This window comes from Mauremys mutica, chromosome 23, assembly GCF_020497125.1.
Source record: "Mauremys mutica isolate MM-2020 ecotype Southern chromosome 23, ASM2049712v1, whole genome shotgun sequence".
Taxonomy (NCBI): Eukaryota; Metazoa; Chordata; order Testudines; family Geoemydidae; genus Mauremys; species Mauremys mutica.
Window position 1 is genome coordinate 6,356,423 of NC_059094.1, and position 72,089 is coordinate 6,428,511.

General features: G+C 46.6%; 1 pseudogene; it reads left to right on the forward strand.

Annotated features, from left to right (window-relative positions):
• Positions 1–24,848: 24,848 nt before the first annotated feature.
• On the forward strand, positions 24,849–25,414 carry LOC123355586 (annotated as a pseudogene).
• The last annotated feature ends 46,675 nt before the right edge of the window (positions 25,415–72,089 follow it).

Sequence of the window (72,089 nt, forward strand, 5' to 3'; positions counted from 1 at the left end):
AGGTTCTGGCTACTCTGGGTTGTGCCTCCGTTGCACCTGCCATAGGTGCACCTGTGAATGCCAAACACGTCACTGCTTTCTACTTGGACTGTGTCTTGTACCTGAGAATCTCAAACACTTCAAAAACATTAATTCTCACCATGCTGCAAAGCTGATAGTATTAATGTTATCCCCACTTCACAGCTTAAAGGGGAAAACTAAAGCAGGGAGAGGCGTATTGCATTGGCCAAAGTTACCTGTGACAGACCCAGAATTCCTAGCTCTGAGTTCCTTGCCTTAACTGCTAGCCCACCCGCCTCTGCAGCGATGGGACTAGACCCAAGGATTCCGACTCCCAGACCCCTACTTTGACCACTATAGCCCAAGTCTTCAGCACTGCTAGAGAGTTACCCTGCTCACGACAAAGAATACTTCACTATTTATGTATCAGAGGGGTAGCCGTGTTAGTCTGGTATTCACCCACGAAAGCTCATGCTCCAATACGTCTGTTAGTCTATAAGGTGCCACAGGACTCTTTGCTGCTTTCGCTATTTATGTAAGTTAAGTTAATAATAATTAATACAGTCCACGGGCTGCTACAATTAAAGAGACCATTACAAAGCATTATTTCCAGTGTTATCATTCATAGTGTTTTTTAAGTTTGGTTAAACATGAGTAAAAATACTTAGCACTAGGATAGCACTTCCCATCTCATGGCATTAGCTATATAATACCTTGGGTGTATGTCTTAAAGCTTTAATTTCAGCAGGCATGAAAGTCACTGACCACCTGATAGGTACTTATATAACCTCACAGCAAGCCAGGGGTTCCCCTCTGCCCTGACTTGCAAAGTACAGTAACAGAACTGGCCTTAGACACCAGCCATTTGGGGTTCTGGTCTTGGGCCATCTTTTCAAATGCATTGCAGGTTAGGTGTAGGTAGTTCATAATTTACCAATCACTCTACACTAGCAGTGTTAATGGCTAAGCTTCCCTCATGGAATAAAAACATTGGAACAGCTGTGTATCAAAAGCCTCCTTAAGTAGAACAGTAGCTAATGAACACATTTGTGTTATTAATATTTACATTTCCAAATAAAAAACATACTCCGAACAAACATTCTTAACAGCTGCACATTGACAGGAAATTCTCCTAAGGTATTCTATGTGTGTGTGTGTGTGTGTGTGTGTGTGTGTGTGTGTGTGTGTGTGTGTGTGTATCTATACATAGGCCTTAGGAGAATTTCCTGTCAATGCTCTGCTGCTAAGTAAGTGTGTATGTATACACACACACACACACACACACACACACACAAATTTGGATGCACACAGTTTAATATCTCATAAGCTATTAAAATATGCCTGCCTCTGAAGGAAGGACATTTATTTAGGTCTCACTCACGTAAGAGCTACCATATGGCATATTTTTCATATCTCACTGGAACTCTTTATACATGTATTCAGTCAAGGAAAAATATTTCCCAGAAACTTCTTGTGGTCATTTATGAGCAATAAGTAGAAGATGTTTAATTTAAATAAGCAACCCTCATAAAGGAAGCTCTGTAGAGTTCTTGGAATGTTGTCAAAGAATTTCAGCTTATAGGACTTCACATAAAATTCACACAAAATGCCTTGAAAGCTGTATATTTCTTCACCTTTTTCTTGGCAGTACAAGGAGCCCTGTTGGCAGAAGGCATGTGGGGGTGACCCTTATTTTCCATGTTAGGGGACCCTCTATTCATTCAGGTTTGTCCTAAATGAGGCAGTGTCAAGAAAAATGTGATTCTACAGTAACTCACTCCTGGTGAACAGCGCAGCTCCCAGAGATTCCATGTCAAATCGCTGCCTGAAAAGTTTGTTTTTCCCCCATCAAATGTGAAAATTATGGCCTGATTTAATGCAAAAATGATGTCCTTGTTCATTGATTCTGAGTGCTGTTCCAATATGATGGAAGGCTCACCACAAGCACTGGTAAAGCCAAATCACTGGCCCACATCAGACGCTGATGATGTGTCTTTTGCCAAATGCTGGATTCTCCTTCTAACATGGCTGTCTTTTGGCCTCAGATGGATTAAACTGTTATTCAGGCCTGGAATTACTGCCATTAGGAATTGTGTAGAGACTTGCACGCTGCTGTCTTTGGAAGTGCACTTGCTGCGGTGTTAACCGTCTCCAGATGATTTAAAGAGGTTGGTTTGGGTTGGCAATTCATTTTGCAGTGAACTTTGTGGGGTAATCACATCTAGAACTACCAAATAAAGCTTTGCTTTGCTAAGGACGTTCTATTGGATAATCAAAAAACGTCAAATCCTCTTTGCTTCTCCAGGTGCACACAGTGCAATGTAGCTTTATTTAATCTCTACCCAGGGCTGAGCGAAGGTCACGTGAAATCTGCAACTTGCAGCAGCCTTCTGGAAATAAAGACAAGCAAGAGCATGTCTCAGCGCCCCATTGGCTGCCTGAGAGTCTCCAAGCCACATCAAGGTCCTTCTCTTAATCTTTAAAGCCCTCAAAGGTGCTGGAGTCTGGCTGTCTGAGCCTCCCTCTGCTACCACTGTGACCAGCAAGGACACTGCCATTTGCTGGCTGTCAGGGACATTGCTCAGGCTTCTGCTTCAGCTCTGGGTAGTCGGGCTTTGGGCCCTGGGCTTCAGACCCATGTGGTGGGGCTTCTGCTTTCTGCTTTGAGCCCCAGAGAGTCTAACGCCAGCCCTGCTTGGTGGCCCCCCTGAAACATGCCCCCCCCCAGACGGCTCCGGACCCCTGGTTGAGAACCACTGCTCTAGAGCTCCTTATCAGGGATGAAAATAAACCAGAACATGCCCCTTCTCAGAAAACAATACAGGCCCACCTTTGTATCCAGGGACGAGACCTGCCCAACTTCAGCATTTTCCTAAGCACTCATCCCAGCAGTATCCAAGTGTTGGCACCTTTACCTGGGGCTGTTTTACAAAAGTCTCTGAGGAACAGCAGCCAAACTAAGGAGGTGGACAGCAGGCTTCTTTGTGATTAAAGGCAGTTCTCCCCTGGGGGGGAATTCCCGCCGTGGAGAGGACCAGCACAAAGGCTTATGCACCAGTATCTTGAAGGCTTATGTGGGTGCTGAGGAGCGCATAGACCTTGTGGTGACATCTTTACCAGAATGAATTCACCCACGTTTGTATTCAGCACCCACGCACCATGGTGTCGGCTCATAGTACCAAGTCTTTCTTAGGAACTGCAGCTCCAGTTCTGGCTGTTAAATACCAGATAATAGCAGTGGAGCAGAGAAAATAAGAGGCGTAGCCAAAAAGACAGATGTTTGCAGAGGTGATTAGCAAGCACAAAAGGGTCCCTGAGATGGAGACACATACAGAGGCTGTTCCAGATAGCAAATTGATCAGCTGGGACATCAGAACTTCCAAAAATCCTGCTGTCCCATTGAAGAGTGGCTGCAGCAGACCGAGCAGGGAATGGCAGCCCAGGGGTTGACAGAACTGGAAAAGCACCAGGAGAAGTTATTGCTCTGACTTCACTCTCCCCAGCCCAGCAGTGGCAGAACAGATCTGGTTTTACAGTTGTTAAGCAAGGCTGGATAAAAAATGTTGGTGCCCAAGACCAAAAAAAAAAAAAAGGCAATTTAACAATTGACCACTCTCATTCTAAAAAGACGTTTGCTTAATTAGTGCTTTGTTCAGTTTCACTCTGGGGACTCATTTAGCAGCTTTACAAAATTCAGTAGAAGCAGGCTTCCAACAAATACAGCTCAGGAATAGATCTGAAACAGACACCAGCTTGGCTCTTTGTTTGGGTAGCGAAGGTAAACAGCAGGAAATTTAATTACTCTCCCTTCAAAAATCCAGTGTCCTACTGGATTGAGACTCTTGCTTCTAATCCAAGGTTATCAAAGACTGTGGCCAGCTTCAAAATGGACTCATGTTTCCATTAGTACCGTCTAAGTGCAGATTCTCGGTGGAAGTATTTTGGTTTACATCATGGGAGGATCTGGCCCTAAGTAACTAAAACTCCAGTTTCCCTGCTGGGGCGTTGATTTAGGTCCAGAGCTCATGGACCATGTCCGGTGCTTCTGGCTTTGTGAAAAATATTGTAGTGCTCAGATCATAGAGTGGCCACATGTCATTGGCATGCTACATCCATGGGGCTGGTCCCTCTTCTGGGCACACAGGTAGCTGCCTGCACCACAGGCTACCCTTATGCCACAGTGCTGCAATGAATACAGCTTGCCTCAGCCACATTCGACAGGGAGAGTCAGAGCAGTCACTGTAGAGTCATGGCTACCCTCCCACAGGTCTGGATGCAGAGCGAGAGGGAGGCACGAGCCCCACTGTGCTCCTTGCACTCAGGCAGCTCCACAGGTTAACGCAGGCACTCAGCAGTGCAGGGCTTGCTGGTGGTGGCACTTCCCTCCCATCTCTCTACTAGCTGTAGGTGGTGATGGGAACTTGGAGCCTGTCTACACAGGGAAGGTTTTCTCTGCATAACTTGGGGGAGGAGGGGTGGAATGGGGCATAAACTGTCTTGCATCCGCACAAAAAGTTCTTTTTTTACAGTTTATCTGTCATCTTATCCCACTTTCATTAATCCACTTTGGCTGCGACGTAACTCGATTCTGGAATGAGTTATACCGGTGTGAGCTGTGTGTGGATGCATCCCTACTTCAGATTAACCACGTCGCTTCTGGCAGTTGTCCCACTACTATCGCATGGGGCATAGCTTCATACTAGGCTTGGTTGTCCGTCTACCTCTGTGCCCTCAACTGCTCTGGGGTCATCTTGACCGGCTGTCACCTCCCTGTCTAAATATTGGTACCTACATAGGGCTGAGTTGCTTCTCTTTCTGCTCCCTCTGCTGGTGGGGACTTGAGTTGCAATTTGTATCTCATGAACTGCTGTGGTTAGCAGAGACTCTTATGGTTGTGGGGCTCCAATCACGCTCTTGCATGGCCCATGCTATATGCTGCCTCTTTGTATCTCAGAGTGCTCCCAGTCCTGGGCTTCATGCAGAACAATGCAGAGAGCACCTGCTGCAGTAACAACCCTGCACTTACAAGCTACTTCTCCCACTTTAGGAGCAGTTTTCTTCCAGCAAGAGGTACTGCCACCCTTACTTCTGCACTGCTGTCTGCAGAGCTGGGTCCTCGGTCAGCAGCCGCTTCTCTCCAGCCACCCAGATCTGAAGGCAGCAGCATAGAAGTCGGGGTGACAAGGTATGGTATTGTCACCCTGACTTCTGTGCTGCTGCTGGCGGGGTGCTGCCTTCAGAGCTGTCTGGCCGCCGAGCTCTGAAAGCAGCGCAGAAGTAAGGATGGCAATACCGTGACCCCCCTAAAATAACCTTGCAACTCCCTTTTGGGTCGGGACCCCCAATTTGAGAAATGCTGGTTTCCCCCATGAAATCTGTGTAGTATAGGGTAAAAGCACAAAAAACCAGATTTCACAAAGGGAGACCAGATTTCACAGGCCGTGACATGTTTTTCATGGCCGTGAATTTGGTAGGGACCTAGTTATATTCCTCTAAAGAGGCATAAAGTTCATTCTCACACTCGTATTATTGCTTTTTAAAATAGTTACTGCAAACTTTGTTTACAATTTAGGTTGAATATTTGGAATTAACTGTTCTAGGAAAAAAAAAGACCAATGACTGACTAGGGCCTTCCTAGGGCCTCCGACTGGTTCATTAGTTTCTGCCTGACATCTGTTGGCTCAAGTTTTATTGTGGAATTTGAATTTAAGAAGCTTCCAAACCATACAATGCGAGTCACTGTCCAAAAAAGTGCAGCTGCAACTATGGACACGAATCCAGTAAATAATATCAAGGAGACAGCAAGTTGCATTGTCGTGGCCAAATTCAACTGCAGTGTAAACAAGGACATTTGTATCCACTTATACGGAGGATGACTTTGCCCCTGTATGTAACAGGTTATTCTGAACTGTGGTGTTACATGGACACAGCAGATGCACATTACAGGGGGTCATGCAAATATCACCTGCAGTTTGGATCTGTGTGGATTCTCTGCCTGGTACTAACTTTGAATGTCAAATTCAAACACACCCTCTCAGCCTACGTATAGGATCCTAGTGCTGGACTCATATCTGAGCTCCTCCCAGTCATTGATGGATTTAGTCTTACAGCCAGAACACGGTGACATTTTTTGGCAAATAGTAAATTTGCACACACCCTCAAAAATGCAGTTTCAGGATGACCCAAACTAACTGAGGATTTGGTTCGGATTCAATTAAGGGTTTTGGTTGAATAAAAAATGAGAAAAAAATGTGGCAAGCTTGAAGAGGCTTGACTTGCTGTTTTCAGAATGAGCTGTCTGGCGTTTTAGTTCCAAATGTCGCTTTGTTCCCCCTGAATTCCATTTTTTCATTTTTTTGTTTCAGCGAGAAAAACAAAATATTGATTTTGAGTTCAGAAGTCACTGATCTGTTATTGGTTGGTTTGCCCGCCAAACTGACCAATCTGTTCTTCGCTCAGCAGTGCTCCCCCCTCCCTCCCTCCTGCATCATGGAAGATTTGCCCAAAGACACACAGGAAACTGGTGATGTGCTGAACTGGGGAAATGCAGATTGTACATTAATGCAGGGCTGGCCTTACCATGAGGTGAACTGAGGCGGCCACCTCAGGTGCCAGACTGTGGGGGTGGGATGGCGCCACTAGGACCCAGAGTGTAGAAAATTGTGTCTGGTGCATATGTATTCTCTCCGCTCTAGATGCACAGAGATGGTCGAGTGCTGTGCTGGAGGAAGGAGGGCACAAGAGACACAACAGGCAGGCCAGAGAAGAGATGAGAGGGAATAACAGAAAGCAGCAGGAGCTGCAGGGAGAGAGAAGAGGAGGAGCCTCTTATGTACCTCTCGAGCACCCCCAAGAGCCTGGACTGATTCACACCAGCTTCTCAGGGAGCTTCCTGTTTCCTGCTGCTTCCCTGAACCCACTTGAGGAGAACAGGCAGTCAGCTGAAGTAGTAGGAGCCAGTTAGACCCTTAAGATGCTGATATCTTCCCTCACTCAGGCCCGGCTACCAGCCTGCTTATTTGTCCCCTTCAGCTGAGTGTTGAGAGCCACTATAGCTGGCACAGAACAGCAGTCTGTGGGGCAGCATTCAGAAAACGAAAGAAAGCAAAGGAAGCTTTTCTAACTAAGCAGGAAGGAGCTCTCCTGAGATACAGAGACACAAATGTTCACGGTGATCCTTCCAGCCCCAGTGAGGGTGTGAGTGGTGAGCAGATGCCTGATCTTCCAGTTAGTCAGAGTGCAGGTGACCTGGCAGCTACTGCAGCATCCATATCTCCATCTCAAATGGATGCAACCATGCACATTCCTGAAGAAAAGTGGAGATCAGATAAGAGTGTGGTGAAGGTGTGAGAAACAGCTGCTGCTGAGTTTAGTTCCTTAAGATGATCCAGGACTGTGGACCCACTTGAGCAATAGCCTGAGGGACTTCCTTGTACTGCATGGGCCACAGCAAGTGAAAAACTTCCTGTTCCCCAAAGACAATGAAAATAGAAGTTTCCATCCAACACATTCCTGGTGTGAAATCCCCAATGGTGACAAAGTGGAGAGGCCATGGCTTATGTACTCAAAACCCCGGAATGCTGCACACTGTTTTTGTTGCAAACTCTTCCAGTCTAATGTTCCAGCCACATTGGGTTCTACAGGAACAAAGGACTGGAAAAATCTGGCTAGAAATCTGGCATGCCATGACAAGGCAGCCAATCACCTGAGAGCATTCCGTACGTGGAAAGAGCTTTAGATGAGGCCACCATAGATGATCAGCATCAAGATAAAATTGCTTCAGAGTCTCTTTACTGGCAAAATGTTCTGAAAAGGCTCATTACCATTGTGAGAATTCTTGCTACCCGAAACCTAGCACTGCGTGGCACTTCAGATCAGCTGTATGTGCCAAACAATGGAAACTTCCTTAAAATTGTGGAGCCGATGGCTCAGTTTGATGCTGTACTCCAGGAGCATCTAAGAAGAGTCACTACCCAAGAAATGTACATACAACACTACCTTGGAAAAACAATTCAAAATGAAATCATACAGTCAAAAGTCAAACAGAAGATTGTGGCAGATCTGAAGTCAGCAAGATATTACTCTGTTATTCTGGACTGCACACCTGACATCAGCCATATGGAACAAATGACTTGAATGGTGCGTTTTGTAACAACAACAGAACCTAGTGAAAATGTCCCTGCAATGGTGACTGTCAGAGAGCATTTTCTAGAATTTACTGACATTGATGATACTACAGGAGCTGGTATGACAAATATCAGGGGGTAGCCGTGTTAATCTGTATCCACAAAAACAACAAGGAGTCCGGTGGCACCTTAAAGACTATTTTCCCACCCATTCAAGAATACAAGCGTCACCGAAGAAGACATTTTGATTATGAGGCACGGGATAATCCCATAAGAGACCCCAAACAACAATTCAAAGCTGAATTCTTTAACCAGGTGCTAGATTGTGCAATACAGTCAGTTGAAGAACGTTTCAGGCAGCTCAAGGAACACAGCAGTATATTTGGGATGTTGTACAATATTCCAAAACTCCTCACTATACCTGAAGAAGACCTACACCAGCAATGCAGGGCGCTAGAGTCAGTGTTGACACATGATGACATGTGCGCTATTGATGCGAGTGATTTAGGTGATGAACTGAAAGCTCTTTCAAGATACATTTCAGCAGGATCAACTCCAAAGGCTGTTCTGGAATATATGTGCACAAATAAGATGACCACCCTCTTTCCAAATGCTTTTGTTGCTCTGCGCATACTTCTAGCACTTCCTGTAACAGTTGCCAGTGGAGAACGCAGCGTCTCCAAGCTGACGTTAATAAAAACATATCTACGCTCCACACTGACACAGGAGAGGCTGGTCGGCCTTGCGACCATCTCAATAGAGCTTGTGCTGGCCCAGACTGTGGACCTTCAGGAAGCAGTTCAAATCTCTGCAACCAAGAAGGCCCGGAAAGCACCACTTTGATTATTCAAACAGATAAAAATGCCAGTGTTTACTATGCAGACAAGAAAAGTTACATTTGCCGTTCAGACGTTTGAAAGTTAAGTGTTACTTAAAATTTTTGAACAAGGCACTTTAAGTTGTTAGTTCTCCTTTCCTGGGGTAGGTAGCAGAGCAGCACCATGAGAGGAGTAGAAGAGGAAGAAGGCAGAGTTGAGACCTTTCAAAGTTTTGAAAGCAAGATAGGGTGACCAGACAGCAAATGTGAAAAATTGGGACGGGGGTGGGGGGGTCACAGGAGCCTATATAAGAAAAATACCCAAAAATCGGGACTGTCCCTATAAAATCAGGCCATCTGGTCACCCTAAAGCGAGAGGGCATGGGGGGCGTCATTTGAGCTCCCCGCCTCAGGTGCCACAATGTTGTGGGCTGGCCCTGTATTAATGTTATGTGACTCAGTTTCCCTGTTCAGTTTTGTACTGCTCCCTGAATGCATAGCGTTAAATCAAAGGAGGCAGTAAAGAGATTATTAAAGAACAGGGCAGGAAAGGTAAAGTAATGACACAACCAAGACAGCCTCCCGTACACAACTTCAAAGAAGTTAAGATAAGAATGTTTGGGCCATCAGCTGGGGAAAGAAACTGCCTCGCTGGCTCCATCCAGGTTAGAAGGGGTACTCTTCCCAAGGCAAAGCCTAAGATCAAAGGGCACCCAAAAGCTCAAAGATCCAGGGAAAGAGGAGGGGGTTGGGTGAGCGGAGAGGCTGGCCAGGAAGTGTGAGTGGAAAAGCTGATAGTCTGACTGAGACACACCGGGTTATGTCTACACAGGGATGAAAAAACGGTGGCTGGCCCAGGTCAGCTGATTCAGGCTGCGGGGCTGAAAATTGCAGTGTAGACATTTGGGCTCAGGCTGGAGCCCGAGCTCTGGGACCCTGAGAGGATGGAGGGTCCCAGAGCTCAGGCTCTAGGCTGAGTCTGGACATCTACATAGAGATTTTTAGTCCCAGAGTCCAAGGGAGCCTGAGTCAGCTGCCTGGGCCAGCTCCGGCCATGCTGTGGGGGCTTGTATCTCTGCATAGACATACCCACAACGGCAGGGCGCCTGCTGCTGCAGTACAGGCTGTTTCTCAATCTCACAGGTGCAGTCAGTTGGACTGAGGGGGATTTACCGAGGGGCAAGGAAGACCCATCTGGCCTTCTAGGGTTTTACCCTTTGTTCTGTAGGCTTGGGACTTTTGAGTAATGAATAGGTGGTGCGTTGTTCTCAAGCAGTTGCTTGTCTCATGGCAGATGTCTGCTGTGGCAGGCTCCCGGAGGAGACGGACTTGCAGGTGCCACATGCCGTTGGACCTACTGAAGTAGGCATGGTTGGTACCCAGGAGTTGGTCTAAGGGCGAGTACTGGGAGAGGTAAAGGCCCAAGGCCTAAAATCCAGGGGATGGGGGGGTGGGGCACTTGATGCGACCCTGAGAAAGGGCAGTGGTGCAGCTAGGCCGGGAGCCATTACAGGCAGTATCGCCTGACATTGAACCCAGAGTTGCAGAGTCTCCAGCTAGTGCCGTCACCACCAGACCATTCTTCCACCCGCTGAGAAACTCAGTCAAAGTTCTGAGGTTTGGCTGGTTCAGCTCAAAGCCCAGTGAGGTGAGCGCCTTGCTCCCATTCTAGCAGCATATTACGCCTGGACCCCAGCCGGCTTTAGGGGTTTGGGGACAGGAGGGAGCAGCCTGATGGGCTGGCTCAGTGTTTAGGATTTGGCCTGGATCCCCAGACCTGAGCATCCCTGGTTCTGGGCTCTGCTGTGAATGATCGGCAGAGCTCTGCTTGTGGTGTGACACACCCAGTACCATGCACCACACACCAGAGAGCCCAAAGGCAGAGGGTTAACAGGCCCTTCACTGAGGCGCATACAGTTGGTCTCAAAACACTGCCCTCCCCTAAGGGAGGTTTCATCCTACTGGGTCTCTCACTCACCCATGAGGGAGGCAGTGTTGCCTAGTGAATAGGGTGTTCAAGAGACCTGTGTTCTATTCTTGGCCCTGCCACACAGTCACTGTGTGACCTGGGACAAATCACTTCCCCTTCTGTGCCTTAATTCCCCCATCTGTTCAGTGGTGATGTGCTGCTCACCCAGCTTAGTGACACATGTAGAGATCCCATGTCAAGCTGGGGGTGCTAAGCGCCAGCAGTTTGTCCAAGTGCATTGACACAAGCCCACTCACCAGTGCCAGATCTATGATCCCATCTGCCCCAGCTCACTTTAACCCTTGCTCTCCCCCTCACATTTTTGGATGTAAAATTTCCTTTTCAGTTGTGTTCTTGCTTCTGCCTCTGCTGACAGGAGTTATCCTTCAGGGCCTCACTGAGGTGTTCAACCCTCCCTTTAATGCCCCGCGAGCCTCATAGACAGTGAATCCATTGTCCGGCCACAGATGCCCTGTGGCTCCTCACTAGCCCTGGGGACCCTGTCAGTCTCTGGAGTCTCTGTCAGTGCAGTTTCACAGGACACCTGCCAAAGTGTCCCCCTCCACACTGCCAGCCACAGTTCATGCCACCTCTGCTCCCCATGCAGGCATCCCCAGACCTAGGGCTCCTGGGATGGGGGTTGGAGGAAGAACTGCAGAGGCAGCTCACACAGGTGGGGAGTTGGGGGGTGATCCATGTGCAAGGTATCCTCTGCAAATGGATCATGAGGAAACAATCCCATACATACCAAGGCATCCTCGGTGTTGCCTCCTAGGAGAGCGCGTCAGATCATGTGAAATCTTGTTTGCCAACAGCTAACCAAACAAGAAACCATGTTTTACTGCAGCCTGCTTGTGACCATTTATTTTCCATTGCCAGAAGCATGATATGGACAAAACTCTGTCTATGCAACGTTCACAGAAAGCAATGCCAGCCAGTCACCCAAAGTCCTTTCATCAAGAAACAGAATTTGCTTCAGGCAGAAGCCATTGATACAGATTCAGTCCTCCAATCAGAGAACTGATACAATAACATGATGTAGGTGACCGGCCACAAAGCTTGGATAGCAAATTCTGAATATCAAACTCTTGACAGCAATCCACCAGCCAAAAGAGATTCCCAAAAACTACTTGGCCAGCTTCAAACAACAAACAAACTTGAAAAGCGGTGATCTGTTCATGGACAATTTACAAAGAGGATAAAAAGGGATTAAATTTGCCCAATAGCTTCTTCTCAAGGGACAGTTGGACCAACTCTCCTGGTAGGGCTTGTTACAAGTACAGCCATTCCACTGGAGTGAACACCCCTGTTCTGGTGGGAAGTGCTATGGGATCTTCAGTGACTGAAAATGGCCAGGACTCCAGTTTCATATCTTGGCTGATAGCCTGAAGGGGGGTTCCAAAGGGGATGGAACTCGTCTGTTCTCAGTGGTGGCAGATAACAGACCAAGGAGTAATAGTCTCAAGTTGCAGTGGGGGAGGTCTAGGTTGGATATTAGCAAACACTATTTCACTAGGAGGGTGGTGAAGCACTGGAATGGGTTCCCTAGGGAGATGGTGGAATCTCCATCCTTAAGTATCAGAGGGGTAGCCGTGTTAGTCTGGATCTGTAAAAGCAGCAAAGAGTCCTGTGGCACCTTATAGACTAACAGACGTATTGGAGCATGAGCTTTAGTGGGTGAATACCCACTTCATCGGATCACACACGAAAGCTCATGCTCCAATATGTCTGTTAGTCTTTAAGGTGCCACAGGACTCTTTGCTACTTTCCATCCTTAGAGGTTTTTAAGGTCAGGCTTGACAAAGCCCTGGCTGAGATGATTTAGTTGGGGATTGGTCCTGCTTTGAGCAGGGGGTTGGACTAGATGACCTCCTGAGGTCCCTTCCAACCCTGATATTCTATGATTCTATCACAGTACCTCCACTACCTTTAGTCCTGTGGTGGTTATTAACTCAAAGAGAAAGGCGCTGCCTGATGAACCACTCATACAACTTCCACTGGACAGAGATCATCCATCTTGTACCTGCTTAACTCATAACATCTGGTGGCGATGTGAGGAGTACAGACTGCAAAAGGCCTGCAGAAAGGGAGGCAGTGTCACAGCCAGGGGCCAGGAAACCATTAGCTTCTCTAATGCACCTTGATCCACATGTAATCCACTCTTCTCCCTGCACAATGGATGCAACATTCCCATCCATCTCAGAGGAGAAAAGCTCTTCATCACATTTAAATGCAGGGTTTTCTCATTAGAATTTAATTTGCAGCGATATAGAGAAAATTATCATGTCAGCGCAAAGAAAAGAAACAGAGATTGGGTAATTCAGGCAGAGAGAGGCCTTTTGATAAATTGTACTGAGCACTTTTTATCTCCATTGGCTTAACGGAGGATTTGGCTTAGCGGGGTTTATATATGGCTTTGTAATTGCCCATTGTGGAAGGGATAGATTGCCTCCAGCCCCACTGAAACTGCAGGCAAGGAGTCTGCCCCTTCCCGTTTCTTTCTAAACAGCTGTGATGGTTGCCATGACAACCCTCATTAAAACCCAAACCAAAAATATATCTTTAATTAATCCCTGAAAATCTCAGATGTGAGAGACATTTTTAAATAAGAAAAGTTGGTATCTGCTCAAGTCCCTGCGTGAATGATTCTTTTTGGGATACTCTTCTTTTGCCATTGTACCACAGCAGTTACCCCAGCCTAGAGCCTTATTGAAGCTCTGGAAATTAGCCAGTCCCTAGTCACATCCCCCTGGGAACTGGCATGTGATAAAAACTGCCCCAGAACGGCCACCCGTAGATACAGACGTGATATCAGCCCCTCTCCAGTCTCTTGCTGCGTTCAAAGAAGCTCTCTCTCTCAGGCAGTGGTGGGCAATCAGGGTAATCTGCCAGTGAGCCACCAGACAGTTTGGTTACCTTTGCACAGGCCGGCCGCCGCTCGCAGTGCGCCATTCCTGGCCAATGGGAGCTGCGGGAAGCAGTGGTCAGCACGTCCCTGCAGCTTCCCGCAGCTCCCATGGGCCGGGAACGGCAACCGCGGCCACTGGGAGCTGCGGGCGGCCGTGCAAATGGAAACAAACTGGTGGCCCGCGGGCTGCCCACCACTGCTCTGAGGTAATTATCTGCCCCCCAATTACCATAGTAGGTGAGCAGCTCATGATCTTTAATGTATTTATCCTGTGAGCTGTAGCAGTCCCATTAATACCATTGAATGGATGGGAGACTGAGGCACAGAGAGAGTAAGCACATGGCCAGAGGTAGTGGGAGTGACAAGAACTGAACCTAGGATTACTGAAGCTTAATGAAGCAGCCAACCCACTGGCCCAGCCTTCCTCCCTGTAAACTAGCCTGTCTTTCCATCCTCCCTTCCCTCCTCCTTTGTTTATGGCTGCACTGTGGGAGGTCGAGACCTGATGCTTTGTTCACTGGAGCTGCTTCCCCTGCAATTCTAATAATTTTTAAAAAATCATCTGCTGCCTTTGAACATCTGATTCCTCATTTGTAAAAAACAGATGTTTAATAATTGCTCCAGGTCTGTCTTGGCTGCTTCTTTCTTCTCATTGCTCACAGCCTTGCATCATATTGAAGAGGGGATTTTTTTTTAAGAGATTGTCTTGCACGGAGACCACGGATTACAAAACTCTCACTTTGATGTCTCCAAAGCATTAGACTTCCCCCCACCCCAATCTCCTCCTTGTCTGTCACACTACTGAGGGGACAATCTTGTTCCAGGGATGGGGACACTCAGTGTACACCGGCTCAGACTAAGAAAAGAGAGTTCTATGCGTTCTTGGAAAATTAATAACATTGTAGCAAACTTACCAAACATGTGGATGCTTTTGTAGGTCACCAGCTAAGAGTGTGTCATATCCCCCTCTAGTGGAGTGAACCTAGAGGATAAAAACCTGTGCTGATGCTGCCAAAAAGAGTTGCTCCTTTATCTCTAATGGCAGAGATTTATGGTGCAGTTGTAAAGTCCCTGGGTTCAAACCCTGCTGCCGAACCATGCCAGGCGTTATCTTGGGCATGTGTATCATTAACTTCCTCTGGTCAAGGTAAAATCCAAGACTGTATTGGTAATCTAGGGGAAACTACATTGCGAATGACAGTGTGAGAGATGTTCACATCTTAATAGTCAAAGAGGTGCATTCAGAATAGGCAGATTATGGGGACCTTCCTTTTTTTTTTTTAATTAATAAACTTGGATGGCTGTTTCCAAGTCTACCCAACCTTCTCATTCTCCATTTCATCTGTACTTGTTCTAGCTTTTGCTTCCAAGTGGGGAACAAGAAGTTCGGATAGTTGTAATCCTAAACGCTGTGTGGGTCGTTCAGAATGAAAAGCCCCTGACAAGTGGGCAATGCCTGAAGATGGACACAAATGGCTGGAGAAGTTTGATTGCTCCTCTCTGTAACTTCTTCCCGTCTACCTCTGAGCAGCTGGGCAAGTTCACGATTAACTGCGCAGAAGCACTGTGTAGAATGTCCTGGGACTCAGCAGTGTAGACGGGACACCTCTGGAGTCCAGGAGGCAGGTGGAAATTGGCCTAACTCCACTGACCTCAGTGGTGATTTACACCAGCTAAAGAGCTGGCCCAGCGCGCCAGTGCTGAGATGTCAGCTAGTGAAACAGTCTCAAACCACAGTGCAGTATGGAGGGATTGGCCACCTTGGCTCAGGGGAACACCCGTGGGTAGAAGAGCAGCCTTCAGAGGCTGAAGCTCTGTGCTGCACAGCTACAGTAACAGATACACAGAGTTTAAGGCCAGAAGAGACCATTAGATCATCTAGTCTGACCTCTTGCATATCACAGGCCACTACATTTCACCGCTACCCGAGGCCCTTCCTTCTTCACTCCATGGTTGGACTGAGTACTCTGCTTCTGCAGCACTCTCAGCCCTCACTAGCCTGAGGATTCCAGGAGCAATGTGCCCTCCTAGGACACCTGTGAGCTCGTTGTTCTGTTAAGATGTTACTTCAGATCCTACTTAAGCCTCCTTTAATGCTGCTGAGTCATGAGCTCTGGAGACAGGAATTGCTAAGGAGGCCATGAGCTGCTTCCAATGGGGAGGGATTGTTGTTTATTTCTATGGGGATGTCTAGATTAGAATCAGTGGTGTGATTGCAGCTTGTGTGGACATACCAGAGCTAGCTTTGATCTAGTCAGCTCAAGTAACAATAGCCGTGAAGCGGCAGTAGTGTGGGTGGTGGCAGATGGTAAGAACCTTCTCTGGCACTGCTGAGATGGTAAGAACCTTCTCCGGTACTGCTGCAGTGATGGGACATTATTGATAATGGGGTGGGGGGGAGGGGCAAATACAATCTTTTACCAGTGTATTATTTGCTTTCAGAATTAGTTTAGATTCACTAGGCAGAAGCCCAATTAGCTGCAGCTTCTGTGCCTCTGCTTTTAAAATACTCCCTTGTTTGTATTATTAGGTTTTCTACTACATAGAAGCATAGATTATTAGGGTTGGAAGGGACCTCAAGAGATCATCTAGTCCAACCCTCTGCTCAAAGCAGAATAGCAATTATTAATACTAATCATTAAACTAAAACCTCGGGGAGAAATTGCCATCTCCAATGAGGGCCCTTTGTGCCCCCATGCTGTGTCCCAGAGTAAACACAGACCTAAGTTGAAGCCATTTGTGTAGCGATTAGTTCCAAAAAGTGCTTCCTGGCTTTGACAGCTACAAAACAGGAGAGCTTTGATTTTGAACCAGTCGTTACGCTGAGAGTGGCGTGGAGAGAGAGAATAATGGCAGGGCAGAGCTCATACTTGGACAGTGTTAATCAGGAAATACAACGTTTATTTTCCTTCAGGTGAACAAAATGCTCCAAAGGTCATTGTTGTCGCAGAGATGATGGGTGAGTGTTTTCCTCCTCTCAGGGTTGATCTCATGCACATTGCACATGCAATAGGATTTCATACGATCTGTTGTGGTCACGTTGAGGAGGTGGGTTACTGCCCCTCTGATCTATTAAATAGTGCAATGCAGGAGCAGCAGAACTATTAAGGAGATATGTGGCAGTTGTACTTGGATGGATCCATAGTCCAACAAGGAACCCTACACAGATGTGTCAGAATCAACCCAGCTTATCCATGGAAGTTATACATGGGATCACTGGGTTACTGCCAATGGGCTAGATACTAGCTAGGGTAAATCAGTGTAGCTCCACTGGCTTCAGCTGGGAATCTGGCTCAATGGCAACACACAGCCCTTTATTCCATTCTACTCAGAGTTCTTTCACCACTGTAGTATCGAAGCACCTTCCAGCCATGCATGAAACAATGTTAACATCTGTCATGTGTGGTTCGTTCTCTCATTTTCTCCCCTCTTTACACCTTCAGTGCACTCAGGCATTAAGTGACTAATCCTCCCCATGCCCTGTAAGGTAGACAAGTATTATTACCCCTATTCTATGGACAGGGAAACTGAGGCAGGGTGGCTTGCTCAAGGACACACTGCAAGCTGGTAGCAGGGCCAGGATTATCACTCAGGAATTCATAATTCCTAGCCTGGATTAGTTAGTTTTAAGTGGTTCAGTTCGTATAGTACCTGTAATTGGTTTTTTTTAAACCTATCTTGAATCTGCACAATGGAAATTGCATGAGAGCTTTTGCGTGACCTCCTCTGCTTTGGTTTGGGCCACAAGAACCATGTGAAGAACTCTCCTTGCAGTATTTCAACACTTCGCCTACAGCCGAATCGTGGTAGTGCAGCCACAAGTGCTGAAAATGAGCATCAGTGGTTTAAAAGTGACTCACACTTTGTCAAAGTTCCTCCATGATTTCTTTTCAGGGTGGGGCGAACGCTCAGGGGAACTTTGGGCAATGGCTCAGGGTGGTGTCTTACCGTGGCCACTTTGCTCATCTCTAATTTTTATAGCTGAATAGGACACTAGTTCTGTTTGCAGCTGGGCCCAGGCCTCCTTTGCTAACACAAACATGTGCTAGGGGCACCAGTTCCTCATGCCCCTCTGCCCACAAAGGCTCTGCATGTGCTTTCTATTGGCTCTGGCCGGTAGAGCGCAAGAAGCAGTGCTACCCCTACCCTAGTACCATAGTCCTGTTGGTTCCCTTGCTGACGATGCACAGCCAGGTTCTTCCAACCCCAGCCCACACATACCGTCTGCACTCCCTTTCTGTACCCAGTCGTTTTGGCTAGTTCCACAGCTTCCCCGGCACACACACAGTCTCTGATCCCTTCGACCTGAGTCTGATCTCGCACCAATTTTACACCTCCATATAGCTCCATTGACTGGAACTGGTCTGGGAGTAAATACAAGTAAACTCCAGACTTAACATTCTCTGGGCCAAATTCATCAGTTGCTAAAACCCACTGCAATCAATGGGGTTCTGGCAGGGATAAATTTGGTCCTGTCTCATCCCAAAAATCAAGATCTTGAGAACGGGATAGAAAATAATTCAAATTCTTAGCTTATCAGGCCAGATGGTGTGACCTCTCATATAATATAGGCCATAGGAGTTCCCTGGTTTAATTCCTGTTTGAACCAAAAAAGATCTTTTTTTCTGGGGATAGAGGGAGTGCATGAAAGAGGGCGGGAGTTTGGCTGGTGAGTCCTGGTAGAGGGATTTTTAAGGTGGTTGTTGAAATACTGGCGTATCCTAAAAGAGACCCTCAAAGGCAGCTGCAAAGGTGCAATGGCAGGTGTGACGCCACCACGGACACCACCAGTGAGATGGCAGAAGTAGGTACACCTACATGCCTACTTCCAACACTGAGTAACATCCTGCAGCTGCCAGGACTTTGCCTCTTACCATGTGACCTGGCCGTGCCCTTTGAGTCTCTTCAGGAGTTCAAGGTTTGATGTAAGCAGCCTTCAGAAGAGGAAAATATGGACTAGAGGCTCTGGCTCCGTGAGATTTGATAGGAGGAACAGCACTGAGATATGGCAGTGAAGGACCGAAAGGATAGAAAGCAATCAAACAGTGTAAACAGCTCCCTGGCCAAGCCACCTGCTCTCCAGCTTCTCACACAAGTGCTGCTTTATTTAAGGCTTCTGAGGCACTTCACTACTGCAAGCGCTAGCAGCTTGTGCTGTTCGTTTGCAGGGCGGAATTGGAGGTACAGCTCTCATGCTGGATACAGAAAGTTCTATGACAATTCTCACGATCTCAGGCTCCCAGCCAGCAGGGTAAGGAGAGATGCGGTGACCTTTTGAGAACGACACTTCAGGAGGATTATGTAACTAAATTCAATGTTGCCGTGCTCCTGGTTGTGTATGTTACAAGGAACACTGTGGCTGGTGTTTGCAGGTGAGCTGGAAAATAAGTCCTAGCAAAGGAAGTGTGAGCATCAGGGCCTAATTCCTATAGACCTCACTTATAGGAGTAACCTTACTGAAGTAAAAGTGACTGGGAGTGGATGAGGATTCAGCTGAGTGTCTGGCTTTTCCATCAGGCGCAGCCAGCAATATAGTCCAGACTTTTGTGAAAATTTCTCCATAATTTAGTGCTGCCTGGTCCAGGTTTGTTTGTAGGGTTTTTTGTCCCCAACGCCCCGCTGGATCCAGTGTGGTGATTCTAATCTGCCTAACAGTCAGCCTCATGACGCCACAATACAGAATGTAGGAAGTAGATACCAAAAATCTATACATCTGTTTTGCATATGGTGAGCTGCTCTGTGATCATTTGTGAAGAATGTACGTTGACTTGATTATGGGGACATTTACTGTATGACTAGGTTGAGTTAAATCAACCGTGTTCTGGGGAAACAGGCAAGTGAAACAATGACTCCAGACAAGACATCCCCCCAGCAAACACGGGGAGTTACTGAAGGCAAAATGAGAACCCTTGGCCCAGAGGAGACCGGCTCAGCCTCCCATGAACCCCAGCCAACTGGTTGTGGGCTAGCAGAGCCCCAAAGCCCAGGAACTGAGAGAACAAAGAATTCTGGCTGGATACAATGGGACTCTCTCTAGAGGGGGGCAGCAGCTGTTGGACAGTTGTTGAGAAGCTATTCAGACTGACACACACAGAGACACCTGTTAGGCCTTCCTAGGCTTCCATGAGGGGATGGTTAGCTTCCAGGTAAGATCCACCTGTGTACAGACAGACAGTCTGCTGTTTTAAACTCCCTTTTCTGTTATGTTGCACTTTATTCCTTCTGGTAAGACCCAACACCACGGGGGTATAAGGAGGCTGGTGGGTCACACTCCCCCATCCCCCACTAGTCACCGCTCCCGATGGGAAGAAGCGCAGGTGCCACACCCAATTGGACCTGCTGGGTACACATGGTGGATAAACACAGGGTCCAGGCTAAGTGTGGGAGAACTGAGGGATTCCACCCCAGGAGAAGTAAAGGCCTGACACCTGACAGGGGTGGATCAGAGAGTCAAAGAGCAGGCAGAGGCACAGCCAGCCCTGCAACTGTGATTCCTTTCTATTACTGTAGTGTCTTGAGGTCCCCAGCACGGCAGGTGCTGCGCAAACACATAAAACCAGACAGCTGCTGCCCTAAGAGCTCAGTCTAAATACACAAGGCAGAAAAAGGGAAAAAGAGGTAAAGTGACTCACCCGGGGTCACATAGGAAATCAGTGGCAGAGCAAGGAATATAGCCTAGTGCTCCCAAGTCCCAGGCTTGTGCCCTACACACTGGACCACACTGACCCTGCTATTTGTATAACAGGTGATGAAAAAAAACCAAACACCGCACAGCAGCTAGAATATCCCTGGCTTGATCCAAAGCCAGTAAAGTCAGTGGAGAGCCTGCCAGGCTCAGACTCCTCGTTGGATTAAAGCAGGTGCACTGGGATTTCAGCCACAAGCTCCTTGTTATAATTACAGGTGATTGCATTGTTTGCAGAGAGATTTTAGCAAGTCTGTCCATTCTCATTTTCTTTGTGAAAAGGTTTCATATTTCTGCTCATGGGCAACGGGGGCCGATGTGCTCTGGATAGGGCAGTGGCCTTATGTGGGCTACTGCTTGTCTAATATTGTTGATCCAGAGGGTTCTGGTAATTAGCGAACCCGCTGGATTAGATTCACAGCTGCCTCTTCAAACAGGATTTGTTGACTTTGCGAAAACAATGGGTTTAAAATAGAGATTGTAAGAGTGATGACAGAGTAAATAGCTTCCCTAGGGGCTACTGCCGCAAGCCTAGAGCTTGCCAGTCCTCCTGAATCCCTCCCGAGCGGGAGGAGATGGCAGAGGAATAACAGTAAGTGAGTCTGACATGAACTGACCACAAAGAGGAAGGGAAAAGAAGCATCCAGCAAGTAGAATCTTCTCCTTAGTGCCCCCTGACCTTTGTCACTTTCAGACCAAACCTTGGGGGAGGAGACAGAACTCACAGGGGACCAGTCACAACGCTAATACTACAGGGAAAGGAGTGGCACCTTCTCACTATTTGGCTTCTAAAAGATACTTAAAGAAATATTCAGCCAAAGCCTATTATCAAAGTTTGGCCAGTCTTTAGCCAAATGCCCATTTCTGGCTGAATTTCGCTCCAGTCCTAACCAATGCAGTTCTAATACTCCCTGCATCTATTGTGCCAGAAGATCCCAGAGCATTCCAAATGTGTACACCAGATACTACTCTGAAATACATTTGCACAATGCCTGCTGAAGCCCACGAGAGCTGTTTGTGTGTGTCGAGGGGCAGGAGAGAGAAAGAGCTAGGCTTTAAAAATAAATATCAATTGTAGGGATGACATCATTCCACCCTGCAAACCCGTTATGAAAATGTAACTGCTCAAGCACAAAATCCACTCACCTGTCTTTACCATGATGATTATTACCACTTATATAGAATGTTACAGGCCAAACTGTCTGCTCTCATAGCTCCACTGATTTCAGGAGTTACACCATCACAGATTTGGCCCTGCACATGCAAAGCATTTTACCAACACTACCTAATTTGCCCTCAGAACACTCCTGGGAGATAGAGAGACAGGTGGGGAAATTATGACCAGAGTTAAGTGATCTGCCTACAGCCACAGAGCAGGTCAGTGGCAGAGCTGGAAATGGAATGTAGGTCTCCTGGGCTTTAATCCATAGACCATGCTTCTTAAGAATGAAACACCTCATCAAACAAAAACAAGTCGTAATATTTTACTGGCCCATCCAAACAGATTGCCCACTTGGGCAAGTGCATGAGTAGATTTTTGCAAGGATGGTAAACTGCTGCATAGTATAGTGAATGTAGATGAGTGGACTCACCCCTGCGGCACCTCCTGCTGGTCATCCTCAGGAATTAGCTCTTTTTCCAGCCAGGAGCGCAAGATTCTCTGCAGGCCGGTGATCTGCCTGTCCTCTTGGTGCCCGTGTCCCTCCCTAGACCCCGGTGCCCTTTTAACTGGGGTGCTGCCCCCTGGCACTATCCCACCAATCTGAGTCTCCCCTCCCTGGGGAACCCACTACCCCCACTTCACCTCAGAATATGGCTACTGCCAGTCACCATCTAGCCCCTGCTCCCTAGGGCAGACTGCAGTGTACACGCCATTCAGCACTGGCAAAGAGGGGTTTGGACCTGCTGCCTTTGCCTACCCTTGGCTACCCCTCTATAGCCCCAGTACCTGTCCTGGCCCTTATCAAGGCCACAGCCTGGGGCTTTCCAGGCTGGAGCTCCCCAGCTCCTCTGCCTTTCCCCAGCCCTGCTCCACTCAGATACCCTGGGTCCAGCTTCCTACAGCCAGGCCCTTCTCCCTCTACAGGCAGAGGGAGACTGTTTGCTCCTGGCTTCCCTGGCCTTTTTATACAGGCCAGGTGTGGCCCAGCTGCGGCCGCTTCCCCAATCAGCCCAGCTTGTAGAGCTGCAGCTTTTAAGCCCTTCTTACCCCAGCCACAGCCCTCTCCTGGGCTGTTTTAAGCCCCAAAGGGCAAGAGCGGGTAACCACCCCACTACATGAAGATTAACTGTTACTTTTGTTTTAGGTAATAATGTTAAATAATGGATAGTCATTTCTAGTAATCAGCTACAAATGCACTCATATGTTTACTCTATTGGTAGCATTTATTGATCGCTTTAAATAATTAAAGTCTATTAAGATCTCCCAAATATGTATTAATTTTAAGTAATTCTTAATAAACACAACCAAATACAATGTTTATATTAAAATTACGGTATCAGTCACTCATAAAGGGTTTAGTATTTTTCTTGAATTTGGTTCGACAGTTCTCCTGTTCCCATGCTAAATAGCAGGCCAAATATTATGGAACATTTCTCACAAATATTTCAGCGCATTCTGAACAGATCTCACTTTGATGATATCAGTGACACTTCTTATTTACTTTATGAACATTTGTGCGAGCAGCTCTTTATTCATGAGAATGTTCCCTGCAGAGCAAAGTTTCACAAACGCTTGTGAGAATAAGCCTTCACGCAAAGCTGCAAGCCAGGGGTGATTATATGGCCATCTTGAAATGCCTGTAAAAGAACGAAAACAGTACCATGTGACTTAGGTGACCAACTGCACCTTCAAACAATGCCATGTGACAGGTGAGCAAGTAAACATTCCTGGCAAACAGTTCATGAGCAGCCCCACAGCTGGAATTTGTTGGCACAAAATACTTACCAAATAACTGAATATCAACCAGCGTCATAAAAATCGCCTCCTGTGTACAGACAACTTGCAAACAGGAAAGGGGGCTGAATTTGCTAAATAAACTGCAGGTAGCAAATTGCTTGCCTCCCTCTGTTCACTCATGAGTAAACATGATTGTGGTTGGAGCAATGCTGACAGCTCCAGAAGAAGGTTCAGCTTACGTGGACAAAGGAAGACTAATTGCGGATGAATCAAAGATTACAGTGTGGAAAGACCTACTGTCACTGGTCAGGGTTCATCCTGGTCCAGGGTCATTCCTTTCATTGCATTCTTAAATCATTTGTTTGGGACTGTCTTTCGTCCCATGTCTGTGCAGCTCGTAGCACAATGAGATCCTGGTCTATGACTAAGGCTCCTAGGGGTGACAGTGGTACAAATAATAAATACTAATAATACAATAATTTGTTTGGTTCACATTTAAATACCCCAAATGATGAGACTTCCACTAAGTTTTCCTGGGAACCTGTTCCACAGGCTGATGCACTCTGTAAATTTGTTAGTCTCTAAGGTACCACAAGGATTCCTCATTGTTTTTGCTGATACAGACTAACATGGCTACTACTCTGAAACCTGTCTACAAACATTGTACTTCCCAATATTAAGCCTAAGTTTTCCTTTGCTTAATTTCATCCCATTACTTATGCCTTTACCACCTCAGAACGTCCTGAATAATTCCTCTTTTCTTGGTATTTAGCATTTAAGCAAAAAGCCCCCTCAGATGGCATTTAGCCAAGCAAGACATGTTTAACCCTCTTAATCTTCCTTGTAAATCAGTCCCTCCAGCCTCTAAATCATTTTCACTGCTCTTGTCTGAATTCCTTCCAATTTATCAGCGTCAGCTTGGTAATGAAGTGCCTGTAAATGATGCACAATTTTATGTCTTACCAGTGTGACCAGTGAAATAAGAAACACAATGGGTCAAAAATCTCTGACCCAAGTGCTAAGAGTCGCTCTGAGCCAGTCAGATATTAGTGCAATTCCTCCGGTATCTCTCCATGGTATTGAAACACTTATTTACCCCACAGCAGCCACATAGTCCTTGTGATTAATTTTACCCTATGGTACCTTAACACTGTAACAGGTACATTCACCTAACCAGCTGTCTTCCAGACTAACTGCTGCAGGCCCTGGCAGATTCCACCTGCCATTTCCACTGCATCCTGGCTCCCGTTTTCTTCAGTGATTGTGCTGACAGAGCGGGAGAGGCCTGGTGAAATGTGCAGAGCTGGGCAAAGGGGACACAGCAACCCAATGGCTGCCAGAAGAGCACCCTTCCTAGCCCAGGAGGGGAAGGAGGAAATAGGGCAGTAGGGGGAAAAAGCCAGGCCAGTGAACCTCCCTCTTCAGGCAGATTTGTCTGCCTGAGTTAAGCTCTGAAAATGGTCTGCTACTCACTTGATCCAGAGAACCCCACCAAATCGTGCAAGTCAAGGCGTTCTAACCTTCGAGTCCACCTCAAGAACACTCGTGAGACGGCTCAAGCTATCGAGGGCGTGCGTATCTGGAAAGCCACTAAATACTTAAAGGATGTGACCCTAAAAATGCAGGGTGTTCCCTTCCATCCTTACAATGGTGGAGTTGGCAGAGGTGTTCAGGCCAAGCAACGGGGCTGGACACAGGGACGTTGGCCTGAAAAGAGTGCAGAGTTCCTACCCCACATGCTCAAAAATGCTGAGAGTAATGCTGAACTCAAGGGTCTTGCTGTGGATTCTCTGGTAATTGAGCACATCCAGGTCAACAGGGCCCTCAAAATGCGCAGGCGTTAGATAGAGCTTATGGTCGTGTCAACCCCTACACGAGCTCCCCCGTCAAGCTGAGATGATCCTCACTGAGAAGGAGCAGATTGGTCCAAAGCCAGAAGAGGAAGTTGCTCAGAAGACAAAGCTCTCTCAAAAGAAGCCGAGGAAGCCAAAACGTCTGGCTCGGGGGTAAATCTGACGTAGCAGATGTACATAAATAAAAAAGGAAACTGAAAAAAAAAAATGGTGCCAATGTCACCATGCTTGGTGCAGTAGAAATGCAGGGACCTGTGACTGAGGGTCAGGCCTTTTATGTCCCCCCTCAGAACTCCATTGCAAAGGTGAAGTGGGCTGTAGCCTATGAAAGCTTGTGCTCAAATAAATGTGTTAGTGTCTAAGGTGCCACAAGGACTCCTGTTCTTTGTGCGGCTACAGACTAACACGGCTGCGACTCTGACACCTAGGAGCTGTATCTCAGAGTGTCTGTGTGCCTGGTAGCATCTGATCTGCATGAACGCACAGTACAAACAAGACGTATCTGCGAGTGTTTCATTACCACTCCAGTAAATAAAAACCAGGCCCTTTTATCACTGGAAGTGGCTCATTTTTCATCCAGAGGTGTCTGGAATTCAAACAGGGCAATAAACTCCAGCTACTCATCTTTGCCCTGTCAAATGTGTACAGGCCAGCAGCTACCACCGAGGCTCGTGTGCTACAGGGGCCAGATGAAGATCAGTCTCTGCCCAGTGGAGGGGGAGGTGGGTCAGCCCCACCCTCCCCTTGCAGGGGAGAAGGGGCTGAAGGGAATTCATTAACCTGGAGGGCATGCACCCATTCTGTGGCAACATCTTTCAAGAAGCCAGGGAGGGAAATTTCCTCCTTGCATTCCCCTGGCCTGCCAGTGTGACTTTGCTACAGTGTCCATGACAAGCACAGGGAGGTAAGGAGCCTTGTTCTCAGCTGTCAGGGAGAAGCGGGGTCAGTAAGCAGAGACTAAACCGGATCCGTTTCCAATACCCGTGGCCAACTTCGCTGCCCCAGCGTTGCCGGCTTTTCAGAACCAATGTACCCCTGAAGGCAGTGAGAATTCTTTCCACTGACATCAATGGGAGCAGGATCTGGCCCACTGGTAAACTCTTCTATGTGATGTGTGGGGCAGCTGACTTTTTAGACTGAGCTGCAAGAGGTGGGAACCCCAGAACGACCCCCCCTTCTCTGCCAATCCCCCAGTGAGACTTTTTCCATGTTTCTTGGAGACTAAAGTCTGCTGTGGTCCAGAGATGGGAACCCAAGAAACTAATTTAAAGCTGCTAATTTGGGGAGGTGTTTAAATCCTCAAGCTAAAAGGAGAAGGTAGTAACACAGGGAAGCCTCAGGAAGTGCTGCTTATAATTCAGTAGGTTGTGTTCTCTGCTCTGAATCGGAGTTTGGGGTGTGCTAGGCGGTCGGAGGTGCCATCTTTCAGATACAAAGCAAACGTGACGTCCTTATTTCTTGAGAGCATTGACTGTGACATGGTACCTCACACCATGTGTTTGCCTCTCTCCTACCACTGTCCTTGTTTCTTAATCACATCTGAATTTCTTTGTGAAGGTGGAATTTTAATTTCTCTATCTTCCTTTGAGCTTCTGATTGCTCTTTTATAACTAAACAAGATGATGTTTGTAACTGAAAATTAGTGATGACATATTTTGTACCTTGTACTGTAATCCAGAAACCTTTAAAAATGAAGATTTAACCCCACAAAAACTCTAATGGTGCTTTTCAGAAAGCACTGTGGTCCAATGGGTAGGGCACCAGACTGGGATTTACAAGACCTAGATTCTATTCCTAGCTCTGCTGTGTAACCTTGAATAAGTCACTTCACCTCTATGTGCCTCTATTTCCCCTCCAACATTTAGCGGTCCTGTTTAGACTGTAAGCTCTTCAAGTCTCATACTACAGGAACATACAGTGCCTAACACAATGGAGTTGCTCAGTGCTACTGTAACATAAATAAAAATGGTGATCACCATGGTGTCTGGCCATACTCCAGTTGACATAAGTACACCTTAGTCTAGCTAATCCCTACCACACTGGCCAGCACACGTGGTTGTGTTGTGTTGTCACCTGCTATACAACAACTGCTAAGTTCCCCTCCTAGCTGCTGAGCCCTCCTCTGACACCTGCATTCCTCTATAAACACGCAAACGCTTTGTGACTAATCCCTGTCTGCACACACGTGCCTAAGCTAAAAGAGAATGTCTTCACCTATCACTAGAAATCGGCCCTTTACCCTCTCTGCTGGCCAGCGTCTAGAGGGCAACATTGCACTCCTTCATGTAAAGCCAGTAAATACGAACTGGAGCTTGGTTAGAGCCCTAAAGTAGGTGGCACTGAAATACAAGGGGGAGAAACACAAGGGCTAAAACTCAGACAGCACAAGATTTTAGTTATACAATGGACTCAAACTGCCAGGCTCTGTTGTGTTTAGACAGTTGAATGTTAATGAGTAGGAATATATATTTTTAAGTGAATGATTTTTTTCTGATAACCTTTTCTCATGAATCCAAAAGCACAGTGGAGAATGAGGGAGATCGCTGTATTATTTTGTATGAATATTATATGTACTTCAGTTTACCTGCTAGATACTATTCTGTCTGACTACACAGAGTTAAATCAAAGGAGGCTGTTAGGATGAGCAAGCAGGAAACTACACAGTGACTAGAGATAAGAAACCACCAGGGAAAATGCCAAGGGTCTTTAAGAGAAGCTATTAACTGGGAAATGCCAACCGGACTGACTCCAGTCAGGTTAACAGCTTTGTTTTACCATCCAGGGTGCTAAACAAAGAACACTAAGCTGTTAAAAGCCTTGGCCCCAAGAGGATGGAGAGGGGTTGAGTGCCCAGCGCCTGCTTGTGGGGAGGCGTTGTGGAAGACACACTGGGAGAGAGATAAACTAAGCAATGTTTTTCTCCTAGAAGTCAGGATCCCTGAGCTGAGTAGAACTTACCAAAACTCTCAAGAAAAGGATAAGGGTTAGGTAAGACCAAATCATAACGGCCTATTGTTGTTTTAACCCTTCTCTCTGCTTGCTATGTACCTTTGGATGAATAAATAAATTCTCTGTTTTGTAGCAGCTGTTTCGGGTCCTTTTAAACAGCAACTGGTCACAGGCTGACAGAGGAAAGTTTCTTGCAGGTGCCAAATATAATTGGGCCTGTCGTGTTAGCACTGTTGGAGACAAGTGGACTGCAACCCAGAGAAGCAGTCTAAGGGTGGTTGAACTGTGGGGCTCCACCCACCAGAGAGAGAAAGGAATCAAAGCTTATCAACTGAGGGGTGCACCTGAGAGAGGTGGCCAAGCAGTCAAAAGCACAGCTTGCCCTATACCTGTGATAGATGGATTGGTTTTTCTGGGCTTTAAAGGGAACTCTAACTTAAAGGTGAATTTAAAAGCACTTCATAAAGTACGAGCTGAACTCAGGCTGGTGGAGCTCCTTACCAGTGCAGAATGCCTGTACCCTCGAAACCCAGGAACTGATCGCAGCTTCCTGCTTTGTTAGGGGTCCTGCTGCCAGGGAAAAATGGAACCAGGCATGTGAGTGAAGCCTGGGCTGACTCTCGAGTCGCTTTATTTTTGTTTTGAATTCCCAGGGTGGCAGACTGGTCCAGTTCACAAGTTATGGTGTTACCAGGCTTGTTAATCTATCTACTTTTAACAAAGCTCTAAAAGCCATTTAATTAATGCTTCCAAAGATAGAGAGAGAGTTGCTTGGAGATGTAATAGGTTTGGAAGGCACAACGGAGGTGCACAGACTGTTGCACAACTGCCTCATTGTTATAACAGTAGTGCTAGAAGGACTGCAAAAGAGGTGAAGGCCGAACAACCAAAATGGCCCATGTCTGAGTGGTGGAGTGATGCCATGTGCCAGCTCACAACGCCACTCACTCGTTTGGCCTGTCTTCCCCTCTGTCATCCCAACAGGAAAGAGGCTTCACCCAGCTGTGGTCAGGGGCCATGAGTGGGAGGGGTGCAGGCACTGTCCTCCCCCTTTCTTGCACCCCTGCTGCATTAAGATTCACAAAAGTGGGGGTGCAATGGCCCTTTGGTCCCCTGTCTCTGGCAACCAGGTGTTAGAACAACTTTATTGGGAAAATACAGGCTCTTTTGGAGCAGCCTTATGTCCAGGAATGCAGAATTCATTACAGACAGAATAAGAACATAAGAACGGCCATACTGGGTCAGACCAACGGTCCATCTAGCCCAGTATCTGTCTACCGACAGTGGCCAATGCCAGGTGCCCCAGAGGGAGTGGACCTAACAGGCAATGATCAAGTGACCTCTCCCCTGCCATCCATTCCCACCCTCTGACAAACAGAGGCTAGGGACACCATTCCTTACCCATCTTGGCTAATAGCCATTAATGGACTTAACCTCCATGAATTTATCCAGTTCTCTTTTAAATGCTGTTATAGTCCTAGCCTTCACAACCTCCTCAGGCAAGGAGTTCCACAGGTTGACTGTGCACTGTGTGAAGAAAAACTTTCTTTTATTTGTTTTAAACCTGCTGCCCATTAATTTCATTTGGTGGCCCCTAGTTCTTGTATTATGGGAATAAGTAAATAACTTTTCCTTATCTACTTTCTCCACATAACTCATGATTTTATACACCTCTATCATATCCCCCCTTAGTCTCCTCTTTTCCAAGCTGAAAAGTCCTAGCCTCTTTAATCTCTCCTCATATGGGACCCGTTCCAAACCCCTAATAATTGTAGTTGCCCTTCTCTGAACCTTTTCTAGTGCCATTATATCTTTTTTGAGATGAGGAGACCACATCTGTACGCAGTATTCAAGATGTGGGCGTACCACTGATTTATATAAGGGCAATAATATATTCTCCATCTTATTCTTTATCCCCTTTTTAATGATTCCTAACATCTTGTTTGCTATTTTGACTGCCTCTGCACACTGCGTGGACATCTTTAGAGAACTATCCACGATGACTCCAAGATCTTTTTCCTGACTTGTTGTAGCTAAATTAGCCCCCATCATATTGTATGTATAGTTGGGGTTATTTTTTCCAATGTGCATTACTTTACATTTATCCACATTAAATTTCATTTGCCATTTTGTTGTCCAATCACTTAGTTTTGTGAGATCTTTTTGAAGTTCTTCACAGTCTGCTTTGGTCCTATCTCGAGCAGTTTAGTATCATCTGCAAACTTTGCCACTTCACTTTTTACCCCTTTCTCCAGATCATTTATGAATAAGTTGAATAGGATTGGTCCTAGGACAGACCCTGGGGGAACACCACTAGTTACCCATCTCCATTCTGAGAATTTACCATTTATTCCTACCCTTTGTTCCCTGTCTTTTAACCAGTTCTCAATCCATGAAAGGACCTTCCCTTTTATCCCATGACAACTTAATTTACATAAGAGCCTTTGGTGAGGGACCTTGTCAAAGGCTTTCTGGAAATCTAAGTACACTATGTCCACTGGATCCCCCTTGTCCACATGTTTGTTGACCCCTTCAAAGAACTCTAATAGATTAGTAAGACATGATTTCCCTTTACAGAAACCATGTTGACTTTTGTCCAACAATTTGTGTTCTTCTATGTGTCTGACAATTTTATTCTTAACTATTGTTTTGACTAATTTGCCCAGTACTGACGTTAGACTTATCGGTCTGTAATTGCCGGGATCACCTCTAGAGCCCTTTTTAAATATTGGTGTTACATTAGCTAACTTCCAGTCATTGGGTACAGAAGCTGATTTAAAGGACAGGTTACAAACCCTAGTTAATAGTTCCACAACTTCACATTTGAGTTCTTTCAGAACTCTTGGGTGAATGCCATCTGGTCCCGGTGACTTGTTAATGTTAAGTTTATCAATTAATTCCAGAACCTCCTCTAGTGACAATTCAATCTGTGACAGTTCCTCAGATTTGTCACCTACAAAAGCCGGCTCAGGTTTGGGAATCTCCCTAACATCCTCAGCCGTGAAGACTGAAGCAAAGAATTCATTTAGTTTCTCCGCAATGACTTTATCATCTTTAAGTGCTCCTTTTGTATCTCGATCATCCAGAGGCCCCATTGGTTGTTTAGCAGGCTTCCTCCTTCTGATGTACTTAAAAAACATTTTGTTTTTACCTTTGGAGTTTTTGGCTAGCTGTTCTTCAAACTCCTCTTTGGCTTTTCTTATTACATTTTTACACTTAATTTGGCAGTGTTTATGTTCCTTTCTATTTACCTCACTAGGATTTGATTTCCACTTTTTAAAAGATGCCTTTTTTTGTCTCACTGCTTCTTTTACATGATTGTTAAGCCACGGTGGCTCTTTTTTAGTTCTTTCACTGTGTTTCTTAATTTGGGGTATACATTGAAGTTGGGCCTCTATTATGGCATCTTTCAAAAGCGTCCATGAAGCTTGCAGGGATTTCACTCTAGTCACTGTACCTTTTAATTTCTGTTTAACTAACCCCCTCATTTTTGCATAGTTACCCTTTCTGAAGTTAAATGCCACAGTGCTGGGCTGTTGAGATGTTCTTCCCACCACAGGGATGTTAAATGTTATTATATTATGGTCACTATTTCCAAGTGGTCCTGTTATAGTTACCTCTTGGACCAGCTCCTGTGCTCCACTCGGGACTAAATCGAGAGTTGCCTCTCCCCTTGTGGGTTCCCATACCAGATGCTCCAAGAAGCGGTCATTTAAAGTATCGAGAAATTTTGTCTCTGCATTTCATCCTGAGGTGACATGTTCCGAGTCAATATGGGGATAATTGAAATCTCCCACTATTATTGAGTTCTTTATTTGATGGTCTCTCTAATCTCCCTTAGCATTTCATCGTCACTATCACTGTCCTGGTCAGGTGGTCGATAATAGATCCCTAATGTTATATTCTTATTAGAGCATGAAATTACTATCCATAGAGATTCTATGGAACATGTGGATTCACTTAAGATTTTTACTTCATTTGATTCTACATTTTCTTTCACATATAATGCCACTCTTCCCCCAGCATGCCCTGTTCTGACCTTCCGATATATTTTATACCTCGGAATGATTGAGTCCCATTGATTCTCCTCAGTCCACCAGGTTTCTGTGATGCCTATTATATCAATATCCTCCTTTAACACGAGGCACTCTAGTTCACCCATCTTATTATTTAGACTTCTAGCATTTGTGTACAAGCACTTTAAAAGCTTGTCACTGTTTATTTGTCTGCCCTTTTCTGATGTGTCTGATTCTTTTTTATGTGAATGTTTCTCGTCTGATCTGGCCCTTACATTATCCTCTTCCATCCTCTGCTCCTGACTATAACCTAGAGAATCTCTATCATTAGACTCTCCTCTAAGAGAAGTCTCTGTCCGATCCACATGCTCCTCTGCAACAGTCGGCTTTCCCCCATCTCCTAGTTTAAAAACTGCTCTGCAACCTTTTTAATGTTAAGTGCCAGCAGTCTGGTTCCACTTTGGTTTAGGTGGAGCCCATCTCTCCTGTATAGGCTCCCCCCATCCCAAAAGTTTCCCCAGTTCCTAATGAATGTAAACCCCTCCTCTCTACACCATCGTCTCATCCACGCATTGAGACTCTGAAGCTCTGCCTGCCTACCTGGCCCTGCGCATGGTACTGGGAGCATTTCTGAGAATGCCACCATAGAGGTCCTGGATTTCAGTCTCTTCCCTAGCAACCTAAATTTGGCTTCTAGGACGTCTCTCCTACCCTTCCCTATGTCATTGGTACCTATATGTACCAGAACCACTGGCTCCTCCCCATCACTGAGTAAGAATGAGTAAGACTTACATCCCCGTAAGAAAAGGATGCATCATTATATCCATTCAAGAGTGGGAGAAATTGAAGCACACAAAGGTGAAGTGACTTTACCCAAAGCCACAGCTCTTTAACTCAGTGGAGCAAATTGACTTTAGTGGGATCACAATAAGAGTTTGGTTTGTTGTTAGCAAAATTCACCTTTATCTATTTATTAAACCAAAGTAAAACCCAATGCTGAGGTTCAAAAGACTTTCCTTATTCCTGTATCTTACATTAAGCCAAATGGTTCACTTGCCCAGGAGGGTTAAAAAAGCCGCGAGGAATACATGCACGACCATTTGTGGAGCATTAAGAAGTTGGAAGATGGGAGTAAATTGGGGCCAAGCCATGAGTTTTGCAGAGGTGACAGGATGAATCTAAGGGTAAGTGGTATTAAGAATGTAAAACAGGAAGAGAAGTTTATCTGAACAAGGCCACAATTAAGTGCTGCAGGGCTATCAGCACCACTATGGTTGATGTTTCCTCCATCTAACTAAGAGGTGGCAAGCAGAAGAAATTTATAAATAGCAGGGGGTGACATACAGCTAGATACACAAAGGGATTTAGGCACCTAGCTGCCACTTTAGGCACCTTAACTCTTTTTCAGCTGCTGTCTAACTCTGTAGGTGCCTAAAGTCCCATGCACCTAATTTCCACTCATAAAGTCCCTTAGGCACTAAAATTCTGTCATTGGACATGCACCCAACGTTTTAAGGTCCTGATACATACCTTAACCCCAGCGGAATCCTCAACCTAGATATTCTCCTTGCCTATCTCACCTGCAGGACCTGATCCAATAGGTGTTCTCAGGGGCCATCTAACATTCAACACTACAGAAAACCTAGGAACTGCCCCTTCCCCCTGTGGTTAGACGTTCGGCTGTGTGTGTGTTCTCCCTGTGTGCTGCCCCAGCTCTGTGCAGACAGCTGGCACAGCAGATCTCGTGTGAACCATCCAATGACCACAAGATTTGTTAAGGGACGAAGGCACCAGGCCAGGTTTATTGTCAACAAAGCACAGTAATAGCACCTGGAAGACTCTACGAGGATACTAAGACATGTATGCCCGTGACAATGGACACAGCTCAGTGAATGGTGGGAGTTTCCATTTCCCCCTTGGCTGCACAAAGATACTTCCTCTGAGATACATTTTTATACCCTGATACAAACAAGTTATGTACTGCCCCCCTTACATAGTTACTGCCCCCGACGTGCTAGTTATCACCCATCACCTTGTACATGTTGGTTCGATTAAAACATTTTTATTAAATACTGTCATCCTGATCTTATTTTTCAGGAGGGGACAGTGCGTTCCTGTTATCCTTGGGGAATGTTTTTGTACCATCCTTGATATCAGGATGTTCTGGTGCCATTTGATATCGGGATGTGTTTGCGTGAGTGCTCACGCCATGCTTAGCACTTCTTAAGAATGTGCGGTTTTGCAATATTAGCCCCGTTCTTGCTAAATTCTATGAGCAGGTTCTGCCGCATACCAGGCCTTATGTCTCAGGCTTTCTTCCTACTACACCCCCTAAATAACTTTTAGGCCTGGAACTCACCCAGGATGTTGGAGGCCACTGGTTCAATGCCCACTCTGCGTAATGTGGAGGTGGGATTTGAACCCACCTCTCCCATTGGTGAGGCGAGTGCCCTAACCGGGGGACTTTGGAACAAGGTACAGGATAGACACCAATCCCAGCATACTGCATAGCCCAGGGGTTCGGGCACTCACCTGAGAGGTGGGCTTTCAACTCCCTGCTCCACACCAGGCACCGTGGGGATTTGAAACCAGCTCTTCTGTATCGGGGTGAGTGCCTAGCCACTGGCCTAAAGGTCCCACTGATTGGAAAGGGCGGGGGAGGGGGCACCAACTCCTCGGGTCTTTTTAGAGAAAGGGCTCAGGTGCCTTCCTCCAGGAGCGGGTTCACAGCTGTGACTCCCCAGCAGAGAGAAGTGTCTCCCCCCAGCCTGGAATTAGGTGCCAAACTCCCTTTGAGGGCTTAGGCCACCTTCCTCTCCTCAGCATTTCCTATTGGCTGGCTCAGGTGGCTCCCTGCCCGGCAGGCAGGCTTCAGTGGGTCCATTCTCTGGTGCCTGTCTCTCCCCGTTCATTGTACAGGGAGCCTAGATGCCTGACTCAGACTGTGGATTCCATCAGGGACAGATACCTAAAGTGAAGTGTTGCAAGTTAGGTGAGGCTGGGTCCCCTGTGTGGATCCAGCCCTAGACATCCCACCCCCTAGAGTGCAAAGGCGCAGCCTTTAATCCATTTTCAGCAGCTAAGGTACAGGTGCCATCTGATCAGGGAAGGGCTGAAAGCAGGTTCAGAGTCTGAAGCTATGGCCTGGGCCCTTTGAAACGCCACAGGACAGGAAGACGATGACCACACCTGCTCCACTTAAGCAGGCTTTCCAAATAGCTGCCGTCCAAAGGGGGCCGAAAGCAGCAGCTCAGCCCGCGCCGGACAATACGTGATCAATGTGAATTTTAATGTTCGCTGGCTGATGTCAAAACGAATTCAGCTGAAGCAGGAGGAGAAACACAAGGAATACAAGGGCAGGCTCTGAGGGAGCCAACTGTGTGACTAATGCAGCTACCTTCTGAGTAATGCTGTAACAGAAACATAAATAATAATTAATCCAATTCTGCTCCTTCAGGAGAATGGAGTGGAGCCCACTGTGTTTGGACAAAAGCAGGCCTCTGTGTTTAATGACAAGAAAATCCTTGTGAATTTTTATTACTTACTGTAAAGGCTGTAAAAACCCTACATTAGGAAATCAACCTTGCAGCTGATTTATGGTGTGGCCACGGGGGCAGATGCTTTTTAATTTGCTTACATTTCCGGTAGCTGTTGCAAGAACTGATTGGTCAGTAGAAGGGGCTTTTCCCCTTGTTTTGGTACCCAACCCAATATGCCAGCATGATGCTAGGAGACATGCTGCACCTGGGGGTTCGAATGAGGTGTAAAACAAAGGCCTGAATGCTTGTGCTAAGAGCCCATGTCATTTCTTTGCACAATAGGTGTGTTGAGGCCAAACAGTTTGTTCAGGAAGACAATGTGGCTTAGAACATAAACCAGTGGCTGGTGACTCAGGCCACCTTGGTTCTGTTCCTGGCTCTGGCTGATATTGGGCAAGTCACTTCATTTCTCTGTGCTGCAGTTTCCCTATCTGTAAAATGGGGATAAGGATACTCTGCTCCATCTGTAAAGTTTTGTGATCTACTGATGGAAAAGCACTATATAAGAACATGCTATTATTATTAAATACATAATGGCTGCCTAAAATTCCCTCTGCAGTTGGATTTGACTTTCTTAGTTTTGGTGGATTCTGTTAAGCAGCTGCCCTTTTCCATCTCAGAGGTGGCTGCACGTCAGTGGTGGTGAAGTAATTCCATGTACCGTATGTAAAGCTTGTAAAGGACTCTGGGATAAAGATTCCCTCCTAAATGTAATGTACTGTCCTCCTCATCTTCTGAAGGGGAGGGAGGGAGACTGCCACAAACAACTATCATCAGGTAGGACTTGAGACAGCAGGTTTCTTCTGAGATGGCTCTGTCAGGGCTTGTCAAAATTCCACTGAAAATGTTTTTCAACGGAAAATTTGGATTTTTAGTGCAAATGGAATTTTTTGCACAACGGTGTCTATTTTCTGTTGAAAAGATTGACTTTTTATTTTAAAAAACTACATCGCCCATGATTCACTGCAGTTAGGGATTCTCATGATACACCATGGTGGCTTAGCAAGAGGAGAGACCGCGTTGCATCATGGGAGATATAGTGTAGTCATGGAACCCAACCCATCAAGGAGAATGGAGGCACCTGAACAACAATTACCATGAGGCATTGCAGCAGCATTTCCTAATCAAAAGATTTTTCAGACAAAAATTTTCAGGTTTTGATTTTTTTTCATTGAGAAAATTAGTAGTAGTTGTAGTTTTTGTCAAAATTTCCCACTGGGGTGGGATTTTGATCAGCTCTGTTATTGATCCATTTACAACCGCACTCTTCACAATGTTACCTGAGAACAGGCTAGTTTCACTGTTGTTCTGCAGATTAATTCCAATGTTGCCATTCTCATAATTTAATCATAGATTACACCGGGGTAGGCAACCTATGGCACATGTGCCGAAGGGGGCATGCAAGCTGATTTTCAGTGGCACTCACACTGTCCTGGCCACGGGTCCGGGGGACTCTGCATTTTAATTGAAATGAAGCTTCTTAAACATTTTAAAAACCTTGTTTACTTTACATACAACAATAGTTTAGTTATATATTATAGACTTATAGAAAGAGACCTTCTAAAAACATTAAAATGTATTACTGGCACGCGAAACCTTAAATTAGAGTGAATAAATGAAGACTCGGCACAGCACTTCTGAAAGGTTGCCGACTCCTGGATTACACAATATTTGTGTAACCCTTCTGCCAAGCGGTGGTGCTTTCTCTCCGAATGACAAAACAATACCAGCTCAAGCCCTCACCCAGAAATCTGGGAAAACTAAGCACCCCAACTGGGCACCTCTAAGAGGCAATACTTCCCCGCTTGCAAGCACTAAGTCTTGTATTAAGAGGAGAGGGAATACAGCATTAATTTTGTGACAACACTGCAACTAAGACTCAAAAGTTCTCAGACAATATGTAAACACCTGCCCCCACTGTATCCTGGACAAACCTCGCTAACTTAAGTTAAACCTTATTGAACTTAGTTTAAGTGTCTCAGGAGCTCATTGTAGTAAAGATGCAAATGGTTATGTGTTATTGTGGGGTTGTATGTAACTTGTCAAAGAGACATGACCAATGTGAACCTTGGGCAGTGTTATGAGCTCCAAAGTACTCTTAAACAATGGGCTAAGACAAGAATCAACTATTACTTGAGTAGGGTTTCATAGGAAACAGTTGAGAGGAAGGGAATGCAAATTATCCACCTACAGCGCCATCCTTTTGAGGAGAAATCCATTGTCTGGCTGATTCCCAAGTCACAGTGATTCTCAGATTCATGGCAGTGCTTGTTCTAAATTAACAGCTGTTATGAACTTGTGACCACAGAAAAACCACTTGGGGGCTGTTCACTGGCCAGAGCCCTTGTTAGAGTGGGGCTTATTCGCCTGTCTGTAGGTACTTGTATTGTTTTTTAATGTTTTCTCTGTGATGCTTTCACTGTAAGAATGAATGTGCTTGCTTAGAAAAAGCTGTATGGTAATTTAACTGTGGCAATTACACCGATTACAACCTCTGAGGAGAAAAGCAAAGCAGATCTGCTTAGGCAGTCTGACTGTGCTGGAGAATGCACAGTGTAGGCAGGGAGCTGTGCAGGCTGGAAATACCCTGGCCAGGAGGGGCAGAGACCACCATCAAGAAGGTGATGGCTAGGAAGCCAGAAGCCTGAGAGTGGGTGTTTGGATGCCACAGAGGGGGAATATAGGCACAGGTGCCCTGAACTGTAACACCCCATTCATAGTTTGTTGTCCAGGTCAGCAAAATCCTAGAGTCCAGGGGTGGGTTCACCTCCAGCCTCCCACGAGGGTGGGGCGGTGAGGTGACTCTGCTGCTGCTGCTGCTTGCTGCTGCCACCTCTGTCATATCCTTGGTCCAGTCTGGTCGTACAGCACCATTACCACCTAATCCAGCTATTAGTAATCATAGCTCTGGGATTTGCTGGGGATAGAGGGCATCTTTGATGGGCTGTGGGGGTCTGACCTGATGGTCAAAGCAGGAGTCAGGCCAGGTCTGATGTTGGGAAGTCAGAGTTCAAGACAGGCCAAAGGGCAAACCGAGAGTTGAAAGTCAGGAGGCAGGCAGAGTCAGGTTACCCAGAGACAAACTTGAGAGCAGAACCACGGATTGATATCCAGTCAGGCCAGCTCAGAGAAGCAAGAGTGCAAGACCTACTGTCCAGAGCCAGATGCTGGGTTTATATAGAAGCTGTGGGCCAGCCAGGACCCCAGCGTTCTGCAAATCAAGTTACAGGGCTAGAGTCCTCTGTCAGGACTCAGCTTCTACCTTAGCAATTGTTAGTGGGTAGCTGGTTGGTTGGAGCTTTCTAGCTCCTAAGAAACTTGTAGACTTGAGATTCATGGCGCCTGATATGCCTTTAGCTGCAGTACCATGTTCTGAGGCTTTACCACCTACTCTTTACTGATTTCACTAGGTAACAGACTTGCTACTTCTTCTCTGCGTTGTCTTTCACCAGAACATTGACCTCACAGCAAGTGTAAGGCTCAGTCCTCCAGACTATCTTATCCATGATTTTAGCTTTAGTGATCACTGAAAAGAAACAAGAACTTCCAACACAACCTAACCACCTCTATCTTTAAACACTAGAGAGCAAGACTGAAAGAGCACCTATAATGCCTACTACCAAGTCCAAACAAACACTACATCACTTGTTTTTACTTCACTACCCACACCCTTAGTGAGTGAGATTACAGTTAGGGTGACCCCCTCAATTAGGGTATATTACATATACCCTTCACTTTAGTTATACAAAAATATAACAACAATTAATTACCCTGCATCCAATACTTAGGTGACTTTTGATCTAAAACAACCAAAATTGATCAATTTGACAAAGCAAGTATGTTGAGTAAAGTTGGTGTGTTTATGCAAATATAGTCTGCTCCCACTTCATCAATAGATGGCAGGAGAGAGCTCATTCAGACCACTGGTTACATCAGGTATTTTATTTAAAGCCCCAGCTCCCAGGGACAAGTAATTAGGGGAGTGTAGCGGGCTGGCTACCCGCTCCTGCCCTTTGGGGCTTTAAAACAGCCCTGGGAAGGGGCTTTTGGCTGGGCTGATTGGGGAAATGGCGGCAGCTGGGGGCCACGCCCCAAACTGAGCCCAGGGCCTTATAAAAGGCCAGAGCAGCCAGGAAGCCAGAGAGTCTCTCTCTGTGGTTAGAGAGAGATGGGCCTGGCTGCTTAGACGTTAAGATAAGTACCTAGGGTGAAGCAGGACGGGGAAAAGGCTGAGGGGCTGGGGAAGCTCCAGCCTAGGAAAGCCCCAGGCCTGCGGCCTAGCACGGGGCTAAGAGGTACTGGGGTTTGCAGGGGGCAACCTAAGGATAGGCAAAGCAGCAGGTCCGAACCCTGTTGCCGGTGATGAGAAGGCTGACACTGCAGTCTGTCCCAGGATATGGGGCTCGATAGTGACTGAGCAGTAGCCATTCTGAGGCAAGTGGGGATAGCGTGGTGGGGGGGGGTTCCCCTGAGAGGGGGAGACCCAGTTAGAGTAAAAGGGGCACCGGGTCCAGGGAGGGACACGGGGCTGAGAGTAAAGCAGGTGGATCACCAGCCTGCAGAGGGCACTCCGGACTGGAAAAAGAGCTAAATTCCCGGAGTAACCAGTAGGAGGCGCCGCAGGGGTGAGTCCGACCCGTTTACAGGGAGAATCTCAGCTTCCATTTTTAAAAAGGGGTAAATTTTTAGCCCTCCTGGTTGTGGAGAAGTGCCTGAAAATGTGCATCAAGTGTGAGCTAAAGGCTCTGAGACCAGAAAAATTATAAAAAGATACCAGATGTATTTGTTTTTTAATCTCATGATTTTTGAGGCCTGACTCGGGATTTTTGAATACGTGGGGTTGGTAACACTGTAACTCACTGCACATTGTTATGTTAACCCCTTCCATTCCCTCCAGGTGTGCTGTTCAACAAACTGTAGCTGCATGGTTGTGTGCCATTCATGTAGCACCTATCAGTTGAGAGCAGTGTAATGGAACGAGCTTGACTCCCCTGACTTCACATTACCTGAAACACTCAAAAGGCAAATGGGGGACCTATTAATTCCTCCCAGACTAGGTGTTTATCCCCACTAGACCCCAGCAAAACTACCCAATTACTACATTGTAGCAGGTTTGTTAGGGAATCTGCTCCCAAACCTGGGTCGTGACCCCCTCTCCCCACGTATGAAGGGTAAATGGTCATACAGTGATGCACGGTTGGCAGGCTCTCTTTATAAAATGTTTTGTATGTACATTTCCTTCAAGTGATGAGAACTTGGGAGAAAACCTGAGTCTGTATAAAGGGCTTTTTATAAGATTCTGACCAAAGCAGAGCACTAAAATCACTTTCCTGCAGAAATCAACTCAGCTGAAATAAACCAGGGCTACTGTGGACAGTGTGGGGGCTGTAGAAGGAAGAGAAGACGACTCCTTTGCTGAGAAAGGGGAAGCTGGATACAGAGCAATAACTTTTGAGGGTGCTGGGGTAAAGTGTGGTTTTCCTGAGAAGAGATATGAAGGCTGCATTTTCCAGGGTGGTGAGGGGCCTCCGGCTAAGGAGCTGATGATGATGGCTGTGAGCGGAGAGGCACATGACGGGACACAGCACAGAGTCTATGGAGGATACTGCTCACTTTGTAGAACAGATGGCGTAAGCAGGGACAGGACTGTTGGAGGGTTTCTGGGTTGGCAGAAGTAAGAGGAAGAGAGAAGGTGCACCATTAAAATATATATGGGGTGAACCTGACTCAAGGATGCCTGGCTATTTTCTCATTCCCCTCTCTCTCCTCACTCAGTCCTAGCAGTTACATGAACTCTATTCCTGGATACTGCTGCTTGCTCATAGATTCCTTCGGGAAAGGCCGTGGCGTCAAAGGCAGGAAGGGAGAGCCCATGTTTAAATGCCTGGGGAAAGCGTATGAGTTTTTGATGCATAAGCCAAACATTTTGGAACCAAATGCTTTAGCTGGGTGGTCCTACATAAAAGATAATGCATCCCGTTGGATTGTATTTGTGGTTTATATAACAGAGGATTCTATTACTTGTCAAGGACACATGTGGAATTGTAGCCCTGGAGGACAAAGCACGCACGTTAAGTCAGCAGCAGCTTTGTGGCATCTCCATTTGATGGCTATAATCCTAGTTGGATCTTAGTAACCTTGTTGCTAGAACAGAGTCCAGCAGTCCTGACCACAGCCAGGCATCGTGCATGAGTTGTTTATTGATGCTTACTTGAGCCTTTATTCTTAAATCCTTGAGTCAAAGCAGCCAGTTTGAATGGATTTCTTTCTGATTTGCGTCAGTGCTTTTCTCAACGGCTTGGCAAAGAGCATAAACATCCATCTGCAATTGTTACTGGTGGCAGTGAAATGCATATCTTCTGAGTGCTAGTTGGTGCTCTCAGGGTATGTCTACGCTACGAAATTAGGTCAAATTTATAGAAGTCGGTTTTTTAGAAATCGTTTTTATACAGTCGATTGTGTGTGTCCCCACACAAAATGCTCTAAGTGCATTAAGTCGGCGGACTGCGTCCACAGTACCAAGGCTAGTGTTGACTTCCGGAGCATTGCTCTGTGGTTATATCCCACAGTTCCCGCGGTCTCCGCTGCCCATTGGAATTGTTTAGTCTGCAGAAGAGAAGAATGAGGTGGGATTTGATAGCTGCTTTCAACTACCTGAAAGGGGGTTCCAAAGAGGATGGATCTAGACTGTTCTCAGTGGTACCTGATGACAGAACAAGGAGTAATGGTCTCAAGTTGCAGTGGGGGATGTTTAGGTTGGATATTAGGAAAAACTTTTTCACTCAGAGAGTGGTGAAGCACTGGAATGGGTCACCTAGGGAGGTGGTGGAATCTCCTTCCTTAGAGGTTTTTAAGGCCCAGTTTGACAAAGCCCTGGCTGGGATGATTTAGTTGGGAATTGGTCCTGCTTTGAGCAGGGGATTGGACTAGATGACCTTCTGAGGTCCCTTCCAACCCTGAGAATCTATGATTCTATGAATTCTGGGTTGAGTTCCCAATGCCGGATGGGGCAAAAGCAGTGTCGCGGATGGTTCTGGGTACATGTCGTCAGGCCCCCCTCTCCCTCTCCCTCCCTCCCTCCCTTCCTCCATGAAAGCAACTGCAGACAATCGTTTCACGCCTTTTTTCCTGGATTACCTGAGCAGACGCCATACCACGGCAAGCATGGAGCCTGCTCAGCTCACCATCATCGTATGTCTCCTGGCTGCTGGCAGACGTGGGACTGCATTGCTACACAGCAGCAGCTCATTGCCTTTTGGCAGCAGATGGTGCGTTATCATTGGCAGCCATTGTCATCATATTCCTGGGTGCTCTTTTAGCTGACCTCGGTGAGGTTAGTCAGGGCGCCTGGGCAGACATGGGAGTGACTCAGCCAGGTCATTCCCATCTTCTGCCAAGCACCCAGGAGATGACGATGGCTAGCAGTCATACTGCACCGTCTGCTGCCAGCCTAAGATGTAAAAGATAGAAGGATCAAAACAAGAAATTGACCTGATTTGTTCTGTGAAATCAATGGCTTGCTAAACCCAGGGTTTTGAGTTCAATCTTTGAGGGGGCCATTGTTTGTGTTTCTCCTTGATGCAAAGCCACCCCTTTTGTTGATTTTAATTCCCTGTAAGCCATGTCATCAGTCGCCCCTCCCTCCATCAGAGCAATGGCAGTCAATTGTTTTGTGCAAAACCAGGCGAGGAGGCGACGGCAGTGCGGTGATGAGAGGGACATGGTCATAGACTTCTCACAAAGAACGGGGCGGGCAATGTGCCCCGGCAATGTGCACATCATGCTGATGAGCTCTGCATGAGCTCTGCAAACACGCTGGCCAAACAGGAAATGAAATTCAAAAGTTCGCAGGCCTTTCCCTGTCTACCTGGCCAGTGCATCTGAGTTGAGAGCGCTGTCCAGAGCGGTCGCAATGGAGCACTCTGGGATAGCTCCCGGAGGCCAATACCATCGAATTGCATCCACACTATCCCAAATTCGACCTGGCAAGGTAAATTTCAGCATTAATCCCCTCGTCGGAGGTGGAGTAAAGAAATCGATTTAAAGAGCCCTTTAAGTCGAAAAAAAGGGCTTTGTTGTGTGGACGGGTCCAAGGTTAAATCGAGGTAACGCTGCTAAATTTGACCTAAAGTCGTAGTGTAGACCAGGCCTCAGACATCTAGTTAGGGGAGGTACACAAAGCTGATGCTCTTTCTTTCTGAGATGGTTTATATGACACCATTAGAAACATCAGGAATCAGATCAGCTTTAATTGTCTGCACAGGACAACCTGAAAGAAGGTTTAAATTCTACATTTATTCTTCATTTTTCCCCTTTCCTTTTCAGGGGCAATTAGAACCCCCTTGCTGGTGTCACCATTTTATATTCTCCACCCTTCCACGGGTAAACATGGATTCCTTGATTCCAAGGCCAGAAGGGATGACTGTGATCATCTAGTCTGACCTCTTCTATAGCACAGGCCACAGAACTCCCCCAGAATAATTCCTAGAGCAGAACTTTTGAAAAACATCCCATCTTGATTTAATAATTGTCAGTGATGGAAACTGCACCATGACCATTGGTAAATTGCTCCAGTGGTTAATTACTTTTACTGTTAAAAATGTATGTCATATTTCCAGTCTGAATTTGTGCAGCTTCAGCTTCCAGCCCTTGGATTGTGTTATACCTGTGTCTGCTAGATTGACAAGCCCATTATTAAATATTTGTTCCCCATGTAGGTACTTATAGACTGTGATCAAGTCAGCCCTTAACCTTCTCTTGTTTATGCTAAATCATAGAATCATAGAATCTCAGGGTTGGAAGGGACCTCAGCAGGTCATCTAGTCCAACCCCCTGCTCAAAGCAGGACCAACCCCAACTAAATCATCCCAGCTGGGATTTTGTCAAGCCAGGCTTAAAAACCTCTAAGGAAGGAGATTCCACCACCTCCCTAGGGAACCCATTCCAGTGCTTCACCACCCTCCTAGTGAAATAGTGTTTCCTAATATCCAACCTAGACCTCCCCCACTGCAACTTGAGACCATTTATCCTTGTTTTTCATCTGCCACCACTGAGAACAGCCTAGCTCCATGCTCTTTGGAACCCCCCTTCAGATAGTTGAAGACTGCTATCAAATCCCCCCCACTCTTCTCATCTGCAGATTAAATAAGCCCAGTTCCCTCAGCCTCTCCTCATAAGTCATGTTCTCCAGCCCCCTAATCATTTTTGTTGCCCTCCGCTGAACTCTCTCCAATTTGTCTTCATCCCTCCTGTAGTGGGGGGACCAAAACTGGACGCAATTCTCCAGATGAGTCCTCATCAGTGCTGAATAGAGGGGAATAATAACTTCCCTCGATCTGCTGGCAATGCTCCTACTAATGCAGCCCAATATGCCATTAACCTTCTTGGCAACAAGGGCACACTGCTGATTCATATCCAGCTTCTCGTCCACTGTAATCTCCAGGACCTTTTCTGCAGAACTGCTGCTTAGCCAGTCGGTCCCTAGTCTGTAGCAGTGCCTATGATTCTTCTGTACTAAGAGCAAAACTCTGCACTTGTCCTTGTTGAGCCTCAGCAGATTTATTTTGGCCCAATACTCCAATTTGTCTAGGTCCCTCTGGACCCTGTCCCTACCCTCCAGTGTATCTACCTCTCCCCCAGCTTAGTGCTGAGGGTGCAATTCATCCCATCATCCAGATCATTAATGAAGATATTGAACAAAACCGGCGCCAAGACTGACCCTTAGGGCACTCCTCTTGATACCGGCTGCCAGCTAGACATTAACCCGTTGATCACTACCCGTTGAGCCCGACAATCTAGCCAGCTTTCTATCCACCTTATAGTCCAATCATCTGAGGGAAAGGTCTGCCTTCTTCAGACGGTGGGTTCTGAACCCCAGGACTCTCCAGCCCTAGCACCTGGCGAACTTCCTGCCTGCTTGTGGGTCTGTATGATTAGCAAGGAGCAGTTTCTACCTCAGAATGACTCCAACCAACTCAGCCAAGGATCCTTCTCAGATTACCTGGTTTATCAGCTGCTTAGAGACCAGGAAGGCCCAATCCCTGCTGCCTCCATCCAGCTGGCAGCAAAGGCATTGTCTAGATCTGACACCGGCCTGCTGTCAAAGGAAGTTGGTCGCTGTGGGGGCAGAGCTCCTGACCGACGTCCACGTAGGGTGCTGCGCTGTTTGCCCAGGCATGTGGCTTCTGAATTCCAGGATTCTCCAGCCCCAAATCTTGTGTGCAGACAGGCCATCTCTGCAGTGACCAGTGCATTATGGGATAGCGCTGTTTGTGCCGGGATGGCAGTGAAATACACCCTTACTTTTAATTAGTTTAATATTGAATCAATGTAATTAATAATTAAAGTGATTTAACAAATGCAATAAATGTAATACTTTATTTAATTATGTAAACGAATTCCACAGATTAAATCAGGGAAGGCCTATGTCCTGTGTTATACCAAAGGCCAGATGAGCTGATCTCTATGGTCCCTTCTGGCCTTCGAGTGTAGGAATCTATGAATACTGGCCCTAAACCAAGTGGGGCTGGAATGATGGAGACACAGCTCCCATTGTCTAAGCCAGCGTTTCTCAATTGGGCGTCTGAGGCCCCCTGGGGGGCCACAAGCAAGTTTCAGGGAGTCCACCAAATAAACCAGAGACCAGGGCCAGTGTTAAAGTCATCAAAAGCCAAATCATAGAATCATAGAATATCAGGGTCGGAAGGGACCTCAGGAGGTCATCTAGTCCAACCCCCTGCTCAAAGCAGGACCAATTCCCAACTAAATCATCCCAGCCAGGGCTTTGTCAAGCCTGACCTTAAAAACCTCTAAGGAAGGAGATTCCACCCCCTCCCTAGGGAACCCATTCCAGTTCTTCACCACCCTCCTAGTGAAAAAGTTTTTCCTAATATCCAACCTAAACCTCCCCCTCTGCAACTTGAGACTATTACTCCTTGTTCTGTCATCTTCTACCACTGAGAACAGTCTAGATCCATCCTCTTTGGAACCCCCCTTCAGGTAGTTGAAAGCAGCTATCAAATCCCCCCTCATTCTTCTCTTCTGCAGACTAAACAATCCTAGTTTCCTCAGCCTCTCCTCATAAGTCATGTGCTCCAGCCCCCTAATCATTTTTGTTGCCCTCCGCTAGACTCTTTCCAGTTTTTCCACATCCTTCTTGTAGTGTGGGGCCCAAAACTGAACACTGTACTCTAGATGACACCTCACCAATGTCAAATAGAGAGGAATGATCACTGCTACTAGAAGTCTTTAAATCATGATTTGGAGCATTCAACAGCAGACTAGATGATCATAATGGTCACTTCTGATCTTGAATTCTATGATTCTATGATCCCTTGATCTGATGGCAATGCCCCTACTTATACAGCCCAAAATGCCGTTAGCCTTCTTGGCAACAAGGGCACACTGTTGACTCATATCCAGCTTCTCGTCCACTGTAACCCCTAGGTCCTTTTCTGCAGAACTGCTGCCCAGCCATTCGGTCCCTAGTCTGTAGCAGTGCATGGGATTCTTCTGTCCTAAGTGCAGGACTCTGCACTTGTCCTTGTTGAACCTCATCAGGTTTCTTTTGGCCCAGTCCTCTAATTTGTCTAGATCCCTCTGTATCGTATCCCTACCCTCCAGCGTATCTACCACTCCTCCCAGTTTAGTGTCATCTGCAAACTTGCTGAGAGTGCAGTTCACGCCATCCTCCAGATCATTAATAAAGATATTGAACAAAACCGGCGCCAAGACTGACCCTTAGGGCACTCCTCTTGATACCGGCTGCCAGCTAGACATTAACCCGTTGATCACTACCCGTTGAGCCCGACAATCTAGCCAGCTTTCTATCCACCTTATAGTCCAATCATCCAGCCCATACGTCTTTAACTTGCTGGCAAGAATACTGTGGGAGACCGTATCAAAAGCTTTGCTAAAGTCAAGGTAAATCATGTCCACCACTTTCCCCATATCCACAGAGCTAGTTATCTCATCATAGAAGGCAATCAAGTTGGTCAGGCATGACTTTCCCTTGGTGAATCCATGCTGACTGTTCCTGATCACTTTCCTCTCCTCCAACTGCTTCAAAATGGATTCCTTGAGGACCCGCTCCATGATTTTTCTGGGAGCTGAGGTGAGGCTGACCAATCTGTAGTTCCCTGGATTCTCCTTCTTCTCTTTTTTAAAGATGGGCACTACATTAGCCTTTTCCCAATCGTCTGGGACCTCCCCACATCACCATGAGTTTTCAAAGATAATGGCCAATGGCTCTGCAATCACATCAGCCAACTCCCTCAGCACTCTCAGATGCAGCGCATCCGGCCCCATGGACTTGTGCATGTCCAGCTTTTCTAAATAGTCCTTAACCTGTTCTTTCACCATTGAGGGTGAAATAAGTATAGCTCTTTGATCCTATCACCATAAGGGAGGTTTTCTAATCCTTTAATCATTCTGGTGGCTCTTCTCTGAACCCTCTGCAGTTTATCAACAACCTTTTTGAATTGTGGACACCTGAACTGGACACAGGATTCCAGCAGTGGTCACATCAGCACCAGAATCAGAGGTAAAATGACCTCTCTGCTCCGATTTGAAGCAATAGCAACATGTTAGCATAGTCTTTCTCCCTCTCCTTCCCTCCTTCTCTCTTTGTATATCTATATAATGTATAACAGAATAATAATATGTGCATATGGAGGTGCATGCACATAAACACACACAGTGCATCTAGCACTAGAATGCGATTCACCCCAGAATGCTGGGGCTGCAGAATAAATGACACCATTTTGCTGCACTAAGGTGGAAGATGTGTGGGATGCACAGGGGAATAACACAACTTCTGAGCGTGCTGGAGTTGGGCTCCATATCCCAGGTCTGTTTGTATAATCACAGACTTTTTGGCTGCACAACTGTGGTGTAGAAGCCTGTACAAATGTCATGGTCTGTATTCTAGTTCAGGGGCTGGAGTTGCATTTGCAGCAGTGAAGGGGGGCCACACGTCCTTGTGGGTTAGGGGATGGATTCTACCCCTCCTCCCTGCACAAGGCCTGCCTACTTAGGCTTTAGGGAGATGTGGGTTCAAGTCCTGCTCTGTCACAGACTTCCTGTGTTTTACCTTGGGCAAGACTCTGTGCCTTAGTTCCCCATCCATAAAATGGAGATACTAGTACTTCCCTCTCTCACAGGGATGTTACAAGTAGCCCAGTTACCACAATGATGGGTGTCTTACAACTATATAAGATACAAAGAGAATAGATATTGTGGGCAACAGTCCACCCTCTGCTGCCCAATGTGGATCCTCATGACATATTTTGCATGCAGCCGTGGCACAACACGCAAAGGGATGTCAGTGGGAGGGGATGAGGGGCTCAAATTGAGCTCTGCTCTGCAGATTAGCTATGGCGAGGGTCCCAGAGCAGGGTTTCCCATCTCTGTTGTAGCACTGTGCATACTAATCCTCTGCCTTCTGCTGCCTGAAGATTTGAGGGTGAAAATAAACACTTAGCAAAGGTTTGTGAGTTTCCTAAAAATGTTATCAATGTGAAGTTCCATCAGAGTTTGCAATTTCTTTCCACTTTGCACAGACTTCTCAGTTATTTTGAAAATTTCTGTAGTTTTCACCTGCTTTTCACCTGCAGAGAACCCCTCTATGAGAGTTCTCCCTCCATGGACCCTTCAGTCTATGACACCTGTGATGACACTGCCAACAATTCCATCTCTGGCCATTTTAAAATCAAGATTGGATGTTTTTCTAAAAGATCTGCTCTAGTTCAACCAGGAGTTCATTCAGGGAAGTCCTATGGCCTGTGCTACACAGGAGATGAGACTAGATAAACACAGTGGTCCCTTCTGGCCTTGGAATCTATGAACATGGGGCAAATTCATGTCAATGTTGACATAGGCAATGCTCGGCTGGGAACTAGAGAAGAGCAACCAACCCATTTCACACAAGTCTTAATTTCTGGTCACTGCCACCATGGGATCAGATTCAAATCCATGATCTAAAGCTTTATATTCCAATTCCATTCCTCTTAGCTATTCAGTTCCCCCAACATAGAATCATAGAAATGTAGGACTGGAAAGGACCTCAATAGGCCATCTAGTCCAGTCCCTTGCACTGAGGCAGGACTAAGAATTATCTAGACCATCCCTGACTGACTTGTTCTTAACAACTTCACATAATTTATTCCAGTGCTTAACTACCCTACTTTCTGCAGTGCTCCTTCCTAGGCAGTCATGTCCCATTTTGTATGTGTGCAACTGATTGTTCCTTCCTAAGTGGAGCACTTTGCATTTATCCTTATTGAATTTCATCCTATTTACTTCAGACTGTTTCTCCAGTTTGTCGAGATCATTTTGAATTCTAATCCAGTCCTCCAGAGCACTTGGTATTGCCCACAAAGTTTATATGTGCACTCCCTATGCCATTATCCAAATCATTTAGAAAGATATTGAATAGAACCAGACCCAGGACAGATTCCCGTAGAACCCCAGTTGATAAACACAGTGGTCCCTTCCAGCTTGAATGGGAGACATTGATAACTACTCTCTGAGAACAGGTTTTCAACCAGTTGTGCACCCACCTTAGCATAGGCTCATCAAGGGTATATTGCCCTAGTTTGCTTATGACAAGGTCACGTGAGACAGTATTCAAAGCCAGACTAAAGTTGAGATATGTCACGTCTACTGCAGCCCTCCATCTGCAAGACTTGTTACACTGTCAGAGAAGAATATTAGGTTGGTTTGACATGATTTGTTCTTGACAAATCCATGCTGACTGTTACTTCTCACCTTATTACCCTCTAGGTGCTTCCAAATTGATTGTTTGCTCCATTAGTTTTCCGGATGCCGAAGTTAAGCTATATAATTCCCTGGGCTGTCCTTATTCCCCTTTTTATAGATAGATACTATATTTGCCCTTTTCCAGTCTTCTGGGATCTTTCCCATCCTCCACACGTTCTCAAAGCTAATTGCTAATGGCTCAGAAATCTCTTCAGCCAGTTCCTTAAGTGTGCTAGGATGTATATCATCAGGCCCTGCTGACTTGAAGAGATCTAACATGTCTGAGTAATTCTTAACAGCTCTTTCCCTATTTTAGCTCAGATCCTACCCCATTTACACTCACGTTCACAATGTTAGTTGTTTGGTCATGTGATACAGCATGGCCAGAGGGCAGCAGGAGAGTGTTAGCAGGGAGCCTTATTCCCTGCAAGGGGAGGAAGGTTTGCTATAGATTAACTAGAGCACCTGAAGCCAATTAGAGCACCTGAAGCCAATTAGAGCTCCAGCAGTCAGTCACATGATATAAACCCCCTGCTTCAGTCAGACAGTGTGGGGGTCGGAGCAGGAAGGTTTGGTTGGAGCAGAGCATGGTTTGAAAGAGTTGAAGCAGAGAACAGTTTTGAAGAGAGACAAAAGGAAAGTTTGGAAGAGTGCTGCAGTGGGCTGAGAAGTCCAAAAACCCTAGGTAAGGGGCACCTGGCTTGTGTAGAAGGAAGGCAAGAAGCCCCTCCACAAGCTGAAGGGCTGGAGAGGGAAGTAGCCCAGGGGAAGGAACCACCAGTTCAAGTGGTTCACCACTAACCTCAGGGCCCCTGGGTTGGGACCTGGAGAAGAGGGCGGGCCCAGGTCCCTCCCTCTCCACTCCCCTCCTCAAGGACACTAGTGGGGTAATTAAAAATACCAGTTCAGAGGCAAGCAATGGCGCCCTGAACCTTCCCCAAAGAAGAGAAAGCGCGAGACCCAGCATAACAGTACCGGCAATTTGCCACAGGTCACTGCTAACCTTTTCGGTGACAATTGAAATAAAAAAAGGCATTTAACTCTTTGGTCATAGCTGCGTTTTCTGATTCTATCTTTCTCTCCCCATTGAGTAATGAGCCTTCCTATTTAAACAATGCAGACAGGGATTTTGAAAATATCTTAAGTAAGAGCCACCCAACTTCCATCAAAGTGCAGTGGGATTTGGATGCTTAGGCTCCTTTGAAAATCCCAGCTGCAGATAATTGCTTTCTGTACGTGTGGCTCTTAACATTGCAGAATGCAGTGAAAAGGGTTTTTTGGCTGAGCCACATGAAGATTTTGGCACTGATTTCCAAGGGCTTGGTCCCAGCTTCCACTCACGCACGTGTGACTAGTGACGTGCACAAACCTGCACACATGCTTGAGACCAGCTCTGCAAAGTGAAATGTTGGCGGGGATGCTCAGCCCCTAACATCCTTTTGTGCAGCTTCCTCTGTGCATCCCGAGGCAAGGATTTACATGCACAAAACGCATCTGCACAACGTATAACATATTCTAGGTAAAATGTTTGTGGACCACTTGGGCAATGCACAGATCTGTCATGGGGGGGGGGGGGAGCCAAGAATCCTAGCTGATTTTAAGATGGAGTTTTATAAGTTTATGTACAAGATGATACAATGGGGTTGCCTGTGATAACTCAGGAGGTCCCTTCTAGTTTTATGTTTTTATCTCTGCTCCGTTAAACACGGTTACATAGATTTTCCCAGGTAGGCCTTTCACATTACCCATAAATCTTTATTCTTCTCCACTTTCCACTCTTGTTTTGACTACCAATTTTTAAAGGGCAGAAGGGAAGCAACTGCCTACAAAAATGAACTGCAGATCAAGTAACAGTCTAGCCATTCTAGTGACTGAGCACCCTTGGAGACAGATAATGAAGAGGGGAAACAGCCAGCAGATTTTATTCTTTGGAGCTACTACCTCTTGTAATGTATAGCCTCAGATGCCACTCCCAGTATGACTGTCTCCTGATGGGGAACATTGATACAAGCTACTAATTATTAATTAGATCCTAGCAAGCATCATTATTAACATTCCAGACACTTTCCCCTCCCCCATTTATTCTTGGAAAATACAAGGGATAGGTATTTGAAGTTAAGAAACATGACATAGCTGAGACCTCGTTAAAACTGGCCTGCCCTCTGATTTCATTCTTGGCGCTGAATTGAACCCATCCTAGAGATTTTTTTTTTTAGTTTAATTCTTGGCTTATCCATTGTTAGTTTTTAAATAAATCTCCCTAGATCCCTGCACTTCCTGCAATCAGAGAACACGCGGGAAAGCTGTTCTCATTGTATTCCAGAGCTGACCCCCGTAAAAGAAATGGAAAATAAACCCTGGAAAAATCGCATTGGAGGCATCTGTTCATGGGAGCCCTAGCCCACCTCCACAGCAAACAGGTTAGGGTAACTTTGGAGGAGCAGCTGCGCTTTCAGCTGTTTTCATAACCAACCCCCTGAACCTTCTGAGGTGGCCAGTGAATAGCTTAGCCACTTGGTAATAGCCTCATGGTAATGTCAGCCAACACAGCAGATTAGAAGGACCCAACCCTCAGCCCTTGTAATCATTTACTTCAGTGGTGTTATGCTGATTTACACCAGCTGAGGACCTGGTGCTCTATTTGTATTTATTTATTTATTTCCTTGGCATCCTGCCCTTCCTTTTCTTTCCCTTGCTTTTCAGAAGATACTGTTGAGACCTTGGATTCTAGGCTAGGAGGGACCTAGTCAGATCTTTTGATGCAGCTGTATTAGCCATCTGTAACCCTTCTGCCAGATGTTGTTGGCAGCAACAAGGGTTGGGTTTAAATAGCTAGGGGGTCCCTCTTAAAACTTACAACCACCACTGGCTTGAGTTCCCACTCAGCATTACTGGGATCACTAAATACCTTCCCGGGTGCCCTTAATAGGCAACTTCCCTACTCACAAGCACTGAGGCTGTGTACAAAACAAGGAAAACTTTATTACAATAATTTCAGCACTCATCCCTTAACTTGGTTCCTGTCCACTAAGCCCCACTCCCAGTTTGGAGTCATTGGGTTGCATAGTCTCAGAGTCCAGAAATACACACAGGTAGGCCTATCTCCAGTCCCTTGGAAAGCACTGCTTGGCTCTTCCCTGAGACCTCTCTACCCAACCCAAGCATAGTGAATTCAGTTTTGCTTAATTGCTGGATGGGAGGGGGCACTGTTCACTCACCATTGCTACTATTCTGTATGACTTCAACAAAGATTCCTCACTGTGCTGCACCTCCTTGAGGAAATGCTTCACAAAGTCTTCTGAACTCCTCAGTAGGAAAAATGCATAGTACAATATTTGAGCAAGGTCTCTGTGATGTTGCACTCTATATGATTTTATAAAAATATGCTAATGGTTATCTCTAGCTTGCTTCTTGCTTGCTTATATATACACCTGCCCCTGGAAATTTCCACTGCTTGCATCCGAAGAAGTGGGTATTCACCCACGAAAGCTCATGCTGCAAAACGTCTGTTAGTCTATAAGGTGCCACAGGATTCTTTGCTGCTGGTGTGAATATAATGTATCTGGAATATGCTTCATGCAAAAGGTCTCTTGTAAGGTATCGTTACAAAGCTTATAATCTACTCAGTGTGTTCATCCTATTTGTATAAATGTACCACTCTTGTATCTGAAACTAGAAATATGAAATATAACTCTGGGGGCCTATTGTAATTATGCAAAGTGTGGACCATTAATGGTGGCTTGGAATCTTGATGGCTCCCATTAACCAAGGCAATTGGTTGTAAATGGCTCTGTTTATTTGTAAGTCTTCCTGTCTACCTGTGTGCTGGCAAGTGGGTAATGAAGTCTTACAGTGACATGTGATCATGTCACCTGAACTGGAATCCATCTTTAACCTGCTGTCTTTCCATTGAGAAGGAGGGTGGGGACCCAGAGAGGGACAAAGAATTCCTGCCTTGTGAAAAAGCTATATAAGGGGGTGGAACAAAACAAGGAGGCTGCAGTCATGAGAAATCCCCCAGCTACCACCTGAGCTGGAACAAGGACTGTGCCAAGGGAAAGGACTGCGCCCAGACTAGAAAGGAGTCTAGTCTGTGAAAGAAGCTTATTGGAAGATTTACCTGCATTTCGTTTCCTACTGTATTAGGCTTAGACTTGTGTGTGTTTGTTTTATTTTGCTTGGTAATTTACTTTGTTCTGTCTGTTATTACTTGGAACCACTTACATCCTACTTTCTATATTTAATAAAATCACTTTTTGCTTATTAATTAACCCAGAGTGTGTATTAATACCTGGGGGAGCAAACAGCTGTGCAAATCTCTCTATCAGTGTTATAGAGGGTGGACAATTTATGAGTTTACCCTGTATAAGCTTTATACAGAGTAAAATGGATTTATTTGGGGTTTGGACCCCATTGGGAGCTGGGTATCCGGAGACAGGAGCACTTCTTAAGCTGTTTTCAGTTAAGCCTACAGCTTTTCGGGGATGTGGTTCAGACCTGGGCCTGTGTTTGTAGCAGCCTAGCATGTCTGGCTCAACAAGACAGGGTACTGAAGTCCCAAGGTGCTGGGGAAAACAGGCTCAGAAATAGTCTCAGCATATCAAGGGGCAGTCCTGGGGGAGTCTCTATCACCCAAAACACTCCCTTCCCTGCAAAGGAAAAGCCCTTTTCTTCTCTAGCAGGTCAGTTTCACTACCAAATTCTGAGCTCCTGTACAATTATGGTGGCTCCCACAGCATCACTAGAGGAATTCTGGGTTGAAAGCTTGTGTATATGAAGCATTCTTTTTCGCTGCACTTCCCCCAGCTCAGGAGTAGATGTGGCAGAGAGCTCTTCCTCTCCGGAGTGTCTGTCCATCTGGAGTTCTGGGTAAATCACTTATGCAGATGAAGCAGCTCTGTGGTTGTTCTTTTCCCTATTAACCAGATAGCTCCTTACCCTCTAGAGCTTCGAGCAACAGGGCTTACACATGGATCAACTGCGGTGAGCTGGGCAGGTGGATGGTGCTGGTGGTCACGGAGCTCTGCAATGAGGAGGTGGTATGTAAATTATTCAGTTACCAGTAAAATTAATGATCAGTGATCACTCCTCAGCCATGAACAGAAGCATGAGGCAGGAAGGGCAGTGAAATCATGTCTCTGTAGCTAATTTTCCCTGGTGCTCTGAATGGGGGATAGTCAAGCTATGGGTGGAGTAGAAGGCATACATCTTGACTTGCAATTTTGAGTGCAAGGTGGCAACTTTTTTCTTTTTGTTCTGGTAAGGTCTTTTATTAAAACATCTTCCTAGAGCTCCCCATCTGACTGTACTTGCTGTGTCTGTTACCTGCCGAGCTGTGCTATCAAAGGTAGCACGACAGGGGCAGAAATTTAGAAGGTCGGGGTTGGGGGAACATCAAGGCCACTGTGGCTTTTCATTCATTTGGCGGGAAGCATAACTTGTTCCTGAAGAAGCTCATGGCTCGGTCTGGGATGTTCCTCTCCAGTCCTGCCAGGAATTGGACTTCTGAGTGGGTATAACATCACTTCCTCACAGCAAGGTCCCCTTGTGCTTGGGAACCTACAGTGCGGTTCCACTCTGAGCCCGAACCCTCAGAATGGCCATAGGGAATGCCTTTGTGCTAGGCGGCTCCGGCCTGGCTCTGTTCAGCTGACAGATATGATGGTTTTGTTTGCTATGTGCAGGCTGTGCAAACTCACCCTGACATCTGAGGAATTCATTGCTGATCCAGGGCAGAGCCCAGCTCAAAGACTGGCATGAGGGAGGGGCCAGTTTGGGCTTCCCAGATCTCGGGGCTGCTGGTGACCAGTTTGGCCTCTGGTGCAGTTAGAACAGACCCAAGGGCTGTGCCTGTCTGTCCAAGGCTCCAGCCATGCCCCTCCTTACACTCTCCATACCCCTTGCCTGCCTCCAACATCCCCCCTGCATGGGGTGGTCTTGTGCAAGGTGGTACAGAACCGACAGTGCTGTGGTAATTCCCAGCGGGTTGGGCCACTTTGCAATGGTGTAGCTGGCACAAAGTGGCTGCGGGTCAACCAGGAATTGGGTCATTGTGGGTTGAGTCAATAAAGGTTCTGGAAGCCAAATTCTGCCCTCAGTCCCACCTATGCATCCTTATGGCCTTCACATTATACTCCATGGGTTTGCACAGGTGTAGCTGATTGGCCCACAACTGGAATTTAGTAAACAATTTTGCTGATGATGAACAAGACGTCATAAAATCCATGTCACTGCCTCTCAGCCAGGTTGGATTTGCAGGGCTAACAGATACAGTAAAATGTTCTTTTAGCCACTAAAGTCAGCAGCCTCTCAGTCTGGATACATATATGGGAAAGGTCTCCTGTGGAAGAAGGGGGTCCCTTTAGAGAGCAGAACTGTGCTTTAAACTTGGTTGATAGTTCAATGGACTTTACATACATGGTCCAGGGGCTGCATGGAAATGTCTGTAACTTGTTTTGTTAAGGGATAACATCACTATTGATGCTAGCCGGGGAGGATGCTGTCTTGCTTGAATTCTCTTTTATGTCTAAGTACAGGGCTAGATTGAGTAGCGGTGGCAGAAGAGAACGTGATGAAGGAAGAGAATAACAGGGGCATTACAGCCCCCAACAAAACAATGTTTCTGAAACCTTAAGACTCCAGAAGGTGCCACCTGGCACTGGCCAATGGCACCTGAGATTCCTACTAATTATAACACAAGAACAGACCCTAATACACCAGGGTCATGCTTTTCTCACAGCCCAACCATTGCAACATGCCTTTGCTCACACAATAACCCATCCTGCACGCGCAGTGACCTGTGTTCACCTGTATGTGCATATTCTGTGGGCATGATTTGGGCTGCAATGTTTGACCCAGTGCATCTTGCACATCCAGATCCTCCAGTGCTGCAAACGTCAGCCTCCCCTTGTGGGTTAACACTCCCTTGCCAGTAGTGCAATAAAGAAAACCACATCTGCTTCTGATGATTCCTCAGCCCCTACTTTATGGACTGGCCTGCTACGCTTTTCTACAGTATTTTATTAGCTCATTCGAGCCAGATTGTGGGACTGGTGCTTTGTACGGTACACAAGGTGGGTAGGTCTTGCTAGTCAACTGACTGGTTGTTCTTAAACTGTGTTTATTCTAAACTGTATTTTTTGGGAGAGGGGTGTCAAATGAATAGTGCATGTAGATGAGCCAGCCATGATCAGCTGACCAGTTCAGGGCAGTCTGGGAGGTGATGGCGGTGGTTGCAAAGTACCCAGCTGCGTAGGGGACCAGGAAACCAAATTTCCTGGTCCTCTACGCAGCTGCGTGCTGCTCCCGCCCCTGCCCCGCCTCTCTCCGCCCCGGCTTCACCGCGCCCCGCCTCTCCCCGCCCCTGCTCTGCCCCAGCCCCGCCCCCACTCCACCCTTCCCCTGAGGACTGCCCCAGGGGTCGGGCCCCCTACGCAGGGTGGTGGTAAGTGGAGCGACCCAGTGCCAGCTGGCTCCCTGCCGCACTGCCGGTGAGTCCTGCGGGGTGGTTCCCTCTGTCCCCCAGTCCCAAGGCTGGGAGCCAGGAGAGCAGAGCGGAGCAGGCTTGGGCTGGGGCTGGGTCACTGCACTTCTCGCCGCCCCGTGAGTGCAGGGTCGGGCCCACTCTGCAATCACCAGGCGGCAGGAAGTGGACTGACCCGTTCCCAACCCGCGCCGCCAGCTCGTGCTGAGGGGCGGTTCCCCCCTGCCCCCCAAGCCTGCTCCTGCCCCCTGAGGAGGCCTGGGGGGGCTGCTTAGGCCACAAAATGGCTAGGGATGGCCCTGGGTGGTTGCCTTGGAATTTGCAGTGTAGGCAGGGGGTGAGGAACTGCACTGCTGTAATTCCCTTGGCTGCTCTACGAAATAGACGTGCGCGTGCACACGCGTCTGCCTCCCTGCTCAGCGTGTGTTACGTGTGTCCCCCATGCCCTGTCCACAGGTGTGAGTCTGTCAGGCTCTGCTGGGACGCCTGGGTTTAGCTCAGGCCGTAGAGACTCCCGCTCTCAGCTCTGGAGGCCTTGGCTTAGTCGGTGCTGGCCCTTCCATGTGGGTTTGTTAATAACTTTGCCTGACTCTCCCATTCCTCTTCCTTCAATGGCGCCAAAGTTCTACCGTTGGGCAGGCCGACCTGACTCCAGACCCTGTGCCACAACTTCCCCCACGTCACTAAGGAGTCAGGTGACAGAAATGGGGGGGCAATCGCAGTCCGTGGACTCGTGTCTCTCATCCTTGCCTCCGGATGCTGAAGTGTGAGGAATGTGCCTCTTCCCACAGAGACTAACGTTCGCATTTAAACCCCCCCCCCCCCCACCTCCGGAAGAAATGAGGAAGTCTGCTTTAAAAATGTAAATTTAACTCCTCCTCCCACTGGTTTGCTGTCTTCTTTGGGAGATGTTTGTGGGGTTTAATTTTCTGCAACCTAACTTTAAATGGAAAGCAGTCTCTTCCAAATGGCTCTAGAATTGCCTTGAGTTCAGCCCTCCAATTGCCAAGATGTCGCAATATAAACTGCCTGTGATAGGATGCTATTCGACACTGCCTTCCAGGGACACTGCACGAAATACGACCAGCTCCTTCATAGCCTTATAACACTCAGCTTGTTTGCCTTCTGGGAATGGCCTTAAACATGAGTGCAGGGTATTTTGGATTGGAAGAAAGTAAAGTTAGAGAAAAATGTACTTTGACTTTCCTGCCTTCCTTTTCAATCAGCTGTCAAACATGGTTGGGGCAGGTTTAAGAACGGCAGGTACCGCACCTCGCCCACCTCTGTTGCATAATGGAATCTCCTTGTTTTCACAGAACGCTTGGCACCCTTTTCCCCGACCTTCATGTAGAGCTCTGTTCCCTTCTCTACAAGCTAAACAAATGAAACACTTTGCTTCCCAGAGTCAGCCAGCCCTCAGCCAAGACATTACAGTTAATTTTTAATTAAAACAAAAGTCTCATTTTTAAACTGTCCAAAGGATGCAGAAGAGAGAAAAATCCTGGTAGATAAATCATTTAAACCTCGCCATTTAAAAAGCTGGGTATTTTAAAAAAGAGGAAGCTAGTAATTATTCTGTGACTGCCTTCACATTTTTCATTTACATGGCTGAAAATCTAGCTGAGGGTGTATCTATTCTGAAGCCCATCCTAAACAATGTTCCTGGATAAAGCCAAATAAAGTGAGAGAATCATATTATCCATTTTAAAAAGAAATTATCTAATCTATCTATCTTATCTAATCTAATCTCGTAGGAGGAACTGGCAGCACCACCTACTGTTAAGATTGACTGATACTTCCCATTATCAGACTCTGTTTTCAGTTGTTTATAACTTTGTCAAACTTTAATTGTTTGGGTCGACATTTTTTATGCCAAGTGTCAGCCTCAGGCTGAATTATTTTTGAAAATAACAGCTAAAACAGTTCCACTGTTTCCAACAACAAGACTAGAGAAAAATATATTGCTTTGCCTATGTTAGAAAATTCTGGTATATCTTTACTTTCAGAAGCTTTAGTACCCTTGTGCTTTGGTGCAGGGATGTGAAATTTGGCAGATGGGTAGTAGCCTTTGTGTCAGGGCTGTGCCCTTTGCCATCCCCATGAAAATCTGCCCATATATGGCCAAGTCTTATACCTTTGAAAAATCTCAGTTTTCACACGGTCAGTAGATACTTCTTAGATTTTAGCAGCTAAGTTTGTGATCGGCACTGGGCACTCTGCAACCTGGAGATGAGCACTGGGCGTGCTGTAACCATCAGTGTCAGGCCTTGAACTGAAAGCAGAGAGACAGCCTCTGTGGTGATCTCAGTGACCCCCCCGCCTGTTGGGCTAGGCAGTGTGGAGGAGACAGCAGAAGGTGGGGTGTGGATTAGGGGAGTAGATTGGAACAAGGCGCCAAGGGGACAGGGCAGGGCAGAAACTAGAGGCTGGTGGAGGGGAGGGAAACTGGGATTGGGAGTTAGGATGAGGGCAGAGACTGGGACTGAGAACCAGTGGAGTATCGGGGGGACAGGTGCTTGGTGGCTGAAAGACGGATCTGATGAGAACTGGGGCTGGCTGGGCAAAGCCTGGGACAAGGAGACTGGAGAAGGAGCAAGGGAGGGGGATTGGGGTGGAGGAGAGAGACAGATCAAATGAAGAGATGGGAGGGGGAACTGAGACTTGTTGGGCAAGGAGCCTGGGAGCGCGATGAGAAGCCTGAGGGAGAGGGAGTCTGAGACTGGATGGGTAGCACAAGGAGGAATAATGGGACTGAGATCCAGTGGAGAGAGGGAAACTAGCTGGACAAGAAGCAGAACTGGCTGGGAAAGGAGACTGGACTGGGCGTGTGGAGGGGGGAAAGACTGGGGGTGGGGACTCGGACAGCCTGGAGAGAGAGACTAGGACTGGCTGGGCAATGAAACCAGGATGGGAACCTGATGAGTGGAGTCTAGGACTTGGTAGGCAGGGGAAATGGAACTGGGACAAGGAGCCAGGGGCAGAGAAGAGGCAGGATTGGAACAGGAGCAGGTTGTTGCGGGCCAGGAGAGAAGGAGGTCAGGGTTGGGAGGAACAGGCAGAAGACTCTGTGCCCAATAGAACACTGAGTCTTTGCTGTCAACAAATATCAGCGAAACCCACTGGCAAAGTGTGTGTCGTTCCTCTCTACCGCTGGGCCACATACAAGGTGACAACCTACTACTGCTACCAGTTAGCTCAAGTGGCAGAGGTCTGTGGTGGATCTAAAGTTCTGCTGATGACCCACTTGGGTGTCAGTATAATGCCACATGATGGAATTTCTGTTTTTTTAGTTTGCTTTTTTAAATACTTAGAAAATTAAACTCACAAAATCACAATGAAAGAAAAGTACTAAGATTGCAAAGTCAGGCATTCCCAAGTCAGGAAATGTCAGAATTCAGGTGGCCTGTGCAACCTTAATGTGGCCCCGCTGTATGTGTGCATTATGCTACAGTCTTTAATTACATGACCTACTTCAATAATTATGAAATGTTATACAGAGCCCTGAGTTCCTTGCAGGGCCCACTTCATAAATAAAAGTATTATGATTATTATTATGAATTCAGGGTGGGGCTTCAGGCTGGATTAAGTAAATTAATGACTCTAAAATGCTTGTAAATCTCTGTGGAAAGGTGAAAATACCTGTATGTTAAAGGCTAAGGGTAGAATTTTCCAAAGTGCCTGAGGAGCACATCTCCCATTGTAAGTCAACAGGACTTGTGCTCCTAACTCAAGTGCTTTTGAAAATTCCCCCCTTAAACCATTAACCAACTGCTTCCTATTCCTTGCATTTGTTCTCTAGCTAGACTGAGTTTTGGTCAACCCACAATGCATAGAAGTAGCTGGTTTCATATGCCTCTTGCTTTGTTCAAACACAGTAGACGAAGGCTGTGCTTTGAACCTTCTATGAGCTTCCCCGTTTAACCTTTGCCAGCAGGCCATCTCATTCCCAAGGAGCTTCTTGGTAAGGTTGGAGGTGGGTCTTTCTGTGGGTCTTTCTGTGTGTATGGTATGTGGGTGTATTTCTTTCAGTCCCTAGCCCCACGATAGACACTACTAAAGCCTGGTCTACACTACGCGTTTAAACCGGTTTTAGGAGTGTAAAACCGATTTAACGCCACAACCGTCCACACTAGGAGGCACCTTATATCGATTTTAATGGCTCTTTAAACCGGTTTCTGTACTCCTCCCTAACGAGAGGAGTAGCGCTAGTATCGGTATTACCATATCGGATTAGGGTTAGTGTGGCCGCTGATCGACGGTATTGGCCTCCGGGCGGTATCCCACAGTGCACCACTGACCGCTCTGGACAGCAATCTGAACTCGGATGCAGTGGCCAGGTAGACAGGAAAAGCCCTGCGAACTTTTGAATATTTCCTGTTTGCCCAGCGTGGAGCTCCGATCAGCACGGGTGGTGATGCAGTTAAAAATCAAAATAAAGAAAGAGCTCCAGCATGGACGATGCGGACGTGATCGCTGTAAGGGCAGGCAAATCTGTTCTATCAGCGCTCCGTTACAGAAGACGAAATTCAAAATCATTTTTTAAATATCTCCAGACAGACGCCATAGCAGGGACTCAGCGCACTGCTGCGTGGCAAGCGTAACGGAAAGCCAAAGAATCAAATGGACGCTCATGGACTGGAGGACTCAAGCTATCCCACAGTTCCTGCAGTCTCTGAAAAGCATTTGCATTCTTGGCTGAGCGCCAAATGCTTCTAGGGTCAAAAACAGTGTCCGCGGTGGGTCAGGGCATAGCTAGGCAATTTACGCACCCCCCCACCCATCCCCAGAAGTGAAAGGGAAAACAATCCTGTCTTGACTCTTACATGTCACCCTATCTTTACTGAATGCTGCAGATAAACGGGATGGTGCAGCACTCAACACCAACATCCTTGCTCCCCCCGCCATGGGTGGCTGATGGTACAATAAGATTGATACCCATCATCATCATCAGCCTATTGGCACATGGGGCAGTGCAAAAGGACTGGTAACCATGCGTACTAGCATCTGTCAGGTCAATCAAGGGTGCCTGGTCCTAATTTTTCCTGGTAGATGGTGCAGTATGGCTGATATCCATCATTGTCATAGCAACAGGGGGCTGAGCTCCATCAGCCCCCACCCTTCATGTGTAAAGAAAAGATTCAAGTGCCCCTGAACTAGCAGAGGGATGCACTCCTTACTGTCCTGTCTGGACTATCATAGCAGCTGGAGGCTGCCTTCACTAACAAGTCACTGTGTCTTATTCCTGCATTCTTTATTACTTCATCACACAAGTGGGGGGACAATGCTACGTTAGCCCATGAAGGCTGGGGGAAGAATGAAAACGAACAGGTGGGGTTGTTGCAGGAGCACCCCCTGTGAATAGCATACAGCTCATAATTTCTGCAGGATCTGACACAGAGCAGCTGTGCTCTCTGGTTCTCTGATACAGTGGTTCTCTAGTACACTTGCCCATATTCTAGGCAGGACTGATTCTATTTTTAGATACCAAAAAGGAGGGATTGACTCAGGGAGTCATTCCCAATTTTGGCTTTTGCGCCCCTGGCTAAGAGCAGCCAGGGGCACTTATGACAGCAGCAAATGGAACAGTGCAAAAGGACTGGTAGCCATGATCATCTTATTACCAATTTATGGATTGGTAGATGGTGCAGTATGGCTGATAACCATCTCTGCTGTCATGCAAAAGCAAAAGCATGCTGCTGTGTAGCGCTGCTGAATCGCCTCTGTCAGCGGCATCTAGTACACATACGGTGACAGGCACAAAAGGCAAAACAGGCTCCATGATTGCCATGCTATGGCATCTGCCAGGGCAATCCAGGGAAAAAAGGCGCGAAATGCTTGTCTGCCGTTGCTTTCCCAGAGGAAGGAGTGACTGATGACATTTACCCAGAACCACCCGCGACAATGATTTTTGCCCCATCAGGCACTGGGATCTCAACCCGGAAATGCCAAGGGGCGGGGGAGGCTGCGGGAACTATGGGATAGCTACGGGATAGCTACCCACAGTGCAACGCTCCAGAAATCGACGCTAGCCTCGGACCATGGACGCACACCACCGATTTAATGTGTTTAGTGTGGCCGCGCGCATTCGATTTTATAAAATCTGTTTTACAAAACCGGTTTATGCAAATTCGGAATAGTCCCGTAGTGTAGACGTACCCTAAGAAACCCTTGGGAGTTGGTGCACAGGGCCCACAAGGCGCTATGCGTTTCAGAGGGGATGGAGAAGAAGACATGCAAAGAAGAAGAGCTATTCTGCTCTCTACAAGGCTGTCCATTGCACCTCAAGTGCCTCTCCAGAGTGGCTGGCACCATGATGAGATGTTCTCCTTGATAGAGGGCTCCCTAGACATTGGAAACATCCTGACCTGCATTTTCAAACACGGAAACATGGATCCACACAGAAGATCCCAGTGCACATTTCCTCTCTTACTGTGGAGCTTTATGATCTCAACCATTTGAAGTTTTGTTCAAATGTTATACCTTCATTTTCTTAATCTTCTATCTCGTGTATTCTCAGTGGATCCCGTGATGTTCCTCACGGGATCACTGAGCCAGCTCAGTGGCTCAGAGTTTGGCAGCTGCCGGGGTATTTACCCTGCAAAGCACTCAGAAGTATGGCATGCCGGAGATGCAGTGTCCACTATGCTGCCAGGCCTTGCCTGCCTAGGGGAGCAAAATCCCAGAATTTGGGATCAAACTTAAGCGTCTTTCATTGCAGTGTAAATCATCTGCCCTTTACATCCTGGTTTCAACAGAAAATATCTCTGTATAATGAACCCGGTTTTATCACAGAGCTCAAATTCCCTGAAGCCAGTGGCGTTACACATAAGAACATAAGAACGGCCCTACTGGGTCAGACCAAAGGACCATCTAGCCCAGTATCCTGTTGTCTGACAGTGGTCAATGCCTGGTGCCCCAGAGGGAATGAACAGAACCGGTAATCATCAAGTGATCCATCCCTTGTTGCTCATTCCCAGCTTTTGGCAATCCAATTTAAAAGCCATTGATGGACCTATCCACCAGGAAGGAATGCAGGATACCTGTATAGCCACCTAATTTTTCTTGAAGTGACTCAATAAATACATTGATCTAAGAGTGTGTCTACACTTAAAAAGCTACAGCTGCAAAAGCTACAGCTGCACTGCTGCAGCGCTTCAGTGTAGACACTACCTATGCCACAGAGAGAAGTTCTCCCATCTTCCCACTTCTCTGGAAGGCCGTACCTAGGTCGACAGAAGAATTCTTCTATTAACCTAGTGCTGTCTACACCGGGGGTTAGCTTGGCATAGATATGTCTCCCGGGAGTGTGGAGTTTTCACACCCCTGAGAGAGATAACTATACCTATGTAAGTTCCTTAGGTAGACCAGCCCTAACATAGGGTCTGCCGTCTGAGGATCTCAAAGTGCTTCACAGGCATTAAGGGCTAAGTCCTTCCCTGGCCAGCACTATGAGCGGGGGCAGGGATGCTGGCAGATGCATCAAGTGCTGCCTAAATGCCAGTCAGGGCGTGATTCCCGTGTGAGCCTGGGAGATGCGCAGAGGGAGTTGTGGGCACTCCTGGGTGGTGCATGACACTGGCTGCCCCATATATGCTAGCCAGCTGGAGTGCAAGATAGACAACCGTAGTGGGCACAACACACCCCTGACATGGTGCATTTATCTCCTAGAGCTCCCTTGAACAATAGGAAAATGTCCTGGGTAAAATTTGCAAAAGTATCTAAGTGACTTGGGAGCCTCAGGGTAAAATTTTCACTTTTAAAAATGGGACCTGATCTTTGAAATCACTTAAGTGCTTTTGAAAATTGTGCCTTCTTGCTGACTCTGATCCCTCCAGCATGTCAGGCCAGCAGAGTCTAGCCCAGACTAATTAAGTCTCATTACTACCATAACTACTAAGTGAGCAAGGTCAGAACTATCCTATGTTACAGATGGGGAAACTGAGGCACAGATACAGGGCATTTCCCAAGCTCACACGAGTCAGTGATAGAGCCAGGAAGGGAACCCCGGAATCTCCTTTTTTAACTCAGTAAACCTCACTTTTCTCCCAGAGCCAGGGAAGAGGACACAATAGAGAAGAGCATTACTGTCAATTTTTCTTCAAATTCCAAATATCCTGCTTTGGTTTAAGCGCAATATCCCACCCAATTCATTCAGAAGATCTTATTTCTCCCGCGTGGCTTGAGAGTTCTCCCTGGGCACAAAACAGTCAGAGGAAGGGCCGGGGAAGACTGACAGAATTGCTTTGCTTTTGTTAGGAAATTCTATGGATGTGATTTATCTCCTCTTGATTATGAGCACAAGTGGATACATTTGCCTCGTTAAATATTTATATTCGAAATCAGGTAACAAGCAGCAAGTCTCTGGAATTACTGCCTAGGAAACGTGTCCCCCGATCATATGGTTTCTGATGTAACAATTTAATTTACTCTCCTGCCTCTTGGATCAGTTTCCAAACTGAATGTGCAGCACAAATTGACCAGGGATAACATACATTTTTAGTGCTACTGACTTTGGGGTTACACAAAAGCTGGAGTCTGAATCTGTTGGCTTTGAGATCAATACTGAAACATAAGTGGCTACCCTCCCCCCACACACTAGAATTTATTTTCCATAGCTCTCCATAAATCAGTAATATTATGATGTCCATTCTGCTCATGCCGGCCCATAGTTTATGCTGAATAGCCATCCAGAATTTGACTAATATCTGAAACTATTTCTGTCCATCTGGTCCAACAGGCAATGCAGGCACGTCAGAGCAAAGTAACTCTTCCAACAGCTGCCTTTGTTCGTAATAAATCTCCGATTAAAACCAAACAGATGTGGAGGGTGGATTTTTCATGAAGACTTTTTGTTGCGTTCTGCATTCTTAGCCCCAGGCCGGGCAGTCTAGCCCAACACCATAGAGGATTCCCAGCATTTTTGCTTTGCTTCCCATTCCCCTGTGTGGAGGTGAGACTCAGTTAAGGGCCCTGTGAAAACACCTCTTGGTATCTTGGAGTCCTTTGAACCATGGGACACTACAAATAAACTTTTGAAGGCAAAGAAATTCTGAGTTCAATTCACATGAGCAAAATCCAAGGGCCTGATTCTCCTCTTGCTCACACGGATGTAAATCAGGAGGAACTCCTTTGAAGTAAATGGAATAGACCAATATGTGGGGGAGAGAACACTGGAGACTCTATTGTCCTAGAGACCAATGCTCATGAGATGGCAGAAGCATGTCCAGCACTGCTGCATGTTGCTCACCTTATGACTCTGCAGCTCTGAGCAGGCTGTGTGGTCTAATGGAGTTAGATGTAATATGCAATATGAGTCACTGGAGTTACACCAATATACAACAGGAGCGAGAGGAGGGACGGAGCCGAACATTGTGCAAATACAGAAATGCGGAGTTAAGTTGCTCCTTCATACCGCATTGCACTCTATGGACTCTGGTTCTGAGACTTATCTGCTCTATATCTTATCTTCTGGCTACTATAGCAGTATTGGCCCAGTGTAATTCCACTGATTTCAGCGGAGTTACTTCTGATTTACACTACAGAGCCAGACCTATCGCCTATCTTTCATACTGTATTCAGCGAGGTACCCCTGGGTCTGCTGCTAGTATTTGGAGAGCAGGCAGAGACATATGGATACCTGATTATCTGGGATTTCAAAGCTCAGTTGAGATCTTTGTGGAGTGTATGCAGAAGGTCCCAGCTATGCAGTCTTGAGAAAGGCATCCTAGAGGTATCCTGACTCAGATGTTCAAGAAGCACAGAGTAAAAACTGATCAGTCCTTCTTTTCCAAGTGTCCCATGATATGAGGATAAGGGAGTCACCCATAGTTAATGACAGGTAAATTTAATGCAAATGAAAGGAAATACTTCTTCACACATCATAGATTCTGCCTGTGAAATTCTCTGGCGAAGGAGGCCAGACTCGTATACCAAAGCTGGATTTAAAAGAGGTTGGCTAACTTTGAATGGCCAATATTACCCTCACCTACCCTATAACTAGAGATGTTAACTGCTTCTCAGGCTGCAGGATGTAAGGAATCAGAAAGAACTCCTTCCCAGACACGATATTGCACAGCTCATATCAGAGTCTTCATCCTCTGCAGCATTAAAGGTTGGACAGGGCAGGTGATGGGATACCAGGCTTGATTCATAGATTATAGATCGGACCCAATAACTTGTGCTTGATTACAACATCTCTTCCAGAAAGACATCTAGTCTTGATTTGAAGATATCAGGAGACAGAGACTCCACTTCCCTCGGTAGGTTGTTCCAGAGGTTGGTCACTCTCCCTGTTAAAAAAATTATGTCTTATTTCCAATTAACATTTGTGTGGCATTAACGTCCAGCCATTGGTTCTTGTTATGCCTTTGAAGGGCTGATGATCCAATCCCGAACCACAAATCTTATGTTCCTAAATCAAACCTACAGATGTTGATGTTTACTTAATCAAAGTCACTCTGTGGATTTGTTATTAATTGTTTTAATTATAGTAGCACCTAAAGGCCTCAACCAAGACCAGGGTCCCATTGTGCCAGGCACTTCACATAAACATAGTGAGAAACAACCCCTGCCCTGAAGAGCTGCCAGTCTAGCTAGACAAGACAGACAAAAGGTAGGAAGGGAAATAGAGGTCAGAGAGCTGAAAAAAGTTTCTTTTACAAGGTGTCACAGCAGGTCAGTAGCAGAAACAGGAGTGGAACCCAAGTTGCAGGACGCCAAGCCTGCTGCCCTATCCACTAGCCCACAGAGCCTTCTCTGAGCCACATCCGGGTGAAAAGTGTCATAAGTTGATCAGCATGCAGCAGTGCTGGCTACCATCCTGCCATCTCATGGACATTGGTCTAGGACAATGGAATCTCCAATGGTTCATCTCCATTCTGTGGACAGCTCAGTAAGAGACAGGAGGGATCTTTTTTTGGACTCTTGTAAGACCTCCACTGCTTGGTTCTCAAAGTGTTTCATTCTGCAGACTCCCACGAAGGGAGCATTATGCCCAACTATTCATGGTCACACATTCTAAGAGTCTGAGCCTTTTGTCAGGCCATTTCCTTATAACTCTGACCCCAAGGATCAGATTTAAGGTACAATATCCCCTACTCATTGCATACGAGAAGTGAAACTTTCATTGTCTCTCTCTTATATTGGTTCAATTCCCTAATCTGACTTGTGGTGCATCTTACAAATATGGATGCCTTTCTCCCACAAGCAAATGTGGGATGTTCCCCTGGGACCATCCTTATTTCTTGACACGTGTTGGAGAGAAGAAGGGCGAGGACAGAGCTGCTGTCTTGTTAACCTCAAGTCTAGCCTTTGATGAAGTTTCCACTTCAAATGCACGTTCTGCAGACAACACTCACAATTACTAGATAAATCACACACACTGGGGAGCTGGGACCAGAACCTTAATTCCTCAGTCCCAAAGCCATGGGCGTTCGCCTCTTGAACTAAAGCACAACGCCATACTTGGAGCTAAGAGGAGTACTACATTCCTGCTCCTCTCCCTGGGAAGCCACTTAAAGACCAAATCACTCACTCAGCCACACAAAGCCAGTGCAGTACTCACTTTCGCTCATCACAGCTCACAAAGTAAAGCTGATACATCACGGTTACAGGTGTCAAGGTTTTTCTGTGCTGTCTTCCCAAATGCTTCAGAATGTTTCTTTGTTGAGCTGAAGGGCAAATGCACAGAAGTTAAAATCACCATAAAAACATTAGCCTTGGTCTTTAGCTGCAACACTTTGTGGATGGAAATGATGGAAACTCCCTCTCTCCCGCTCCAAATTCTTCTGGCTACAGATATTATACACAGTGCTTCAGCCAGGATATGGGGTTGGGAACCCCACAGAATCAGCGCTGCCATGAAATTCCTAGGACAGCCTGATCTGGGCCAAACTGGAAACACTAAAAGAATATTTTTGCATTTCTACTTCTGCTGGAAAATGAAATGAAAAACATGAACCCAGTTTCTCTGTAGCTCCAAAAAAGGTACATGAGTCAGCGTTCCCTCACTGAGATCATCATTCTACCTGCAAAGGTGTGTGATAGGAGCTGTTCCAAACTCTCACCCCTTTGGGGAGGCAGGAATTCACCTAGGAATCGCCCCAAGGCACAGACCTCCCCAAATGCCTTTATCAGCACGGATAGAGCTCCCAGTGTCAGAGTCTGACGTAAACCCCAGGTGCCTAAAAGGAATTTATGGCGCCTCCAGCCTCGACTCTTCATTGCCAGATTAAGGCACCTCCTTCCCTTAGTACAGAGGCCAATTTTTGTGTGCAGTGCACACCTATCAGGACCTTGCACTCTGGCAGCTCCCTGGGCCTGTCACCCACCCCTGGGCTCAGGCTTCAGGCTCTGAGCCTGCTGCGTCCCTGCCGTGCAGCACACGCCCCCTTCCTACAGCCCACATAGTCTCTTCTCAAACAGCAGCCCCATTCTCCAGTCAGGTGAGAGCTGTGTGTGTGTGTGTGTGTGTGTGTGCGCGCCCGCCCAACCCCAGCCAGTGAGGGCTCTGAGGGCAGCCCTAGTATTCACCGTGCTGCTGCTGATCTCTGGAGCCAGGGCTGCACAGGAGAATTCTGCCATGCCCTCTGCACCTCCCCACTTCGTGCTGGCTGAGTCAACAGGCCCGATCCATGCACGCAGGCTGGAATGCAGGGGTACCATGCAGTCTTAAGAGAGTCCTTTGGTAGTAGCTGACAACACACATGTCAAAAATACAGAGAAAAGGACTGGCCAGACCACGAAAGCCTCTTGCAAGCTGTCCTCCTCCTTTCTTAGGACTCCAAAGGCAGTAGCCTTCTCCCTGAACTGACCTGTTGACAATTTACCTCTAGTAACGGTTGGTAGGTGAAACAGCAAGACCTTGCCACCGTCATTCTACAATTTAAACAAAAGCCTCTCAGACTTCACACTCTGCTTTCCCGGGTGTTGTAGCTCCAGCTGTTGGTTTGTTGGGTTTGGTTTCTGCACCTCAGATAACACTTTCTAAGGATGCTTAATTTAATTCCTCAGTAGCTGTTATGCAGTTAATGTGCTTCATACCTGCCAGCTGCTGGTGAGTGTTGGATACATCAATGGTACCGAAATAAGTGACCCTTGCAAATAAATCTCTTGTTGGTGCTGCACAGAGGTGACCTCGCAGATACTGCAAATTTGGACTAACTTGTCTGCTTTTGGTAATGTGACTATCGGCATCACCCAGGAGGTGGACGTTACATAACTAGTCACTAACCTTGGCAGCTCTTGGTCCACTGCCTCCTGAATGCATATGCTATTGGATCCAGTCTGGGAACTCAGGGCTTCTGGATACAAGTTTGGTTGCTGCTTTTAAACATTTTGTGTGGCAGAAAAGCTCCCTGAATACAGCTCTGTGGCAGCCTAAATGGTCACTGTGTTACCTAGCAAATCGTACACCTGCAAGATTTGGGGTATTTTGCAAGGAAAGTCACAGACCTTTTTATTTGCTGCCAGCAAGCCACTCTGCTTTATTTTATCACTTTCCGATCACGGGCATAGCCCACGTCTTGTTACAGATACTGATAGCCGAGTTCAAGACTGTACTAAGTCCTATCATTAGAACGCTCACTAGGGGGTCAGGTACATCACTTGCCCCTTCCCTTAAAAAAGGGGGAGTTGCTGATACTCCTCAGAGAGAATGACATCACAAACGACAGAACAACAAGAGTCAGTGGGAGAATTCAGGTTGTCTGTGAAGTTTATGTGTTTTGGGTTTGCATGGCCTTGAGAACGGCCCCTGTTGCAGAGTCAAAGGAAAGTTTAACATATCTAGTTTCCATTAGCTGATCAGGAGCCAGAGAGGGGTTAAGAATGCTCCAGTTCATAGCACAGCCTTTTGCTGCCATACGTGGGGTCACACCTTCTGGGGGACTCGGGATCACACATCCCTTCACTTACAGCAAAAATGTTTTGGTGTAACTTGCACCTAAGACAACACTTTAATGCGGCAATAGCAGTGACAGAGAAATCAACAGACTTCCAGGCCCTGGAGTCTGTTCCTTGATTTTCACTAAATCCAGCATGTTCCTGTCAAACTGTCTGGAACAGGCGTTTTGTGAACTTTTTTTTTCC